Here is a 72,089-nt window from a genome sequence, read left to right on the forward strand (position 1 = left end):
AAAAACCAGCCTGAGACCTGTAAAAACCCCACTAAAAAGAAATCGAGAAAAAGACGAAGGGGATGCAGAGGAGGCAGAAGAGTCCAGATCAAAAAAGACTCTAAGCATAAGATAGCCCCCAACGGAAAAGGAATATACAACCTTTCATCTAAAGAATTGACAGAGGATGAGGTCAGACTATTGGAAAAGGGACTAAATTTTGCTCCTGTGAGCAAACCTAATATTTTTAAACTCTTTGTGGACCTAAACAGGTATACAAGAACTTTGAGCCGCAAGAGATTTTTTGCCAGCAAAGCACTGAAGGATACAAATAATACCGGATGTTCCCCTATTCTTTTAGATCAGGGTGACAATGAGGCCCTCGAAATATTAGAAGGTTTGCAAAATGAATCCATAATGACTAATGGTAAAATTGAGAGTGAAATTAAAATTTATGATACAAAAAGATTTAAAAATAAATCAGAATTTTATCCCCTCCAACACAAAGGCCCATTTGTGGACTGTTTCTATAACACAACATTGAGGCAGTTTAAAGAAATGTGCGATAAGGCTGATAAAAAAACAATTAGGGATAATTTAAGTAAAGGAGAACGAGAAGCTATAAAACAGCTATGTAAGGATGAGGCAGTGACTATCAAACCTGCTGACAAGGGCGGTGGGATCGTGATGCTGAACACTGTGGACTACATTGTCGAAAGTTTGAGACAATTGAATGATAAGATCTTCTACAGTGTTCTGGGTCATGATCCCACCGCCCTTTATCAGAAAAAATTACATCTGATGTTGGATGAGGCACTTGCAGGAGGTGCGATATCCAAGGAAACTGCACAATTTTTATTTATTAAATTCCCTATCACACCCACGTTTTATTATTTGCCCAAAATACACAAGTCACTCAGCACCCCACCTGGTCGTCCCATTATTTCTGGTGTAGGGTCACTCACTAATAATTTGTCCTCTTTTGTTGATTTTTATTTACAAAAGCATGTAGTGGATCTGAAATCGCATATTAAAGATACTAAACACTTTCTAAATATAATTAATAACATCGAGTGGAAAGAAACGTACCATCTGGTAATCTGCGACGTGGAGGCATTGTACTCCAATATCCCGCACAAACTGGGGATAGACGCAGTAGACCATTACCTCTCAAAAGATGAGGAGATATCGGATCCCCTACGTACTTTTCTATTACACTCTATTCAGTTAATTTTAGAGCACAATTATTTTTTGTTTGACTCACGGTATTATTTACAAACACGGGGGACCGCTATGGGGACTAGGTTCGCCGCGAGCTTCGCCAACCTTTACATGGGAGTAGTCGAGGACCGACATGTGTGGGGAAGCGGGTTTGGGGCGAACCTAGTCCTATACGGACGATATATAGATGATTTGTTTATTATTTGGAATGGGGATTTAGAATCACTTCAAAACTTCACTGATCAATTAAATTTTAATGAGTTCGGGCTTAAATTTACTAGTAATCACAGCACTAGTCACATTAGTTTCCTGGATGTCGCCCTCCATGTAAAGAATAACACACTGACAACTGAGACTTATGTAAAGCCAGTTGATCAGAACAGATATTTGAACTACCAAAGCTCACATGCAGATGGTTGGAAAAAAAACATTCCGAAGGGACAATTGGTTCGCATAAAAAGAAACTGCTCCACGAATGAGGCCTACTTTAAACAAGCAAATATGTTATTAGAATCGTTTCGAGAACAGGGATACCCAGAGACCATCCTCAATCAAGCAAAACAAGAAGTAGATAGAATGGATAGAATGAACTTACTGGGTAAAAATAAAACTAAAACAAAACAGAGTATAATGAGAGAAACCGGAGAAGGGATGACAGGGCTTTTTGTAACCCAATATAATGGATATGCAAAAGAAATTAGAAACATAATAAAAAACAATACTGCCATGCTATTACAAGACCCCCTCTTGAAAGATGAGATTCAACATGATGGCAGAATGATTTTCCGTAAAGCAGATAACTTAAAATCAAAATTGATACACAGCCATTTTTCAAAGACAGATAAAAAAGGAAAAAGAGAGGATACTAATAATGAATTAAATTGGTTACCCCCAAAGCCAAAAGGATACCATCGATGTGGTAAAGAAAAATGCTTGATATGCTTAATGGCACCCAGAAAAACAACTAGCTATAAATCTACCACTAATGGCGAAGTGTTCCAAATAGAAAATTTAATAAATTGTGGCTCTACCTATGTTATTTATTTGCTTTCCTGCAGTTGCGGGAAGCAATACATAGGTAGGACGACGAGAACATTACACGTCAGAGGAATGGAACATAGGAGGAATATACTCAATGGAGTAAAAACACACTCAGTTTCAAGCCATATACACAGATGTCAAGGAGGAAGGGTGGATGACGTTACAATAATTGGGATCGAAAGCATAAAGAGTACAAATAGAGGTGGCGACAGATTCGGTAGACTATGTCGCCGTGAAGCATACTGGATCTATAGAATGGACTCATTAATACCAAATGGCTTAAATGATGCAATAGAACTAAACAACATCTAGTTACAACCCATTTATGTGGTGTTGCGTCCATTTTTCCACTTTTCATCTTTTTGTGTATATGACAATGTATATAGGATTTAACATCTCGCTATCCCCCCCCCTGTATTTCCTCTATCTCAAATCAGTTATAAGTATAATTGAAACTGTAATATACTACTCTGCATATCAGGTTCATCATCTTCCCCACTCCCTCTTCCCTTTTTCCTCTGATCTGTTTTCCTATTGGGATTCTCTCTTGACGATAATAATGCGAATTATGTTGGTATTATCGCAATGTAAGTGATGTGGGCCATCGGGACGTCAAATCTAAAACTTCTGCACATGTGGGACTGGAGTTCCATCTGGACCATATGTGCGGAGACTCGGACGATGTCAGGATGAAAAACACCACATTATTCAGAAACCAATTAGGTAACCTATGGTCCATTTCTGAAAATATATTTGGAGCTATGATATAGCTATGATGGAATAATTTAGTGGGCCATATGTTCTATATGTGTATTACTGCTTATATGGGTATTAATCCTATGTTAGAAGAAAACACATAACAACATAAAAATATAAAAAGAAAATCCTAGTGCCATATAGGATGACGATGACCAATGGCTTATAGTTATTTGTGGCTCTCCTTCTGAAAAACTATGGTACATATTATACGCCCATGCGCACATAAATTTACCTGTATGTATAAGTAATTCATGTCGACCATTCTTTGTGGCTTTTTCTGGTCCTTTGTCGCATAGAGAAACGGTCGACATGAATTCACTACTGAAAATAAATAATAATAAATAAAATATAAAAGAAGATATTACTATTCTAGACACACATTTGTCTACACATATGAGTAGAGACAAAGAAGATGTCTCTCGAGAACAATCTGCTTTATACATATTTCTCTATGTGTCCATTATGTGTGTTCATGGTCACTTAGACCTACGAAATGTTGTCTTTTTATGTACACTCTCTAGTTATGTCTATGTAGAGGTACATATACCTATCCTTTTTTTAAGTGTTGTACAAACAATTTTTTTTTTTTTTTTCCTGACTAGATACCTAGATCCATAGAATCTGGATATATAGATCCATGTATGTTGAGAATTATAGGAATACCTGTTCCACTTCCAATAATCTGTGTATATAGATTTAAATATATATAAAAAAAAAAATAATATAAGAAAAAGACGTAAAAAAAAGAGATACATATGTATACCTTATTGTAATTAGTTTGTTCTTTTTCCTTTTCGTTTCTTCCATAAAAAAGGTTTTGCGATTATTTAATACATACCTAATGACCTTGCCCTTGGAATATGGACTCCTCCATATGTACAAATAGGAAGATAATAGGTGGATGGAAAATGAATGTCTAGTGATATATTTGCATTGTTTTTATTTTGAGACATCTATATTAAAATGTTCATTGAGTGTCTATCGATATATTTATATTGTGATAAAATGCGGTTGGGATAAAGTGTGTAAAAATATCTGCAGCACATTGTATAACAGCTATACATAAGGCACGATGTATTTAAAACGGACTTGATTCGTATAATAATATCCAGAATACATAATGCCAATAGTACGTTTATTAAATGAATAGAGATTGCTTCCTTGACTTCCCTAAACAAAAATGGCCACTGCGGACTCAATAACGCACCAAGCAGATGTAATAACCTATGTAAACGGCATATTCCCTTAGTGAAAATGGCCGCCACAAATTATAGTCTCCAGAGATCTAAAATAACATATGGAGCCGGAACAGAGGGAATATAAAAGACGGACACCTTAATGACGGCCAAATGGAACGCAAAATGACGTATTTCCGGTCCAGTGGAACGCACGGACCGGAAACAGAGTAACAAACAACGAAAAGACGCCGCATAGCCAGAAACGGCAAGACGGCGCTAAGCCACGCCGCTCAGACCATACTGAGGTATAAATATGAGACCTATTTAATGGACATTCACTTGCTACTCTTCCTTTTTCCTTGAGAAAGCCGCTGAGACCGTTATCGGAGGCGGGGAAACGCGTTGGATAATTTACAAATTCTTTCTGCACCACAGGGGATACCACACAGGCTCACCATCAGACCACTAGTCCAAAGGTGACTCCAGATATAGTTGGACCAAAACAGGTGATTCAGCATCATCCACTGGGAGACCGGAGGAATTACAGGTGGCAGCTGTAAGGTACCCCAAATGCATTATTGTCTGGCCAGACATTAAAACCTGGACAGTTATATATACTAATCTACAAAAAAAAGACTGTTACTTAACCAACATTCTAACTACAACTAACATACTAATATGACCGCGCTAAACCAAAGGGAAGCAAAATCTATTTGGTTTTAAACCTATTAATCTGACACGACCGGTTGTGCATTAATCTTTTATATTAACCCCCTGTATGTAATATTACTTTTTATTTTATTATTTTTTCCTAAATTGTGTTTTAATTTTCTGTGTATGTTTTATATGTGTTTTTTATTGGTACATAAATAAATTGCATGTACTATTTTCCCCTTTACTGCGCAGTTCTATTCTGTTTTTTTTCTGGTAATCAACTTCACAGAACAGCAGCAGTTAACGGGGTGTAATAGTTTGTGCTACACTTGATCACCTATAACGGATTAGGTAGGTCAAACCACTCACGGCGCAGGACTTAGCCAAAACTCCTATATATAACATACAACACACAAGATTTGTTCATTATTATTCAGCACTGTACAATTACAATTCACCAATCCATGGATCACATAGATATAATTTGATCACTCATAGGTTCACACTTGACAACACAGACACTGTCATTATTATTCACCTGTGCACTTTATTGCAAGAATATAACCTTACATATGACTCATCGTGACAATATTATTGAGATGTGTTTGTATGCTTAGGGAGGCATAAAATATATAAAAATACCATAATAGAAAAACATCCAATTATGATAGATTAGAGAATATTCATACGATATTGATATGACCAGCTCAACACAAACAACTCCAATAATGTCCCAATCTCAATAAGTTTAATAACCCTACTAAAAGGAGATAAATATTTTCAATAATTATGTATTCAACAATGAATTCACAAAAATAAAAAATAAATAATAAAAAAGAAAAAAACAAAAAAACAAAAAAAACAAATAAAAATATAAAAAACAAAAAACTTTGGTGTCTTTTGAGATAATTTTGAATTTAATACATATAAAAACCACAAAAAAATCAAAAACTTAAATAATAAATCTCTAGTACCCGATTATGATGTAAAATATGTCACATTCTAACTATCAAAATCAATTAAACCTGAATAGAAGATCATAGCCACTGTACAAGTATAATAAATAAAAATCCAGTACTGGGTGATAAACCTGTCAATCAACTAAACATAGACAGACCATTCATCGAATGGGAGATTGAGATACAAGTCCAACCAGCCATTGGACCACAAACATGTCACTCAGAAAGAAGCCAATTGATTGGCGGCTTTTGATAATAAAAACCCCTTCCAGCCCGACAGTCGGGTTGGACCTATGAGTAAGCGTTTGCGAAACGTAAGTAAGGAGATTGCAGGGGGGACACGGCACTGATGTTGTATGTGACCGACCAGCCCTGCTAGAGTCTGTCCGCCGTAGATATGTGTAACAGCACAAGCTGTGAATAAAGGCTACCTGTGCTGCATCGCGTCTGTCAGACACTAATACTATACAGACCACACTGTGCATAATTGCTGGGTTCACAACACGTGGCCCGCCGCAAGCTAAAGCAATATTGAACCGTCTGTATATTTCAGAATTAAGTGCTTTTGTGTTTGAAAAATTATATATGTCCCAAGCCTGCAGTATAAGGAAGCTCTGATGCCACATAGCACATAGCTATAGAGCGACCCCAATCCACAATGCAGTCAGTGGATACATATAAGCACAATGTGGCAAATGACTCTTAATAAGTCACAAACAGTATGACTATATCAGTGACTATCGCTCATCGTGCTTGACACTCAGACTGACTCTGTGAAGGGGCAATATTTGCTGACTGTGTGAAACTCCTGGTAACAATTAATTGACCAGGATAACACAGCGAATTATTTGAATAAATATCAAGTTACAGTGCCCGACTATTGCACATATAAGGCAGTGAATTTATCAAAGCCACATATTAAACATGACTAGCACCTCTCTGTGATAAATTGTTAACAGTACATGCTGAATTCATTAGTACTATCACCCATATCACCTAGTCTTGATGAATAGCGCATATGACTAAAAACAACGTTCAGTGAGAAATTGCGGGTATCTATACCGCTAAAACTGATCACTAGGTGGATGACTAAGCATGCGCTGTAGGAATCAGTCATTATAATGGGGTACTCTTCCTAATCTCTGAGACCTAGCCCTGATGAGTAGCATACGTAATTATAAAATGAATGCCTAGTGAAAAACTGCAGGTGTTTATACTGCTAATTATTGCTATAAATCCATCAGAGGACACTACTATGTGTCTTAATATATACTATAGGAATCTGACATTATAAAAGGATATTTTCCCCAACCCTTTATCATACCTGATAGAGGACTTATAAATACAATCTATTCCTCAGTATATGATTGAACTGTGAAGCCACTGGTACTCAGAAGATTGCAGAGAACAGTTATTATAAAAGGGGAACTCTCTCAGTTCCCAACACCTAACCCTGAGGAATGGCACATATACAAATCAATTCTCAGTGAGAAATTGCAGGCATTCATACTGCTAATTAAAGGTGCTATACATTCATCAGATGATATCACTAGGTGGACATTTAATTATATACAGTGGAAATTTGTCATCATAAAAGGGTATTCTAACCCAACATTCCATCTGATCCACTCCACAGTACATTATAAGGACTGAGTAGCCACATGGTACCCAGAGACTCACAGATGACATCACTATAGAGACTTACTGCTATTCAACATACTGTACATAGCAGTGGTCGAAGTGGGGCGGTATACGGGGGTATGGCATACCCCCACTTTAATCTGAAGATAAAAAAAAAAGTTTTTTTTCCCCCTCAGGATGCTCTCTGATCACTCAGCAGCACATATTGTGCTTTTGTAATACCCCTGTACAACGGGGCAGTCTGGCAGGGGACGTTGATGGACAGGGGGGTGTCCGAAGGTGCGCACTATATTCACTCTTTACTTTTCCATACCCCCACTTCAAAATTTCCATACCCCCACTTCAAAATTTCCACTTCGACCACTGGTACATAGTGATAAAGAGTCCCTACTATATAGTAATCATTTTGAGAAATTCCACACTTTTAAAGGGATATATCCATTACTGATTCCCATTTCTTTCGCGGTGCAGCTACAGAGCCAATAAGTCATTTGACAAAAAGACCAAAGTCACATTGAAGACGGACAGCTCTATTTTAATTTTTGATCACTTTAATGCACATTTTTTTCACACCGTTTTAATATTTCGCAGTTCTTAACAGTAGAATAAATAAAAGTTAATTTTTAATACAATTTTCTTGGAACACTCAAAACAATATATGGAATACATGCTGATAAAATCAGAATATGTCAGCCTAGAGTGCCTCTTGTAGGAAATATTTTTCTTTCATTGCTTGTACATTAGATACATGCGTGCAGCAGACAATGTAGGCCGCCAGTGCGATTTCAGCCCAGCATATCGGCTTTAATCTGTATGTCTAAATCCTCAGTCGATGATGCGTTTCTCCGCTATTAACTCTTGCAACGGTGTCATCAGAAGGAAATAACCAGAGGCTACATATCAGGATAATTAAAAGGCAAAGAATCCAATCATAATCGGCATCCAATCAATAACTAATTAGTGAATTCAGTGGTGATCTGGGTTGCATGATAATGTCATTAACTGAAAACTATAGTTAAACATTATACAAGTATCAAAAAATTTATATATTTAACACTCGATTGTCTAGCACAAATCTATAGCTTATCATAAATATTACAGCAACACGAAACAATCAATGATAAAATTATGCAGAAAGTTAAGGAATGGCATCTTGTTTAAAAAAAAGTTCCAAATGTCAATGAATACTTATACTGTAGCCATTCTGTTCTACTGTATGTGTGACACTGTGGCTCAACCCATAGAGCTTCAGTCTCTCACACAGAGCAAATGACCGAACCATCGTGGGTTCAAATCCCAAGGCCCTACAGAACAACTTCACATTTAATTAAATTAGCTTTCATTTTGGATATTAATGCTTATACTTTAGTGAGAACAGATATCTGTATTTTAAGTCAGTTATTTATTGGTTATTTATATACTCATTAATCCAGTATTTAGTTTTTTTTTTATAGAAATTCAATAAGAACAATTATATAATATAATGTATACGGATCAACAGTTTAGATCTATATTTTAGTCCAAAACTTGAGACTTTGGCCCTTATTTAAATCTGATCGCAGTACAAATTTGTTCTCAAAATGGGCAAAACCATGTGCACTGCAGGTGGGGCAGATGTAACATGTGCGGAGAGAGTTAGATTTGTGTGAGTTATTTTGTTTCTGTGCAGGGTAAATACTGGCAGCATTATTTTTACACTGCAATTTGGATTTCAGTTTCAATACACCCCACCCAAACTTAACTCTTTCTGCACATGTTACATCTGCCCCACCTGCAGTTCACATGATTTTGCCCACTTTGAGAACAAATTTGTACTGCGATCAGTTCTGAATAAGGGCTTATGACTGAGAGAAGAATATAAAGCAAGTTCAACTAGTTCAATTCAGCATATATATCTACACATGTAAATAGATGTATGTGTATATATGTAGTGTATTAAATTTAGACAAACAAATGGGTGTATAATTCTCTGCAAAATCACAGTTCTTAGTTCCAATCTTGCTTACTAGTAAGGAGTCCCGAGTGATCTCAAGAACATCTTTCTTGGCTTTAGTCAAAAACCATTCAGGATAACCCAACTCTCTAAATGCAACTGTAAGCTCATAAGCCTGTTTGACAAAATCTGATTCTTTCAAACAGTTTTGTCGGATCCTCAAATATTGGCTCTTGGGTATACTCTTAACCCAAGGCTGGTGGTGATTACTCTCGAAGTTCAGAAAATTATGACAATCTACCTCTTTCCGATACGTTGACGTATGTATAATACCCTCTCCGGCCGAGAGAGTGACATCCAGATAGGTAATCTCAGAGGTGTGTATAGTGCTGGTGAATTTCAATCCAAAAGTATTATTAAGATGTGAAACAAAATATTGCGCAGCAGTGATGTCCCCGTCCCAAACAAAAAATAAATCATCTATGTACTCCCCATAGAACACCAAGTTCGCCCCATATGGGCTGCCCCAAATATACTCTTCTTCGAAATGACCCATATAAAGGTTGGCAAAGCTGGGGGCAAACTTGGTGCCCATGGAGGTACCCAGGATCTGTAAATAAATTAACCCATTAAATGTGAAATAATTATGTGATAAAATAAAGTGCACTGAGTTAATTAGAATTTTGCACTTCGCGTCACTGAGGCCCTCATCAAGATCTAGATAATGTTTAAGTACTTTAATACTCCCTTGATGAGGACTATTGCTATACAGTGATTCAACATCGCATGTCAAAAACAGAAAATTAGAGCTCCAATTAACAGTTCTGATGTATTTGAGAAATGGTGTAGTATCTTTAATATAGGACATCAGTGACACCACTACTCCTTGTAAATGTGCATCTACATAAGCTGATAAATTAGATGTAAGGGACCCAACACTAGAAATAATAGGACGTCCAGGTGGTAAAGTGACTGATTTAAAAATGTTTGGTAAATGGTAATATGTGGGAGTGACAGGAAATGGGCTGTGTAAAAAAGTGTAATCTTTCTTGGATATCACTCTCTAGGCCAAAGCCTCATCTAACAGAATTTTCAGCTTTTTGGAATATGGGAAAGTGGGGTCCTGTTGCAGAATTGTATAGAATTTTTGATTATTCAGTTGGCGAACATAGTCAATCTTGTTTTGAATAACATTACCTCCCCCCCGTATCCGCTGTTTTAATAATAATGGAGTTCTCCATCATTAATATTCTTAGAAAAATTATCTCATTAGGGTGAAGGATGTCATTCTTTGATTTAACCTTTGTATCATTTGCTTTCTCACATAGAAGTTTAAAGTCTTGTAGGGTTAAATAATAGAAAGCTTCAATACTGCCATCTTTTTGTTGTATCGGATAAAATTCTGATCTCTTTTTGATCCTGATTTTCAGCTGTAATATCATAAACAGGGACAGTGGAGATGGCACTCACATAGCTCTCACTTTGTAATTTCTCTAAAATAGAAAAAAGATAATATAGAAAAGTACCCAAACTACAGGAGCACATGCAGGAAAAAAATATTTTAAGATTTAAAGTGACATATCTATGTATGCACCTTTTACAGATTAATTATAATGCGGCTAATGTGATCATATAGTCCATTATATAGTATATGCTTTCCTTTTATTTTTAAAGGGGCTAGGGGAGGAAGCCGCCGATTAGTACTAATGGCGGAGAAACGCTTTTTTGAGCTCTACAACACCAGTGCCTGTCAGGCACAATTAGCGCCTTGGTCCATTACATCGTGGCAGCAACACGGAGATCGTGTCCAGTTACATTGGCTTGAGGAGACCACACATACCCTTTCACAGCTGCAGGAGACCATTGGTTGGGCAGGACTTGTAACTATCACGGATCATATATTGCTTGACTAAAGGAACTGTCGCATCACTATATGAAAGTATATTCAATCTTGAGCCCACACTAAGCCTCACTAAATATATTAATAGCCAGCAGTTCATGTTGTATGTTGTCTGTCTTGTATGTGTTTTTATTATTATTGTTGTTGTGAAGTGCACTTCCATATTATGTACAGTACTAGCATTTTAATAAATGTATTGAATTTTATTATATTTGAATGCTTAATCATTTTGTCCTGACAAGACTGCGCTTCTTAAAGCCTATATGGGCCAAAGTCACTTTCATCTCTTTTTATATACAGCAGTGATGACATATAAATAAGATAGAAGTAAAATTATGTTAAGTAAGTAAGTACTAATTTTTAGTTGTTTAGAATGTATAGTGACCGTCTAATTAAGAAAGTTAATACATCCCAAAATGAAAATGAGGCTTAGCTATATAACTATAAGCTGTAGCTCCAGCAGGAAGTAAAATAAAATTGAGGCTTGGAAAGGCATCTACGGCATATGCGCTGAATAAATAGAGTGAATTATATGGAGACAATCATATACGCCCATGGGGGCGGGCCACGTTTTTAAAACAGAGAACGGGATACAGTCATCCTGTATCTGAGGAATCCATCGAGTGATGTAAAGGTGGGGAAACGCGTCATACAGCTTTCACTATCACCCGCACACCTTGCCGCCGACTTAGAGAAGCTGAAGTCCAGGCTGTGAATTCCAGACAAGACAGCAGCTGGGAAACAGCCTGTGGATGCGCCTACAGCTCCCAGCATGTGGATCTTATAAAACTTCCAGAGGAGACAAGGAACAGAGCATACATGTAGCTCATATATTATTTGCTTGTGGTCTTATTGCATTGACTTTTACTAAAAACTTTATCTCCAAAAGCTTACTAACAAAGTATTACAATGAAGATGTTTTACAACTATTGTGGCTATTAACATTGCCATTTGCAGAGCTTTGTGCTTGCTTGCTTCAAGTTTCTTTAAAGGCCTATAAGATCTTGGATTGTTGCCATTTAAAAAGGAACATTTAACATCTATTTCCATTTAATTCAACTAATAACAACTTGGCTACATAATTACCATTGTTTACAGCTCTACTAACAAAATCAATTAAGGATATATTGCCATTAAAATGGAACTGTTGAAAGCTAGCATTTAAATAAGAGTACAGTCAATTCGTATCTATTTTTATATATTTTATAATTTTATTTGTATTGTATTGTTTTAATCTACCGGCCGGTGGAGAAAATATTATCTATTTTGAAGTAATTCAATTCAAAATTCTGCTAGGATATGAGCACAACTGTATTTAATATGATTTTAAGAAATGTAATCATGTACCTCACTTCAGAATCTGAGAGGCTCTTTTAGAGGTAATCTAATATAAAAGTTATGTTTTAAAACTCATTTCACCATTATACTGATAAGAAGCATTTGACAATGATGATACAATAATATAATTATTATTATTATTCTAAATATAATTCCACCCATGAAAGGTATCAGGTGAGGCAACAATCTTGAATGCACTACATAGGATTACCCTGTAAGTGGGGTACTAATATAACAGTCAGGCCCCTATACATCTACAATGGGGTATTAATATAACAGTCAGGCCCATGTATTTTCAATCCCATCCACATGTATACCATGTGTGGCAGCCAAAACCCTGCACTGCTAGTACACCCCAAGGTGGTGGTCAGCTATCCTTGCTCTATAAGCATAAGCTAACGCAGAGGGGATTCTGGTTGCCTGGAAACCCCCCTCCTCTTGGCAAGTGCCTTAAATTTTTGACAATAATGCTGGTATATAATATGATCAATAGAGCTGCCACCAGACCATGCAGTGTAAAGGACAGAGCAGAGCTGCTGTATGTGCCTAGTGTACCAGCTTCTTCTACCACATTTACTGTATGTGTGGATCTGAGCCCTCAAACATTGCAATGGACAAGAGAGCAGCTGCCAGGAGAAAGAGACAGGAGCCTTACTATGAGGTGGGAGATTGTGAACTTAGACAGTGCAGTACTGGTACTAATATGTTTGTGTATTTATTTATTATATGTTTAACCTTTTCCTGACCACTTATCTAAATATGTTTAATACAGCCTATACTATAGACCATATGTACTTTTACATATTAAGACTGTATTCCATACAGTATCCAGTGTATAAAAAGACCAATTTTTGGGGCTGTTACCGCTCTCCCAGACTCCTGTACTTACTCCAATGCGCTGCAGAGTGGGAGATTTTGGATTATATTTGGAAACTCCCCTCTAAAAATCCTGTGTTTGCCACTGATAAGGATAGATCAAATACGTTGCAACCTACCCATTGAGAAACCATTCCAACCATATATGAGGCTGCGGCAGGGGTTGCACATACAGTAGCAGAGGTTTAGCATAAAGTGGCATTTACAGGAAGGAAGTATAAGAAAAAAGCTAATCACAGAGGCATAAAAGGCAGTATTAAAGCAGTAACTATATGTAGGGCTCCATCGATCCCTCAAAAGACTTCCTCCCGCAAAAAAAGGTCACCGGTCAAGTACACTCATTTGCAGTAATTCCCTGCCTTAGTTCAGAACTTAATATCACCTATATAAAATACTGTGTAGTCAAGTACCTATAAGTTACAAAACTGGGCTATAATTAAAGATTAACTAGAATCCAGACAATTGCCACCACCTACATCCTATATATTCCCCTTGACAGCTGTAAGGACCATCATTTGTTTATAATCTGTGAGATCACTCTCTACCTTTCTATCAAGTAACTCACAGGAGCTAATTACAAATCCTTCATCGGTGAGGGTCTTTCGCACAAAACTTTCATCATAATTAAATACATGTAGTCTATGGTTACCAGCAGTGTAATATGTGGCATTTATGGTACCAATTACAATAAGGAATCCCCCAGGTTTAAGCAGCTTTGACATCTTCCTCAGGTTTCTGATGTAATCTTGTTGGTTCTGACTAACCACATCCAGTAGCCATGCAGTCACTAGACAGTCGGCTTGTGGTAACACCACAGAATCCGTGACATTCTCTTTGCTGAAGTCACATTTCACAATGCGTGTTATTGTTTCCTTTAACTTTTCTTCCTTTAATGGTTCTTCAACACTAAAAAAAAAAAAACATTACTGTAATAACACAATATATGCAAGTATCCTTGCATAATTTTTATACCTTTGCCACAAAAGAAATCATCTCAGGGGGACTTACTTGTACGTATCAATTACTTTTGTGAAGCAGTAGAGTGTTTTCTGCCTTATTAGGTGTTCTTTATGTGTAAGGAATGTCACTTATTCTAAACTGGTCCTGAGAAGCTTGTTTGCGAAGCGTACGCAGACCATTGTACCCACAGTGTGTGCATCCCCCCTGCTCCCCTCCCCCCATGAATGTATTTTGATTTCTGTTTAGCTTAAAACGGCAGCGCTACCCACGGACGCCAGTCGACACTGGGCCCGTGTTGACAGAGCAGCGGTGTGTGGCGCCTATCACCCTCTGATATCTGGTGCCCTTAGCGGCAAGATGTCGGAGGTGTTATACGTGTACACCACGATCCCTGCTTAACACTGCATAGCGGTCGCGGCTGACGATCTCCCACTGAGCGGCAGGTGATCAGCATCGGAAACACAGTCCATATGCTGCACCTGACTGACTCGGGGAAGTATTTATACACTGGGATTTTTTTGTCAGAGAGAGACTGACAAAGAAAGAAAAAACGCTTTGTGGGCGCACTCCTTTTTTAGTTTAGATACAGTGAATGGTAGTTTTTTTTAAAACGTAACTTTTATTAAAGACTCTTTGTTAAGATAAGTGGCACATTATGATGGGAAAAAAATGAATTTTTTGAAAAAAATATAATTTAGAATGTAGTGTGAACCTTGAATTGTGATTATCAAGGAATATTGAATCACACGTTAATTTATCATTCATGCACTGATTGGTCAAAGGTACGGTTTACCAGTGATCATAGGCAGATAAATGATTCAGTTCCCTATAAGAATAATATAAAATCTTGTGCTGGGATTGCACACTGGGTATACCACAAATGGTTTACCAAACAGTAAAGGCCTCAGAAAAATGATTTGTATATAATATATAGGGACTCTCTCTGGCAGTCATATACACAGAAAATGGATTTGAAGTAACGATTCACCTCCCTTGTGTTTGTATTGCCACACCTGGTCTTCCCCAGGGGTCTCCCACCTGGGTACTGTCCTGGCCCTCCACTGCTTGGCTTCCAAGTTCGGGGAGGGTTTGGGCAGTCCAGTGGGGTATGGTGGCAATATAGTGGGTTAATTTGGTGCACTTCAATCAATTATAACTGTTTGACTACAGATAGATATGGCGAATCACTTGTGACCCATGGGATTGGGGAAGGCAGACTAGGAAAAAAGGGGGAAGGGGAGAAAAAATTATTTTATATGCACTGCTGCACGGCAGAGTACAGGTGCTTACTCAAATGTATGACTGACACAGGTATGGTCTATACAATACATTCAAGGGTTCTCGGAACCGTATAAGTGTGGTTGGAAATATTATATAAAAATTATCATATATGGTGGATTTAATATGCTGGGTGACACTTGGCTCCTGTAGCACCAGACAGGTAATTACTGCTGTGGGGCAGAATGATGATGTTTGTTCTATTATATGATTGGGAAAAACATATAATCGACACAGGCTGAGATGTTGACACCGGGAGACAATCTGTGGGTATGAAGTTGGTGAATTAGTCAATTGATTGCTCCTGGGTGTTAGAAAGACAATTATCCAGTGTAGTAACTTTTGAGTTAACTTGCTACCGGCAGATGAAACAATAATTAAGGCAGAAAGTGCATTGGCTTGGTTTTGTTTTGTTTGACACACTGTTGCTAAATTGCTGAAAAAAAAAAGTGCTGTATCAATTAGGATACAACAGTGGATACGAATACAAAGTTGCTCGTTGGCTACAAGTTGGATGGTATAGAGCTGACTTGTAACACTGTGGATTGAAGTAATCAGCGCTGTGTCACACTAAGAGATGGACAATCAGCGCTGTGTATACTGGTTGACACGGCTGGTGTGGACACAGATGTTTATAGTGTCACACTAGTGTTACCAACTGGTTGAGGCACAAGTATGCATGAACCCAAATAATTGAAGAAAGAAATTGAATGAATAAGGTAAAGAAAAGCGCTACGGTGGGAGCACAGCCCAACTGCCAAATTAGCAGTGGGGGATGTGTCCGTGTACCTGCTGCCGCTGCCTGTGTTAGCGGCTGATGGGGATAGGTAGTTTACCACGCGATTCCGGGGTGATCAGAAATCGGAGCGGTGGGTGCCGCCCGTCTGCGTTGTGAACTGCCTGTGCTGATGCGGAGTGGCGGGAGCTGGACCCGCTGTTGTCAGGTGCCAAGACGCCGGCCGGCTGTCCGGGGATGGATGAGGCGGCGGTGGTGATGAGGTTGCTGCCGATGCGTGTCAGAGGAGTGAGACTGACGGGAAACTGACTGCTGGACACGTGTTTCGCCTATGGGGCTTCTTCCTGCAGTGCCATTTTGGATGAGGGCACATGCCCTGACTTAATTCTCTCCTGTAATGATTGACAGGTATTTTGGCCAATCAAATGTGTGTGGTTGATTACTTGCGTGATTACTAGCATGGGTTTGTTGTGCTTTGATTTGGTGCTAGTAAATTAAGGTTTGATATCACGGAGTGCATCGGGTATCATTCCCAATTGTCATATCTTCAAACCGTCGATTGTCCCAAGTCCAATAAGAGATTTATATACAATTATTTATTTTCATTATTTTCACCTTTTTTGATTTTTTTCCTTTTTAATTTTTTGAATATTTTTTGTGTTTTATTGTTTTATTATTTTTGATTTTTTTAATTTTTTTATTGTTATTATTGTTGCGGCATTAGCTGTATTTGATGCTTGTATGGCCGCTGGTATAATCATGATGTTTAAGATGTCTTCATGGATTTTTGTATTCCTGGGAATTGGATAGTACTTGCCCCGGTCTGTATGAGTGTCGCTGGGGGGGCTAGGGTGACCTAACTTGAGAAGGTGCGTGGACTGGTGGTTTAAGTTACATAAGAATTGCCGATTTATGGCAGTAGTGCTTATTGTTACATGGGGTTGTCGAATAAAAGTGAAGGGGGAATTGAGGTGGGCGCATTTGATGCCATTAGAAGAGGGAGGAGTGAAAAAACTGGTGCTGGTGAACAATGGTTGCAAAATATAATATAAAAAGGTGCAAAAACAGGTGATAGTGACATAATAGGGGTAACACGGGATGTTATACCTCGATTGCCGGTGGCAATAGCGAGTTAACAGTGTTGAAAGATCACACATAGTTAAGGGTGATGAATTGGAGGTGAGTTCTACCTTAATGGAAATAATAGTGGAGAGAAATAAGGGTATTGTGATGGGTTAAAGTAAGGTCGATATTGAACCTTGATTGGTGAAGTCATTATGAAGGAATTATTGTGGAAAGTGATGATGTGTGCTAATAAGATAGCAGGGGTTTAAGTGATAGTGGTCCCGAGATTGATTGGTCTTGCACCAGTATAATTCAGTATATTCACTTAGATTGTGGTGATTTAAGAGTGTCCACGTTATTTTAGAAAAGCCCCATATTTTATGTCCTCATTCAGACCATTGGGGGTCAGAGAGCCCAGGTTGAAGATCCATTTACTCTCTTTTTGCAGGAGCATTTGGTTGAGATCCCCTCCCCGGAGGCCTAGTTGTACTTGTTCAAGGCCGTGGATTTGAAAACCTGTCGGTTTTCCAGCATGTTCTTTGAGAAAGTGTCTGGCTACAGTGGTCAATTTTTTCATTTTTGTGACATCAGCAGGTGCATTGCGGATGTTGCCTAAATGTTCCAGGGCTCGCAATTTGAGCATCCTAGAGGTCATGCCTATATACTTCATGTTACATTGGCAGGTTATGCAATAGATGACATTTTTGCTTCTGCAGTTGAAGAATTCTTTTATCATGATGGTATTGTTGTACTTGTCTTTTATTGTGGTGGTTTTATTGATGTACGGACAGATTTTGCAGCCGCCACATGGGTGGGTACCTTTAAGAAGTGAGGATTTGGATGTTGTACTGGAGAAATGACTGTGTACCAGTTGGTCTTTTAAACTTGGTGCACGTCTCCAACACATGTCTACCTGTGGTCTTATTTTTGTGGCGAGATCACTGTCACTAAGAATAATGGGCCAGTGATTTTGTACAATGGTCTTAATTTCTCGCCATTCTGAGCAGTAGTTACCAACGAATCGAATAATGTTGTCCGTTGGTTTAACAGTGGCTCTTTTGTCTTGAAACAGAATTTTGGATCGGTTCGTAGTAGTCACCATTTTTTCTGCTTTTTTGATAGATCGGTTGGAGTAGCCTCTTTCTTTAAGTCTCATTGTGAGGTCTTTACAGTTGGATTTAAAGGTTTCATCGTTCGAACAGTTCCTCCGGAGTCTTAAGAATTCTCCTTTTGGTATATTTGCGACTGTAGGTGGAAAATGCGCGCTTGTTTGGTGGAGGAGACTGTTCGTGGCGGTTGATTTTCGAAAGAGCTCTGTTTCAATGGCGTTTTGGGTTCCTCTATAGATTTTGAGATCTAGAAATGAGATGCTGTTGCGGTCATAGGTGTACGTCAGTTTGAGGTTTAGAGTATTGGTGTTCAGGTGGTTTACAAATTCCTTAAGTTGTTGTTCATCACCTCGCCATATCATAAAGACGTCGTCTATATAGCGCATCCATGTTGTTATATGATTGTCATAAGTATGATTGGCTTCATTAAATACTACCTCACGCTCCCACCACCCAAGGAAGAGGTTGGCATACGTGGGGGCACATGCTGCCCCCATTGCCGTGCCCCTCCCTTGGATGTAGTAGCGGTTGTTAAAGGTGAAGTAGTTTTTGTGAAGGACAAACTTTAGTAGGTCCAATAAAAATAACTGAAAGTCACCGATGATGTTCATTTCAAGAAAATATTTGACCGCCTTCATGCCTAGATCATGTCTGATGCAGGTATATAATGCTTCCACGTCCATGCTGACAAGTATCTCATTTTCCTCTAGGTAGACATCATTTAATTTTTTCAAAACATCCGCGGTGTCCTGGGTGTAGGAAGGCAATGCCGTGACATGTTGTCGAAGATGTGTGTCCAGAAATACACAGGCTTTCTCTATCAGGGCCTCGGGGAAGTAGTCTGAACCGGTACACATCCCTCGCCCACAAATTGGGGCTGTGGAACAGTACACACCGCCAGATATTGTACCAATCCATTGTGCCTGCTCACGTCACTGCAAACCCCTCATTAAATCTCTACTGATGATAAACCACAAATCATTATTGTTCATGAGGAGGCTGCAGCCAAAATACACATATATATATATATATATATATATATATATATATATATATATATGTGTTTTAGAGACTTTGAGTAGCGTGTGCTGTTTAAGAAGAACCAACTTATTTCAGGGAGATAGTGCAGCGGGGGAACCCCTGTGTAAGGATCAAGTATCCTTTTTAATACGTTTGTCCGTGTCAATTTGTGTATATTTTATGTCAATATTTCGCAACATTTTATAAAGAAATCAATAAAGGTTACATTTTATGTGAAATTCACCTCCTGTGCACCACACAGTGACACACTTTCCTTTTTTCTCTTCAATATTCTGAATTGTGACAGATCACTTATTCTGAATTGTGACAGATCACTTATTCTGAATTGTGACAGAAGATGTCCTCATTCGTGTAGCATTCGTACATCATGTAGCTCACCTGACCCTAACCTAAGCTAGGCAAGATACTGGCTGTTGACCCCTAGCATCACTGCTAATTGCATTTCATATCTTTAAAACAGATAGTGCACAAAAGTGGCGTGGTCTTGGGGGGGGGGGGGGGCTTCGGCCACAATAGTAGCTGTTCCCGGGGTTCTACAGGGGGAATCTGGGTAGCATACCAGTAATCGGGATGCTGGCAACCAAAATACCGATGCAGGTTAGAAGTGCGGTTCCAGGCTCTCTAGGCCATACTTTTGGGAGTGATTTTAGCAGTGAACCACCACAACATTACTCCCAAGGGGCTGCAACAGCAAGAGGAATTCTTGCACATGGCAGAATGGATTTCCTCCATTAAAGACAGTGAAGCAGCACCATTATATACAATAAGACCTGGTCAGGTAACACATTCCTGAATTTGGACATTTCATATATATATTTATGCCAGGCAAGTGATTAATATGTGTATTGCACAGTGTAGACCTCATGATGACACAACTGTATATGCACAATTACAATTGTAGAATCTGGAGGAATTATGGCCACAACATGGGAAATATGCACTACTATCATCTCCAACAAACCTGTAACTATTTTCTTTAATGCAAAGTTATTAGCATCATTTCAACTCATCCTTTATGTTCTCACATGATTAGAATCATATATTACCTGACACCTGCCAGCTCGGTAATGATCTTAGATGCATGAGTCCAATCGAACGCCCCAGTGCGGGTGTCCACCCATTTGTTGAGTTCCATAATGCAGGATTCTGATAGTTTCAGTATTGTGATCTCTTTAAAATATTCACAGACACCAAAAAGATGGTGAACGAAGGATCCCATACTGATGTCAATCAAAGTTTCTCCTTTAATTTGGCCTGTGGGGAAAGACTCATATAAAAAAATGTAACATTCTATATAGTTATAGTGAATCAACGGCAAAGAAAGATAATGTGTGTCCCAGCATTGGGAATTCATGATGTATGTTTCGTGGTATATAATACCTTCCTCAATAGCTGTGAAGTAAAAAAGTACCGGCAAGCTGGGAGTCATGGATGGCAGTGCTGGGAAGCAGGATGGTTAGAAGGATGGAGTAGTCTTTAAACTAGACCTAAGGGGGTGGAGATACAGAAAGAATTTCTGGGCTAAAAAGACAGAATAGTGAGGAGCAGGTAAGCAAGAGAAGGGAAGGTGGAGAACAGTGGTGCAAGTATGGCGGTACGGGGTGGTACGGCGTACCGCTAAAACATATGGTGCCGGTACCCCGTACCGCCATAACAAATGACCTGACACTCACTGTGGAGGCACGGACAGCCGTCCGGTTTCCCCAATGGCTGCAGTCTCTGTGGGGGGTCGTGGAAGGAGGGATCCAAGGGGTCTGTACCGTCCACGGAAGGCTGTGCTGACAGCGGGGGTCCCAGACAGGTGAGCGGCAGCAGACTGGAGGATTTCTGGCATCGGCAGGTCACGTCTGCGGCCACTCCCAGAGGTCAGCGGCGGCTATGAGAGCTACTTGAGTCCCCGGCCTGGAGGCAGCAATCCACGGGACCTTTAAAAATTGCAGCCTGTACCCAGCACTCCAGGGGGGATGCGGAGGAAGCTTAAGGGAGGAGCTGTGCTGCACGGAGGAGCTCTAATCGGGGAGGCCCTGACCGGGGACCCGTTGCACCGGCTGCTGCTGCTGGAAAGGCCCTGCAGCAGGTAATGGCCCGGTCACTTAGGGGGGTTATAGACAGAGATGGGACATGCTGGGATCTGTAGTTCCACAGGGGACCCTAGGAGATTCCACATCCTGACATGCTGTCAGGATGTGGAATCTCCTAGGGTCCCCTGTGGAACTACAGATCCCAGCATGTCCTGTCAGTGATGCCTGGCTTCATCTGGCATTTGCATGCAAGCACTGGCAGAGCATGCAACCCTTGGCAGAGAGCATACAGCCCCTGGGCCCTGGCATACAGCATGCAAACCCTGGCAGAGAACATGCAGGCCCTGGCATACAGCATGCAACCCCTGGCACAGAGAATGCAACCCCTGGCAGAGAACATGCAACCCCTGGGCTCTGGCAGAAAGCATGAAACCCGTGGCGGACAGCATGCAACCCCTGGTGGAGAGCATGAAACATTGAAACCCCTGGCATTGAGCATGAAACCCATAGCAACGAGCATGTAAGTAAGCGGCACTTATGTGGCATATTATGTAATGAGCATTACAGCGTGTGGTATTATATGTAATGGGCATTACAGTGCGTGGCATAATGTGTAATGGGCATTACGGTGTTTGGTATATAACGTGTAATGGGCATTACAGTGTGTGGTATTATATGTAATAGGTATTACGATGTGTGGCATGTGTAATGGACATTACCATGTGTGGCATAATGTGTAATGGGCATTATGGCATGGGTAATATGTATTGGGTGTGTGACATGTAACAGGCAGTACTGCGTAGATTTTTGTCGTGGGCCTTCGGCGTGCAATATCCCTATTTATAGTTTGTCTGGTTCCTACACTTTGATCCTGGCTCCTACATTTTTGTGCAGGATGCAATGCACAAGGCCAAACAGAAATGTCATTGTGTTCTAAAGTTTTGTCATGTAGCCATTCCCCCTAGTGTCATATGACCATGCCCCTGACCACGCCCATTTTCGCGCGCGCCACAGTACCACTAAGACATTTTCTCTACTTGCACCACTGGTGGAGAATGAGGGTCAGGGAGAAAAACTAGAATTAGTAAAAAAATCAGTAGCACATCAAGAACATAAACAAACCTTGAAAAGTGAAAAAAGAGAAAGTAAACTGAAATACTTGCTGGCCAATGCAAGATGCTTGGCAGGCAACATTGGGGAACTAGAAATTCTGGGCACAAGGGATGGCTATGATATACTGTAATTGGTTTAACAAAAACATGTTGGAATGAGTCACACGACTGGGCTCTAAACATGGAGGGATATACCCTTTTCAGAAAAGACAGGAGAAAAAAAAGAAGGGGATGTGCCTTTATGTACGAACAAACTTAAAACCGTGTGTAAATGAAATGGGCTCATGGATAATGGAGGATAATACTGTGTGGGCAGAAAATAACAAATATATCAAATACACTTTTAATAGGGGTATGTTGAAGACCCTCTAACATTAATTAAACTGATGAGGTACTACTTTTAGACAAAATAAAAAAAATCTTTACAGACATCGACTGAACAAACGAGACTAGTACGTCAGCTAAAAGAGGTGGTTTCCTAAACTTACGTAAGGATCAGTATATTACGCAATCAATAGAATCACCTACTCCTAACGGAGCATTATTAGATTTAGTGTTAACAAATATTTTAAATTTGGTGGAAGGTGTCCACGGCTGAGCAGGATTGAAGGAGTGTGAGGCAGGAGCTCCCTGGGTGTATCCGGGAGGGAGCTGACAGGTGCGGCTGGCTGTTGTCACAAGCAGGAATGTGGCATTGGTGGTCAGCGGGACAGAGTATCCTAGGATGTAGCAGATGGTGGGACCCCTTGTATATCGCCATGCCTCCGCTTTCACATAGCGGCAGTGGGCAGTAGACAGCATGTGCGGTGACCAACAGTGCCGGGATTTAGTGCCGCTAATGGAGTAGAGAAGTGTGCAGTAAGGTGAGCTGGGAGGCTGTGTGTGCCCCAGCTTGAAGGTCTGCGTCCATGTCGGACAGTTTGTTAGCACAGAGGTGATTGATGTGGGGTGCCCTGAGCCTGCAACCATGGAGCCAAGTCGGCAGATATAACTCCACAGAGGGTATTCTTCATTAATATATTGACCCAGATGGGTATATCCCAGTGGTTACACATCTGATAGTAGCTGATTAATAACAGATATCAATCTCTCTGCATACTTTGCTCACTTGACCAGCGATACGGGCAAAACGGGGAATGCAGCTGCAGCCAAGCGTTTAGAGAAATATGCCAGATCCAAAATGGGTAATACAATCTCACAATCTGCACTTACCACCCCTCAAACTACCCCATCAAAAGGGAATAATCCCACTGCCACTCACATTGTAGCAGATTTTGGAGGCCATTGGTAACTGTGCTAAACAGCTGTTGACCGAAAAAATAAATGATGTACAGGCTGACATTTCCATGATAAAACAGGATGTAAAAACAGTAAAAGAAAGGATGAAGGAGGTGGAAAGTCGAGTCTCTATGTTGGAAGATTCCAATATTAAATTGACAAGTTCAGGATATGGAAAATAAAATGGTAAACGTCAAAAGGCAGATTAAGCAGAAACAACGTACGGCTGGTGGGACTACCTGAAAGAGCAGAAGGGCCTGACGTTTCTAAATTTGTGGAGAAGCTGTTGTGTGACAACTATGAGGCTAAAACTTTTTCAGGGCAATTTGCAGTTGAAAGGGCGCATAGGGTACCCTCTAGGCCAGTGGTGCGCAACAGTTGCCCGCGGGCCACATGCGGCCCGTGAAACGCTCATGACTGGCCCGCCGATCAAACCTATAGTGCAATGACAAGCGGCCTGACTTGCTGAGCCACTTGTCATTGCGGTACAGCAGTGCCAACCTGTGCTGCTGTGGCCACCGCTGAGGAGGAGAGCCAGGGTATTTCCTCTCTCCTCCTATTCTGTGATGTGAGTGACACGCTGGGCCTGGTAGGCAGATGGGGCGGGGCGGAGCCAAAGACCCAGTCCAGTGAGACGCTGGCTATTTGCAAGGCAGTGCTGTTCTTCCTTGATTGACGGTCGTGTGTAGGCTCCGCCCCCCCCCACACTGCGCAGCATACATGGAAGGGGAACCACCATGCATCTGCCACAGAGGAAGCCAAGAGCCGGCGGGCAGAGGAGGGAGGTTGAGCCAGGCTGCGGCAGCAGTGCAGGAAAACAGGGTAGAGATGGGTGGCCTGGAGCCGTGGCAGTGCAGCACGCATGGACCTGCACTCGGAGGCCAGCAAAACTTCAAAGGCACAGATGCCACACAGGTCATTAATATATTTCTGCTGTTCGCAGACTGTGGTGTCCTATGTTATTATCAGTGGCGGAACTACGGAGGGTGCAGGGGGTGCAGCTGCTATGGGGCCCGGCGGCTGACGGGGCCTGATGGACAGCAAGCACTCCCCTGCACCCTCTCAAGGGAGCCGCTGGCGCTGCCGCCTGTATTAGGCTGAACTGAATGGAGAGAGTAAGGAGCTGGGCGGGCGGACAGGATCGCGCTGTTCCAGGCGGGCAGACGGGCACATAAGCTTGGAAGGGGGACTGAGAGGGAGGAGCTGCCGCCAATATCCGCCCCGCCGCCTAAACCCACTGTGGTCGCCGCTGCCATCCAACCCTCCTCATGCTCCCCACTAGTGACAGGGGCAGGAATCCGGCGTGAACAATGATTGAAAGATCCTAAGCTGAATGAGACCACCAGACCGCTGCTACTTCCGCTCCCTAGGACTGCCTGTTAACTAATCACTGCTCGCAGATCGGCAGTCGCTCGCTCCTTATTGGCTGCCGGCCTGTGAGCAGTGATTTGATTCAGGAGAGCGGCACCTTCAAAATGTCGCTGCGCTCAGTGCGCTGTCTCTACAAATGTGGCTGCCAGTCCCCGATCTGCTCGAGTGTCTCAGTCCTAGGAGCTGCAGTGGCAGTGGTCTCCTGCAGCTCAGTAGCTTTATATTTGGGTGCACAATCTCCTGCCGTGCCCTCTGTCTTTGGGCCTGAGGCACTAGTCCTATTTATCCACCTCCTGATGGTGGCTCTGCAGCATCATGCCCGCCTGCCCCCCACTCCAGCAGTAAGGTGATGGTGCACAGGCACATAAGAGGAGCCGCGGTGCCTGAGGAGCAGCATGGGACAGAAGAAAGAACGTTGGTAAGTTTGTAATTGTCGCATAATGTGTAATGGGCTTTGCGGTGTGTCCGATAATGTGTAATGTGTGTTACGGTGTGTTACATAATGTGTAATGGGCTTTGCGGTGTGTCCGATAATGTGTAATGGGCATTGCGGTGTGTCCGATAATGTGTAATGGGCATTGCGGTGTGTCTGATAATGTGTAATGGTCATTGCGGTGTGTCCGATAATGTGTAATGGGCATTGCGGTGTGTCCGATAATGTGTAATGGGCATTGCGGTGTGTCCGATAATGTATAATGGGCTTTGCGGTGTGTCCGATAATGTGTAATGGGCTTTGCGGTGTGTCCGATAATGTGTAATGGGCTTTGCGGTGTGTCCGATAATGTGTAATGGGCTTTGCGGTGTGTTACATAATGTGTAATGGGCTTTGCGGTGTGTTACATAATGTGTAATGGGATTTGCGGAGTGTTACATAATGTGTAATGGGCTTTGCGTTGTGTTACATAATGTGTAATGGGCTTTGCGGTGTGTTAAATAATGTGTAATGGGCTTTGCGGTGTGTCCGATAATGTGTAATGGGCTTTGCGGTGTGTTACATAATGTGTAATGGGCTTTGCGGTGTGTCCGATAATGTGTAATGGGCTTTGCGGTGTGTCCGATAATGTGTAATGGGCTTTGCAGTGTGTCACATATGTAATGTGTAATGGGCTTTGCGGTGTGTTACATAATGTGTAATGGGCTTTGCGGTGTGTTACATAATGTGTAATGGGCTTTGCGGTGTGTTACAAAATGTGTAATGGGCTTTGCGGTGTGTCACATACGTAATGTGTAATGGGCTTTGCGATGTGTCGCATAATGTGTAATGGGCTTTTCAGTATGTCACATAATGTGTAATGGGCTTTGCGGTGTGTCACATACGTAATGTGTAATGACATTGCGGTGTGTCACATACATAATGTGTAATGGGCTTTGCGGTGTGTCGTATAATGTGTAATGGGCTTTGCGGTGTGTCGCATAATGTGTAATGGGCATCGCGGTGTGTCACATAATGTGTAATGGGCATCGCAGTGTGTCACATAATGTGTAATGGGCATCGCGGTGTGTCACATAATGTGTAATGGGCATCGCGGTGTGTCACATAATGTGTATGGGGCATTACCCTTTGAACCAAGGCCACACTTTTTTTTTTTTTAGAATGTGTTTATTTTTAAAATATCTATTGGAGGGGCACATTTTTACTTTTCACAATAATGTTGGCCACACATGGTGCGATGCACACTGGTAGAGATCCGAGTTAGGGGGGCCCCATTATAAATTTTGCTATGGGGCCCACAAAGTTCTAGTTACGCCTCTGGTTATTATTATGCAGGGGGAGCAAGCCTGTGGTGTCCTGGTATTATTATTAACGGGAGGGCAGCCTGTGCTGTCCTGGTATTATTAAGGGGGGGGGGGGGGAGCAGCCAGTGTGTCCTCTTGTTATTATTATGCAGGGGAGCAGCCTGTGGGATCCTGTTATTAAATATGGGGAGCAGCCTATGGTGTCCTCCTGTTGTTATTATTATGCAGGATGAGCAGGTCTGTGGTGTCCTGGTATTTTACAGGGGGAGCAGCCTGTGGTGTCCTCCTGTTATTATTATGCAGGTAGAGCAGCCTGTGGTGTTCTGTTATTATACAGGGGGAGCAGCCTGTGATGTCTTGTTGTTGTTATTATTATAATACAAGGGGAGCAGCCTGTGGGGTTATTATACAGGGTGAGCTGCCTGTGGTGTCCTGTTCTTTTTATTATACATGGGGAGCAGCCTGGGGTGTCCTGTTATTCAGTGTGGCATAATGTGAATTTTGGCTCAATCTGTGCTGCATAATATGTAAGGGGCAACTATAAGGTGCCTATGTCACAGTCTCCCGGACCGCGGGAGTCTCTTACCGGGTCCGGGGACGTGGCTTCTGCGGGCAGCAGGCTGGGCGCTCCAGGCACTGGCTCAGGCAGCGCTTTGAGCAGACTGGGCGACGCCGGTCTGAGGCAGGCGGTGGGCGGCGGTGTAACGGGCGGCTGGTGTCTCTCCCTGCACAGGTCCCGGCAGCGTGTCTGCAGCTTCCGGGTACGTGGGCGCGCGCTCACTAGGGGCGCGCGCGCCGCACGTTCTAATGTTTAAAGGGACAGGCAGGAAATTGAACTGCCTAGTCCACAGTATAAAGGAAGTCTCTGGCAGGCAAATCACTGCCAGAGTATAGGCTCACACCTACTCCAGCGTTACTGTGCTTAGTTCTTGTCTCCAGTGCTACTGTTATTGATCCGGCTTGTTACTGACGATTCTCCCGCTTAACCCCTTGTACTCCACTTGTGACCTCTCCGTGTATGACCCCGGCTTGCTCCCGACTATCCCTCCGTCTCATCCCAGTGTACCGCAACCAGTGTCTCCCGTGTATGACCCGGCTTGTCTTGGACCTCCTTTGCCTCTCCCCTGGGCTCCTAACTGACCGCATAGATACTGACCCGGCTAGACGACCGCTTCTCCATATCAGCTACTCCCGGCCTTCAGCTCATAAAAGGGAAACCTAATCAGAGGACCGCGACCGACGTGTCGAGTGCCGCAGAAGCCCAAATCCCAATTGGAGGGGTCACTGGCAGAAAACCCTCGGCACGGTTAGACTCCGCACCTCTGCATTAGGTCTAGCCAATTCCCGAGCTGTATAGGCAGGTAGTCCAGTGCAACTTGTGACAGAATACTCTGGCCCATAAATATGGATCCAGCGGCCGGTCCGTCTCCAAAGGAGCTTCTGGAGCATCTGCTAACCAGGGTGAATAAGCAGGAACAGGATCAGGCACAGATCATGCAATGTCTACAGACCTTGATGCAGCGTATTGAAGCCCCCCCGGCTCCACCGCCTCCGGTACCACTTCCCCCGGTGGTCGCAGCAAGTGCCCCTTCACTTCGCATCCCGAACCCAGCCAAATTAGATGGGAATCCCAAGGAGTGTCGGGGATTTCTGAATCAGTGCCTTATTCAATTTGAAATACAGGCAGCATCCTTCCCGTCGGATAGAGCGAAGGTAGCCTACATGATTTCGCTACTCTCGGGTCAAGCCCTGTCCTGGGCCTCCCCACTCTGGGAGAAGGATCATGCGGTGATTAATAATATCACTGAATTCATCACTGAGTTCCGTAAAGTATTTGATGAACCGGGCCGGGTGACGTCCGCCGCTTCAGCCATTCTCCGGCTGAGACAAGGAACCCAGACTGTGGGACAATACACGGTTCAGTTCAGGACCCTCGCATCCGAGTTAGGGTGGAACGAGGAAGCTCTAATGGCCACCTTCACACAGGGGCTATCTGAGAAGATTAAGGATGAGTTGGCAGGTCGGGAGTCGTCGACTTCTTTGGATGACCTCATTTCCTTATGTACACGGGTGGATCTCCGTTACCAAGAGAGGGACAAGGAGAGGGAACAATCCCGGAAGTACAGTTTCAAGTTGGCACCCCGATTTATTCCTCCGACTAGCCCACCGTCGGCATCGGCTTCCGTGGCAAGTCAGCAATTGGAGGAACCCATGCAGATTGGGAAAGCTCGTCTTCCTTTCGCAGAAAGAGAGCGAAGATTTAAAAATCGACTGTGTCTATACTGCGGGGAGTCAGGTCATCTTCTATCTGCTTGTCCTAAGCGTCCGGGAAACGACAAGGCCTAACTGATTGTAAGGGGGTCAGGTTAGGCACACTATCTTACACCTCTTCTCAAGTGTCCGTAATTGGGTTCACCATCGATGTAACCCTAACTTATAGGAATTCTTCCTTGGTCTTCAAAGCGTTTGTCATGCTAGGGGTACCTTGTGGATCTGTCTGAGGCCTGGAGGTTGGGTGTTTGCGACTTGAAGGAGACTGGAGAACAGCAGGTTTGATATAACTCTTTATTGTAGCACCAACATGAGGAGGCAATACCATAAATGAAACTGCAGGCCGAAGAACCCAGTGGAATACCTGGGCAACAACTGAAAGTCCAGAATGATGGGACTAGGCCCAGAGTCTCTGTTGGCTTACTGGGGAAACTGGTGACTGGCTGCGGGTGCCGACAGCAGGGTGGAGCAGCGTCAGCAGGCACGGAAGACTGGCAGTAGGTGCGGATGCAGACAACAGGATGATGAAGCGTCAGCAGGCACGGGAGACTGGCAGTAGGTGCGGTTGCAGACAGCAGGATGGTGAAGCGTCAGCAGGCACGGGAGACTGGCAGTAGGTGCGGATGCAGACAGCAGGATGGTGAAGCGTCAGCAGGCACGGGCGACTGGCAGTAGGTGCGGATGCAGACGTGAAGATGTGACAACAGACACGCAAGGCTGGCAACAGGTGCAGCTGGACCACAGCAGACGTGAAGATGTGTCAACAGACACGCAGGGCTGGCAACAGGTGCAGCTGGTCGACAGCGGGAGTGGAGATGTGTCAACAGACACGCAGGACTGGCAACAGGTGCAGCTGGACCACAGCAGACGTGAAGATGTGTCAACAGACACGCAGGGCTGGCAACAGGTGCAGCTGGTCGACAGCGGGAGTGGAGATGTGTCAACAGACACGCAGGGCTGGCAGCAGGTGCAGCTGGTCGACAGCAGGAGTGGAGATGTGTCAACAGGCACGCAGGGCTGGCAGCAGGTGCAGCTGGTCGACAGCAGGAGTGGAGATGTGTCAACAGGCACGCAGGGCTGGCAGCAGGTGCAGCTGGTCGACAGCAGGAGTGGAGATGTGTCAACAGACACGCAGGGCTGGCAGCAGGTGCAGCTGGTCGACAGCAGGAGTGGAGATGTGTCAACAGACACGCAGGGCTGGCAGCAGGTGCAGCTGGTGGACAGCAGGAGTGGAGATTCTGGAGAGTGTAGCAAAACCTGAAAGGGCTGGAGGCAGAGTGCAATTTGCAAAGTCCAGGAAACAGATGTAAAGCTGTAAGGGCTGGGAGCAGAATGCAAATGCAGGTATCCAGGTATCAGGTGTTGAACTGCAGGTAACGAGGACAGGAATCAGGGATCTCACAGAGCAAGGACAGGAGCGCAGGCTGAAGCTTCCTCCCAAGGGATTGACAACAAAGCACTGGCGCTTGTATGCCCCAGAGGGCTCTGCTTTATCCCCCAGGGCAGATCTTGATTGGAGGAGTTGAACTGGGGCTCTGAACCATTGGCTGGCTACAACAACATGGCGGTGCCCGGACTGGAGACAAACAACCTTGGTTGGCTCTCATGCTGGATGCACGTGCCGCAGGCCCCAGGAAGATGGTCGCGGTCGGAAGACCTAGACGCCGCGCTCCCCGTCCTGCACCCAGACGGATGGCCCGCAGGCCCCGCCGCCGGAGATGAACAGGTGAGCGGCGCGTCCTAACAGCGGCCGTGACAGCACCCCCCCCTTTTGAAGTGGACTCTGGACACTTCCATGATTTCCTTGGATATTGTTGATGAAACTTACGGACCAAAGTGGGAGCATCGACGCGAGCAGCATCCACCCAGGATCGTTTCTCTGGACCAAAGCCTTTCCAGTCTACCAGATATTGGACTTGCCCCGAACGAACTCTTGAGTCCACAACTTTTTTAATTTCAAAAGCAACATCATGATGAGCCTGAGGCTGAGGAGACTTGGGTACTTTATTCTGGAATCGATTTAATATCAATGGTCTTAATAACGAGATGTGGAATGTATTTGAAATTTTCAAAGAACGAGGCAACTGCAACTTATAAGCCAAAGGAGAGATCACAGTAGTTACTGTATATGGCCCAATGAATCGAGGTGCAAACTTCATAGACGGAACTCTGAGTCTAATATTTTTGGTGGAGAGCCAAACTCTGTCTCCTACCTTGAGTTTCGGAGCTGCCCGTCTGTGCCGATCAGAGAATTTCTTGTAACGTTGGGAGGCTTTCTCTAATGAAGCATGAACATTCCTCCAGATGTTTGAGAAAAACCGGACAGACGAGTTAACTGCTGGTATGTCAAAAACAGGAAGATTTTGGAATTCTGGAACACGCGGGTTACGACCATACACAATGAAGAAGGGAGTCTTTTCGGTGGAGGAATGATAAGAGTTGTTATGTGCAAATTCGGCCCAAGGCAGAAGCTCCTTCCAATTGTCTTGCGAGGAGGACAGATACAGGCGTAGAAAGGCCTCCAAATCTTGATTTACTCTTTCTGTTTGGCCATTGGATTGCGGATGATAGGATGAAGAAAAGTTCAGCTTTACCTGTAAAGCACTCCACAACGCTCTCCAAAACTTTGATACAAATTGTACCCCTCTGTCAGATACAATTTCTCTTGGAAGACCATGTAGACGAAATATTTCAGCTATGAATATTTGAGCCAATTTAGGAGCAGAAAGAAGGCCTTTTAGTGGAACGAAATGAGCCATCTTGGAGAAACGGTCAATGACGACCCAGATCGTGTTGAACCCTTGTGAAAGAGGCAGATCGGTGACAAAGTCCATCGATATGTGTGACCAGGGTGACTCAGGTATGGATAAGGGTTGGAGAAGGCCAGCTGGTGCTTGACGAGAAGACTTGTGACGAGAACACTGGGTACAGGATGCTATGAAGTCAGTGACATCTTTCCTCATGGACGGCCACCAGTAAACTCTTTTAATGAATTCTAAAGTTTTCTTTATACCACAGTGACCAGAAAAACGAGAGGAGTGTGCCCACTGTAGCAAGGAAGGTCTGAGTCCAGTATCAACAAAAGTCTTTCCTCTAGGAATGGGTACTACAGCAGTCTTAGCAAACACTGTAGGGCTTAGAACTGGGCTTATGGTACGATCTTCTGTAGAGGACGTGAAAGATCTGGAGAGTGCGTCCGCTTTGCCATTTTGAGACCCAGGACGGAAAGATAAAACAAACTCGAATCTCGTAAAGAATAAGGCCCATCGGGCTAGTCTGGGGTTCAGACACTGGGCATTCTGCAAATACAACAAGTTCATATGGTCCGTAATGACGGAATTAGGAAACTTAGCCCCTTCCAACAGGTACCGCCATTCTTCAAAGACCAATTTAATGGCTAGTAATTCTTGTTCACCAATGGGGTAGTTCATTTCGGCTGGCAGAAACTTCCTGGAGAAGAACCCACATGGGTGTAGGTGACCGTCCTCAGACTTCTGTGAAAGTACAGCTCCAACCCCAACAGAAGAGGCATCTACCTCCAGAATAAACGGGCGAGAACAATCGGGCTGCAGAAGAATTGGAGCTGAAGTAAATACGCTTTTTAGTTGCTGAAATGCTGCCACCGCTTCGGGAGACCACTTGGCAGGATTGGCTCCTTTGTGAGTCAAAGCCGTGATGGGACAGATGATGGAAGAAAATTTTTTTATGAATTTCCTATAATAATTGGAAAAGCCAATGAAGCGTTGAACAGCCTTTAGGGTATGAGGTTGTGGCCAATCAAGAACTGCTTGCACTTTAGAAGGATCCATGCTTAATCCGGTACCCGAGATGATGTAACCAAGGAAGGGAACTGAAGATCTCTCAAACTCACATTTCTCCAGTTTGCAGTATAGCTGGTTGGATCGCAATCGCTGTAACACTTCTTTCACATGCTGACGGTGTTCCGGAATATTCTGAGAAAAAATAAGAATGTCATCGAGATAAACAACCACGGAATAATACAGTAAATCACGGAATAATTCATTCATGAATTCTTGGAATACTGCTGGAGCATTGCTGAGACCAAACGGCATAACAAGGTACTCGTAGTGACCGTCTCTTGTATTAAAAGCTGTTTTCCACTCATCGCCTGCTCGGATACGGATAAGGTTATAAGCTCCTCTGAGATCCAATTTGGTGAAGATTTTAGCCCCTTTGATTCGGTCAAACAACTCAGTCACCAAAGGTAACGGGTACTTGTTTTTGACTGTGATGGTATTCAGTCCTCTATAATCAATACAGGGCCTCAGACCTCCATCTTTCTTTTTAACGAAAAAGAATCCAGCTCCTGCTGGAGACGTAGAAGGCCGAATGAAGCCTTTTAATAGGTTCTCTTTAATATACTGGGACATGGCTTCTGTCTCTGGAAGAGAGAGTGGATAGGTTCGGCCCTTTGGAGGCATTTTACCTGGAATAAGGTCGATGGGACAGTCCCAGCGCCGATGCGGAGGTAATTTGTCGGCTGAACCTTTACAGAAGACGTCGGAGAAGGCTTGATAGGCTTGAGGAAGAAGATCAGGAGATGTAGGCGAGGTGGACTGGATACGCATTAATCCGGGAAGACAGGTATGACGGCAGTTCGTACCCCAGGACAGAACCTCCATAGAACCCCAATTAATGTTCGGAGAATGTTGCTGGAGCCACGGAAACCCCAATACTACAGGGTGGTTCGCTTTAGGAATAATGAAAAAAGATAATTTTTCCTGATGCAACGCCCCAACCTGAATCTTGATGGGCAGAGTCCGATGAGTGATGGAGGCTTGAGGAATAAGACTCCCATCTACGGCAGATAACTGGAGTGGCTGCGAAAGTTCTTGAGAGTCCAAACCATGATAGGACACAAACTGGGCTGAAATAAAGTTGGCGGCTGCCCCAGAGTCCAGTAAAGCAGATACTGCGAGTGAACCGTTGGGTAACACAATCTGTATGGATAGCAAAGAGTCGGACTTGATTGGAGAAGTTTCTACTCGTCCTAGATTGGCCTCTCCACAACCAACTAGGACCGGGAGTTTAACGGACGACGGGTACATTTGGCTAACAGATGACCTGATTCCCCACAATACAGGCATAGATTCTGTCGCCGTCTTCTCTGGCGCTCTTCAGGAGTTAGACGAGTATGGTTGATCTGCATAGGCTCATCAGAAGAATTTGGAGGAGGAGGAGGCCCTGGGCGAGGAGAAACGGGAATAGACTTGCCTCGCTCTTGCCGAGATCTCTCTAGCTGACGCTCTCGAAAACGAAGGTCCAACCTATTGCAGAGCGATATGACCTCACCCAGCGAGGTGGGAAGATCTCGGGTGGCTAATTCGTCCTTCATGCGTTCAGATAACCCTGCCAAGAAAGTGGAAATTAGAGCTTCCTCATTCCATTTCAGTTCAGATGCCACAGTTTGAAAGTGGATAACAAATTGAGAAACGGAGCGGGAGCCCTGACGAATCCGCAGGATTTCTGAAGCGGCAGAGGATACTCGTCCAGGTTCGTCAAAAATTTTTCTGAATTGAGAAATAAAGTCAGAGTACTTGGAGAGTAAAGGATCATTTCTTTCCCAGAGTGGGGAGACCCAGTCCAATGCAGAATCCGACAATAAGGAGACAATAAAAGCCACTTTAACACGATCAGAAGGAAAGTTCATTGGTTGCAGGGAAAAATGCACTTCACATTGATTGATAAACCCCCGGCAGGTACGAGGGGTACCATTATATTTAGAAGGGGTAGACAATCGTAGAGAAGGGGAGACAGTCTGTGGAGAAGGATTTGAGGCTTGCCTTTGAGAAATGCCTTGGAGTGCTTGAGTAACTTGCTGCTGGGATTCTTCCAGTGCTCGCAGTCGAGCGACCACATTTTGAAAGAACTCCTGGCTGGCGGACGGATCCATTGGGCCAGTGCTTACTGTCACGCTAGGGGTACCTTGTGGATCTGTCTGAGGCCTGGAGGTTGGGTGTTTGCGACTTGAAGGAGACTGGAGAACAGCAGGTTTGATATAACTCTTTATTGTAGCACCAACATGAGGAGGCAATACCATAAATGAAACTGACGTCCGCCGCTTCAGCCATTCTCCGGCTGAGACAAGGAACCCAGACTGTGGGACAATACACGGTTCAGTTCAGGACCCTCGCATCCGAGTTAGGGTGGAACGAGGAAGCTCTAATGGCCACCTTCACACAGGGGCTATCTGAGAAGATTAAGGATGAGTTGGCAGGTCGGGAGCCGTCGACTTCTTTGGTTGACCTCATTTCCTTATGTACACGGGTGGATCTCCGTTACCAAGAGAGGGACAAGGAGAGGGAACAATCCCGGAAGTACAGTTTCAAGTTGGCACCCCGATTTATTCCTCCGACTAGCCCACCGTCGGCATCGGCTTCCGTGGCAAGTCAGCAATTGGAGGAACCCATGCAGATTGGGAAAGCTCGTCTTCCTTTCGCAGAAAGAGAGCGAAGATTTAAAAATCGACTGTGTCTATACTGCGGGGAGTCAGGTCATCTTCTATCTGCTTGTCCTAAGCGTCCGGGAAACGACAAGGCCTAACTGATTGTAAGGGGGTCAGGTTAGGCACACTATCTTATACCTCTTCTCAAGTGTCCGTAATTGGGTTCACCATCGATGTAACCCTAACTTATAGGAATTCTTCCTTGGTCTTCAAAGCGTTTGTCACGCTAGGGGTACCTTGTGGATCTGTCTGAGGCCTGGAGGTTGGGTGTTTGCGACTTGAAGGAGACTGGAGAACAGCAGGTTTGATATAACTCTTTATTGTAGCACCAACATGAGGAGGCAATACCATAAATGAAACTGCAGGCCGAAGAACCCAGTGGAATACCTGGGCAACAACTGAAAGTCCAGAATGATGGGACTAGGCCCAGAGTCTCTGTTGGCTTACTGGGGAAACTGGTGACTGGCTGCGGGTGCCGACAGCAGGGTGGAGCAGCGTCAGCAGGCACGGAAGACTGGCAGTAGGTGCGGATGCAGACAGCAGGATGGTGAAGCGTCAGCAGGCACGGGAGACTGGCAGTAGGTGCGGATGCAGACAGCAGGATGGTGAAGCGTCAGCAGGCACGGGCGACTGGCAGTAGGTGCGGATGCAGACGTGAAGATGTGACAACAGACACGCAAGGCTGGCAACAGGTGCAGCTGGACCACAGCAGACGTGAAGATGTGTCAACAGACACGCAGGGCTGGCAACAGGTGCAGCTGGTCAACAGCGGGAGTGGAGATGTGTCAACAGACACACAGGACTGGCAACAGGTGCAGCTGGACCACAGCAGACGTGAAGATGTGTCAACAGACACGCAGGGCTGGCAACAGGTGCAGCTGGTCGACAGCGGGAGTGGAGATGTGTCAACAGACACGCAGGGCTGGCAGCAGGTGCAGCTGGTCGACAGCAGGAGTGGAGATGTGTCAACAGGCACGCAGGGCTGGCAGCAGGTGCAGCTGGTCGACAGCAGGAGTGGAGATGTGTCAACAGGCACGCAGGGCTGGCAGCAGGTGCAGCTGGTCGACAGCAGGAGTGGAGATGTGTCAACAGACACGCAGGGCTGGCAGCAGGTGCAGCTGGTCGACAGCAGGAGTGGAGATGTGTCAACAGACACGCAGGGCTGGCAGCAGGTGCAGCTGGTGGACAGCAGGAGTGGAGATTCTGGAGAGTGTATCAAAACCTGAAAGGGCTGGAGGCAGAGTGCAATTTGCAAAGTCCAGGAAACAGATGTAAAGCTGTAAGGGCTGGGAGCAGAATGCAAATGCAGGTATCCAGGTATCAGGTGTTGAACTGCAGGTAACGAGGACAGGAATCAGGGATCTCACAGAGCAAGGACAGGAGCGCAGGCTGAAGCTTCCTCCCAAGGGATTGACAACAAAGCACTGGCGCTTGTATGCCCCAGAGGGCTCTGCTTTATCCCCCAGGGCAGATCTTGATTGGAGGAGTTGAACTGGGGCTCTGAACCATTGGCTGGCTACAACAACATGGCGGTGCCCGGACTGGAGACAAACAACCTTGGTTGGCTCTCATGCTGGATGCACGTGCCGCAGGCCCCAGGAAGATGGTCGCGGTCGGAAGACCTAGACGCCGCGCTCCCCGTCCTGCACCCAGACGGATGGCCCGCAGGCCCCGCCGCCGGAGATGAACAGGTGAGCGGCGCGTCCTAACAGCGGCCGTGACAGCGTTCCTAGACTCCGGCGCAGATGGCAACTTCATCACCGCAGATACTGCTAAACGCCTGGGAGTTCCGTGTCACGGACTGAAGAATCCTCTACACATCATAGGAGTAAATGGCAATAGGTTGCCCTTTTCAAGCATCCATTCCAATACTTCAGCTGTACAGATGAAAGTAGGGATTCTTCATCAAGAGTCCATCTCCTTCTTCGTGCTCCCATCAGCAGAGAATCCCGTAATTTTGGGGTTGCCATGGCTACAGTTGCATTCACCTGTCCTGGACTGGAAGCACCCTCAAGTATTGGCATGGGGGCAGGAGTGTCAGGGGCAATGCCTTGAACAGGTTAAGCGTCATTCCTGTTCTATATCTTCCTCTAAACTGGAATCCAGTCCCAAGCTTCCAACCGCTTATCAAGCCTTTGCGGATGTGTTCAGCAAGAAAGAAGCGGAGAAGCTACCAGCCCATAGGATCTGGGATTGTACCATAGTTTTAGTTCCCGGGAAATGTCCTCCTCGAGGTCGAGTGTTTCCATTATCCATGGCAGAGTCTCGGTCAGTCTCAGAGTATATTAAGGATAATTTGGAGCGGGGTTTTATCAGGGAGTCCAAGTCGCCAGCGGGAGCGGGTCTGTTTTTTGTCAAGAAGAAAGACGGGGGTCTCAGGCCTTGTATTGATTATAGGGGTCTCAATGCCATCACGGTAAAGGACCAATTTCCTCTTCCTCTCATTTCTGAACTCTTTGACAAAATCAAAGGGGCTCGCTTTTTCACAAAACTGGATCTCCGCGGGGCATATAATTTGATTCGAATTAGGTCAGGAGACGAGTGGAAGACAGCCTTCAATACGCGAGATGGACACTTTGAGTACTTGGTGATGCCGTTCGGCTTGAGTAACGCCCCAGCAGTCTTCCAGAGATACATGAACCATATCTTCCAAGACCTTTTGAACAAATTTGTAATTGTCTACCTGGACGACATCTTAATTTTTTCAAGGAACCTTCATGCACATCAGCAGCATGTTCAAGAGGTTCTAGTTCGTCTCTGTAAGCACCGGTTGTACTGCAAACTAGAGAAGTGCTCATTCGAACAACAAGAAATGCCGTTCCTGGGGTTCATCGTTACTGGGTCAGAATTACGGATGGACCCAAAGAAATTGTCTGCAATCTCTGACTGGCCACAACCGGTAGGGTTAAAGTCCATTCAACGCTTTTTGGGGTTTTGCAACTTTTACAGACAGTTCATAAAGGGTTATTCTTCTGTGGTAGCTCCTATAACCAAGCTCACTCGCAAAGGCGAGAATACCAAGGAGTGGTCTTCTGAGGCCAAGCAAGCCTTTTCATTACTCAAGCAACTTTTTCTTTCTGCACCCATCTTAAGGCAACCTAACCCTGACAAACCCTCTTTGCGGAAGTAGATGCATCTTCAGTAGGGGTGGGGGCAGTTCTTTCTCAAAAAGATGAAGCTAACAAATGGTACGCATGTAGTTTCTTCTCCAAGAAATTTCAACCTGCAGAGAGAAATTACGCTGTAGGAGATAAAGAGCTGTTAGCCATCAAGTTGGCCTTACAAGAATGGCGTCATATATTGGAGGGCGCAAGATTCCCAGTAACAGTTTATACTGATCACAGAAACCTGATATACCTCAAGACGGCTCATTGCCTAAATTATAGACAGGCTAGATGGTCTTTATTTTTTGACCGATTCAATCTGGTGCTAATTTATCGTCCAGGAGACAAAAACATTAAGGCAGATGCACTTTCGCGAGTCTTTGGGCCAGCTGCTTCAGAGGAGTTAGATGACCAGAAGCCCATCTTGAAATCATTTTGTTTCATTGCATCCTCCAAGAAGATTAAAATTCCCATAGGGAAGACATTTGTGCCATTAAAGTCTCGAACTAAACTTCTACGCTGGTTCCACTTCTCTCACGTCACCGGACATGCCGGCATCTAGAAGACTACAGAAATCATTTGTCGTAATTACTGGTGGCCATCAGTCAAAACAGACGTTAAGAACTTTGTAGCCGCTTGCGATACGTGTGCTCAACACAAGTCTATACCACAAGCTCCAGTGGGGTTACTTCAGCCTCTTCCAGTCCCGAGTCACCCCTGGGTTGATATTTCGATGGATTTCATCACTAAACTTCCTGTTAGCCATGGCTTTAATACTATCTGGGTGGTGGTGGATCGTTTTTCCAAGGCGGCTCACTTCATTCCCCTCAAGGGCCTCCCATCTGCTTCTCAGCTGGCCGAGAGTTTTATAAAGAATATCTTTAAATTGCATGGTTTTCCTCAAAGTCATGTCAGACAGAGGAGTTCAATTCACTTCCAAGTTTTGGCGAGCTTTATGTTCTTCCTTTAATATCAAACTCAACTTCTCTTCGGCTTACCATCCCTAGAGCAATGGGCAGACTGAAAGGGTTAACCAAGACCTCGAGAAGTTTTTAAGGATTTACGTGTCAGCCAATCAGGATGATTGGGCGTCTTTGCTCCCTTGGGCGGAGTTCGCCCACAACAATCTGTACCATGAGTCCACAGGTCAGTCTCCATTTTTCATTCAAAATGGATTTCATCCTAATCTTCCTGAAATTTTTTCCAAGTCTTCCAGTACTCTGCCAGCTGTCCAACACACGGTCAAAAAGTTTCTGAACATCTGGTCTGAGGGGATAAGAAACCTTACAAGAACCTCTGATCGCTACAGACGCTTTGCCAATTATAAAAGGAAAGAGGCTCCTCAATTTAAACCGGGAGATAGAGTGTGGCTCTCCACGAGACATTTAAGGCTCAAAGTCCCGTCCATGAAATTAGCCCAAAAGTTCATCGGCCCCTTTTATGTCCTTCAAGTAGTCAATCCAGTGGCGGTAAGACTCAAACTTCCTAGATCCCTTAGGATCCCCAACGTCTTTCATGTGTCACTTCTGAAACCACTTATTCTCAATAAGTTTTCTTCTTTCAAACGACCTTATACACCTCTCCTGGTAGGTGGTCATGAGGAATATGAGATAAAACAGATTTTGGATTCAAGAGTTTCCAGGGGTCGTGTTCAATTCCTCATCGACTGGAAAGGATTCGGTCCTGAAGAGCGTTGCTTCTCATATCAGCTACTCCCGGCCTTCAGCTCATAAAAGGGAAACCTAATCAGAGGACCGCGACCGACGTGTCGAGTGCCGCAGAAGCCCAAATCCCAATTGGAGGGGTCACTGGCAGAAAACCCTCGGCACGGTTAGACTCCGCACCTCTGCATTAGGTCTTGCCAATTCCCGAGCTGTATAGGCAGGTAGTCCAGTGCAACTTGTGACAGCCTACTATTGTGTTGCATGATGTGTAAAAGGGGTATATGGTGTGCTACAAAACATTCAAAGACACACCTACTTTTGAGTGACCACACCCCCTATTTCTGGAGTGCGGCCCTTGAATAGTTGCTGGAAGTGTTAAGTGCCCCCTCGGATGAAATAGTTGCCCACCCCTGCTCTAGGCCCTTTCCACTTGGTGCCCCTCCTCATACCATGATTATTAAAATGTTAAATTACCAGGATCGGGACACAATATTGCAGATATCTCATATAAAGGGTTCACCAGAGTACAAAGGGTCAAAAATATCTATTTTCCCAGACTTCTCTTTGGACGTTCAAAAAAGCATGGCCCAATTTGCTGAGATCATGAAAAGACTAAAATAAATTGATATGAAATACTCAGCAATGTACCCTGCCAAACTGAAAATCATTGTGGACAATATTTTTCTGTATCATAAGAGAAGCTGGTGAATGGCTAGAAAGAGGGTGCCAGCCAAGCATCAATTGGTTCCTTATTTATATCTTTAGTCAAGAATTTGTCTGTCATGCCAAGGGGGCTCACCACTCCCACTCTCTGATAGGAGGGAGGGTTATTAATCATGGCTAGGGTGGTTGTTATACAGAGTGTATGTGTGTGTGTGTGTGTGTGTGGGGGGGGGGGGGGGGTTAAGCCTTTTAAATTGCATGTGATTTTGAAAAAGCAGGCAGTGAGGCACTCAATTGTGTTAATAATAGTGTTGTTGCCAATGTGGAGCAGTGTTGGGAGCATGGTGCATGTTAAAATGTGTTCCCCTACAAAGTAAATGATCTGTATATTAACATGGAAAATTATGTGCATAAACGACAAGATAAAATGTTCACTTGTCATGAGACCCACCTAGTATGGACAAAACTACAGACACTTAAAAAGGCCTAGGTGGGCTATGCGTATCATGCTCCCTGCACATCCTCCGCACAGGGTATTTCCATTCTGATTAATAGAACAATCGCTTTAGTATGAAATGGGGTCAAAATCAACCCAGGTGGTCAGTATATCTCTTTAGATTGTATTATCACTGTCTTGCATGTTCATTTGCTACCCGTGTATGTTCCACCTCTATTTTCTTTTGATATCTTGGTAAAAGCCGCTGATTTTGTAGCATCCTCGCCGGATACAACTATTATTTGTATGGGAGGTTTCAGTAATGTGATTGATCCCTGGTTGGATAGATGGAAAAAAGCTCAGACCTGTAGCTCTAGAGGTAATAAGGGAATTTGGGGAATTTCATAGCAGATATGGGAGGACTGGATCCTTGGAGAGAAAAAAATCCAGATGCAATACAGTTCTCCTGTACATCTTACTTAGCATTAGACTTAGAATCAATCTGTTTTTGATCCCCAGAAATCTCTTGCCCTGTGTATCAGGTGTGGTATATAAAACTAGGGGAATCTCCGATCATTTCCCTTTAGTAATGGAGGTTTCGGAGTCCATTGATAAAAGGTGCTCAATCTGGAAATTTGATGCTATATGGTCGATGAAAATGGGCCATGAGGGTGCATTAGTAGAGCAATGGGGGGGAATTCGGGGCAATAAATAAATGATCCGCATCAGGGGCTACAGTAATTGCAATATTAGTGAAGCCAAATTCTTTGCTGATAGAACGATAGAGGCAAAAAAGCATGGGATATAGCTAAGAACACCTGGCTTGACCAAATAAAGGCAGAAAATTTCAAATCCATGAGATATAATTCACAACGATCTTATGCCAACCTGGATAGATCTGTCCCATGTAGATAAATCTACAAATACTGTATAATAGCTAAGATTTTGATGAAGAAATGGGAGATACTGCATAATACAACAGGTACAACCATTAGGGAATATTTTAGTAAAATCTACTAATCAAGATCATCATCTAACCAACCTCAAATCCAAGAATTTGTAGGTAAATTAATTCTCCCTTCACTTATGGTAGACGATAGCAATGAGCTGGAGGCTCCAAAAATTTTGGAAGATATTGTGCGGGCTATTAAAACCTAACCAGGGTGTAAGGTCCCAGGATAAGATGGGATTCCAATTGATGTATACAAAAATATGCAGAGTTCTTTGCCCCATTGTTGTTAGAGTTATTTGTATCTTGTTATGAGACTGGTGCATGGCGCCCACACTATGTAAGATGCTAAAATAGTACTAATGCTGAAAGGCTACAGACCAAAACCGCTAATACCACCGGAGGCTAAAATATTAGCAAAGATTTTGGTGACAATATATATAGAAAATATGATTCACCCCAATCAAACTGGGTTTCTCCCTGGTAAATCTACCTCTATAAACATGAGAAAGGTTTTCAGAAATTTACAGATATCACAGATAAAAGTAAATGAGGCAGCAATAATGTCATTAGATGCCTATTAAGGCATTTGATGCGGTGGAATCTTTGGAAGGTGATGAGGGCATTTGTATTAATGCCTAACTATATAAAAATGGACACATCTTACTAATCCAATGGTTCCCAAACTTTTTGAATCACGGCACCCTACAGTATAAGAATATTTTTCACGGCACCCCTATGCCAAAAGTTTGTTACTGTGAATTTCAGAAATAAATTTTTAATTATATAAGTTTGGATTCAATTTTATCCTTAGGTCCAGTTATGTGCTGAGAAACACGATTCACTTCTGTTTACTCACATATTTTATAATTGGAAGCCACAAGCACTGAATTTGCCTATTTCTTTAATCATAAATAATTGAAACTGGTTCTGGACCACCCTCCTGAGGCCCCACTGCAAGTGTTCCAAGGCACCCCAGGGAGCCTAGCCGCACAGTTTGGGAACCACTGTACTAATCCAATGGTTAAATATATATATATATATATCAGTAAATGGTTGGACCTCTCCTGCCTACCCTCCTTTTAGAGGGACAAGGCAAGGTTGTCCTTTGTCGCCGAGTTTATGCTCTTTGGCAATTGAGCCCTTAGCCTTTGCCATAAGATCCAATCTGTAAATTGTAGGGTATAAAGTTGAATTTCCTAATTTTAGCATGCACCTTAGCCTTAATTTGCAGTATAATGTCATATTCATGGTCCTGCTCCAACTAAGCAGTTAAACATAAGTGGATTATGGTAGTGGTGGCATCTCACTGTCCTTTGTGTTGTGTTTATGTAACATGTTATTCCCCCATAGCCTGTTCCCTTTCCCTTCCCCTTCCTTTTTCTTTCCCCCGTATATACCGATGTAATGCTACCTCTGTATTATGAATGTAAGTGTTATATGTGTATGCATGGCTGGTGTATGCTACCCAGCCATGACTTTTTGTATCTATGTAAAATATTCTTGCAAAATTCAATAAAAAAAATATTTAAAAATATATATGATAGATTTAGTATCAAATACCAAAATAATAGAACATCTAAGAAACAGGGACCGCAACATGGTCTCACTGGAAATCAATTTCTGTAAAAAACAAAACAAATATTAGATTTTAGGAAAACAATGCAGAACTGCCAAATACCTTTTCTCATCTGTGTTTACTAGGGAGGATCAGTGGAACTGACAGGTACCATAAATTTAACAAGCCAAATAGAACTTAATATTAAATTCACTCAGCAAAATCAATACAAACAAATCCACAGGTTCTAACAGGATTCATCCTAGGGTTCGAAGGGATGAATTACCAAACCCTATGTATAACATTGTAGATAACTCTAAAAGGTGCCTACAGACTCGAGGATAGCAGAGGTACTGCAGTACCAATATTCAAAAAAGGAAAAAGGGATGACCAAGCAAATTATTGAACTGTGAGCTTAACATAAATAAATGGAAAATTAGTTGTGGGAATTTTAAGGGATGGTATCCAAAAACATTTAGAGATGTATAATATAGTATAATCTGTAATAACCAACATGGGTTTGTAAAAAAATTGCTTGTGCCAAACAAATTTAATAAGCTTTTATGAGGAAGTTAGCAACAACCTAGACAATGGAAATGCTGTACACCTGGTCTTCCTGGATTTTGCTAAGACTTTTGATACTGTGCCACATAAGAGGTTGATATATAAAACGGAGGATTAGGGAATAGGGGTAAAAATTTGTAGATGGGTAGGAAACTGGAATATGAGGTTCAATGTTGATAAATGCATCTTGCGGTGGCATTGGGTAAATCAGAACTGGAAAAGGATCTAGGAGTCCAAATTGCCAAAAAACTGGGATTCAGAGTTCAGTGTCATGTAGCAACAAATAAGACCATCAGGATACTAGCCTGTATAAGAAGGGACATGGAGGCTAAAAACGGGAAAAAGTCTTAATAAGAGCAACAAAGCTAATACAATGGTTGGAGAAATTAAGCTATGAAAACCGATTGGACAAAATGGAATTGTTTACGCTGGAAAAGGGACATTTCAGGGGAGACATGCTTAACATGTACAAATATCAGTGGCCAATATAAGGAACTGTCAGGCACCCTTTTTGCACCGAGGAAGGTATGCATTTATACTAGAAGAAAGAAGATTTCTTACCCTTAGAAGAAAAAACTTTTTTCACCCCTTCAGTGGTGTTTTTTTTGGGGGGGGAGCGCTCCCCACTGGGTAAGTTTTTTATAGGGAGCACTCCCTTAAAAAAAAAACACCACTGCCTCTCCCCAGGTCTCGGCAGTGCCACTGAACTGTCAATCAGCTGCTGCCCGGACCTTCGCCCCCCGCGCCGTGTACCTGTCCCTGACGGGGACTTCAATAAGAAACCCGGAGGGGAGGGGAAGGAGGAGGCGGCGCCGCAGAGGGGAGGGAGCCGGGCAGCGCGACGCTGCATGAGATCAGTGAGTGAACTCAGCAGCGCTGCCTGGCTCCAAACAGTGGCAATCCCGAGAATTTTCCGGGCTTGCCAGACTGGGCACTGAGGCACAGCCCGAACAATTCTCGGGATTGCCACTGAGGGGTTGAGGGCAGTTAAATTGTGCAACTCTCTTCCTGTAGAGGTGGTGTCATCTGACACAATAAATACATTTAAAATAAGGTTTGACAAACATCTATTGGTTAAAAACATCCAGGGGTACAAACAACAATCATAATGTCTGAAATTAAATACACAATTATATAAAGAGATGTAGCAAATAGATCATATACTCTAACCAAAGGTTGAATTTGATAGACATGCATCTTTACTCAGCCTTAGAAGCTATAGCCTACTATGTAACTATGTACTATAACCATGCTATTGTATAAATATATATATATATATATATATATATATATATATATATATATATATATATATATATATATATACAGTGGTCGAAGTGGAAATTTTGAAGTGGGGGTATGGAAAAGTAAAGAGTGAATATAGTGCGCACCTTCGGACACCCCCCTGTCCATCAACGTCCCCTGCCAGACTGCCCCATTGTACAGGGGTATTACAAAAGCACAATATGCGCTGCTGAGTGATCAGAGAGCATCCTGATCTTCAGATTAAAGTGGCGGTATGGCATACCCTCGTATACCGCCCCACTTCGACCACTGTATATATATATATATATATATATATATATATACTGTATCTAAGAAAACAATTTATAATAATTACGCACCTGTTGCTAATGCTCTGTGCAGCGTCTCCATAATGAACACCACTGTCTCATCTCTGAACGCACTTTCTGCTTCAAAATAAGAGTTCAGGTAGTCCCTGGTATCCATCCCATGCACATGGTAAAGCTTCAGGTCAGGTCTGGTTTCCATCCTCTTGTCTTCTGTCACACGGTGCAGGGCGGGTCTCTGATCTGTAGCTGTAGCCTTCTCTTTATATGTAGTGTGACATGTCTGGCTTTTCTCTTTATATATACCTTATGAGTCATTCGCTCTCATTACAATGTTCTCAGCTGACTATGAATTTATCACTTTTGTCAGAAAAATTATAAATAAATAAGATAATCAGGTGCTAATTGGTACACATGTTATCAGTGCATGCATGCTTGCCACTACACAAGTTTATATCCTTTATAATTTTAAGTTTTGTCTCTATATTATTTGTGAGTGTCTATGTGGTTTTGGGGATTTGTCAGTTTAGGGCATAAAAGGCCCACAATGAAATGCAGCAATTGGGTCCAAGCTTAAGGGGTGTAGCCAACCATCAGAGGGGGTGTGACCAACCACCAAATAGAGACTTGGTCAACTATTAGAGAGGACATTGTCAGTATGCAAATTATAAGGCCCCTTTTTAAATGAGAGGACAAATGTGTGTGTGTGTGTGTGTGTGTGTGTGTGTGTGTGTTTGTGTGTCATGATCACCCACTTTTATTGGCAGGAGGGCTATTATTGGTGTAGTTTTCATGGAAATAAACCAAACTCTCAAGTTTATCCATGGAACAGATGGGGCCGTTCTCGTTGTTGCTTGTGCATCCATTGCGGAGGGTGATATGTGTGAGCATATTGATGTCCATGAGCCCCATTCTGGCAGATGGCACATTGCAGTAGTCACAATGGGAGCTGCTTAGGCTAAAGCGGCCCCATCTGTAGTTCCAATGTAGACTAAGAATGCATAATTTGCAACATACATTCTAGGAGAATGGTCCACAGACAGTGGGGCCCACCAAGAATTTTCCCTGTATGCCTGTAGGCTCGTACAATCCGGTGTAGGAGTGAATTATGTACAGTATATGAGTGAGGAGGTGGAGCAATTTATTATTTTCTTTTATCAGTGTTGTGTTTGCTGATATGATGGAAGATTTGAGTGGGAGCCAAAGGCATAACTATGGGTTTTGGCCTACAAAATGGTGCCCCCCCCCCCCCCCATTTTTTTTTAGAGACAGAGTGAGGAGAGGGCGTCTCTATTTGGAGGCCAATAAGCTCATTTGTGTGACTGACCTTGGACTTCCACGGAATCTTCTTCATTCTTACCCTGGGGTTGGTGGCTGTTAAGTTCTTTTTCATGGCTCTATTTACCCCTTTGAGTGCCAACATTGCTGTGAGTGATGTGCAAAATATCAGCTAAAAATGCCAGCGTCGCTCACAGCGACTGTTTTTCTTTGGGCGCAATATTTAACTAAACTTCAATTACTTGACTTCAGATCCTTTAACAACACTCCAGGGTCCCTAGTATAATCCCAACAACCACAAGCCTATTACCCAACCACTAACGGGCTTTGGGAACCCTGACCCTCTGCTCTGAACAGACTTTTAACAGGAAACCACAGATGATGGTAATTAGACAAACACTGGTTCCAGCAGATCTTTTAGGAAACCTGGACTGGATCTGATCAGTCCTGCTGCTGCTGCTCTATGTCCTGATCCTGTTGTTCCACATTCAATTTATCTGGAACTATGCTGTCCCTGTCACACTGGATACATATGGTAGACACAGACCAGTCACTGCTAACCAGCAGTGCTGAGAAATATGATCCAATAAAGGTGTTATATGTAGACTGGTATATATGTGAGAATGGACTTTGACTTACAGTACTTTGCCGTGGCAGACCCAGATGGTGGCTCATTCAAAAAAATACAACATTTTGGGCCTTATTCGAGTTCACTCTTTCTGACAAAATCCTTCTTAGATGGACAAAACCATGTGCACTGCAGGGGGGGGCAGATGTAACATGTGCAGATAGAAATAGATTTGGTGATTTTTTTGTTGATTCTTTGCAGGGTAAATACTGACTGCTTTATTTTAACACTGCAATATAGATCTCACTTTGAAGTAAAACCCCACCCAAATCTAATTAGATCTGCACAAGTTACATCTGCCCCCCTGCAGTGCACATGGTTTTGTCCATCTAAGAAGGATTTTGTCTGAAAGAGTGAACTCGAATAAGGCCCTTTATGAGAGACTGATATCCAAAATAATGAATTTGTCATTCTGTGCCTGATACTAAGCATTGTATATTTTGCCGATGAGGCAATTTCCCTTCATGAACATCTCATGAAGCTGTACACCCAAAGGGGACTGTCAACACAGAAGCGGATATACAATCACAGGCTGTATAATGCAAAGCATGTAATTGAGAACACATTTGGAATTCTCTGTAACCGCTTCTGTCTATTTCACAGCGCAAATAACCTGGGTTGTGCTGCCATGTTGTGTGTTGTCAAGTACTTTGCAATAAGTGTGTATACTTTCCACATCATTTGAGAACTTTCATCACATCTTCAGTGTCCTCTCTTGGAACGTCCTCCACCTGTTTGAGGACAAATTTTAACAGGTCCTAATACAACAGTGATGTATTGTACACATCCTGTGCCCCAGCACCCAAAAGCCTGTGATGCCAAATTTTTTTTACGCTCCTTAACCCCTTCCCGACATTTGACGTACATTTACGTCATGGTCGGGAAGTACTTCCCGACACATGGCGTAAATGTACGTCATGGCTTGTAACTGTCACCGCGTCTATAGACGCGGTAAGAGTTTCAACATGTCTGCTGTCCCTGACAGCAGACATGTCCCTGCATGCCCAGGAGGGGCTGCGATGCCGCCCCCCCGTCGGCGATCGCTGTGATTGGCTGTTCAGTGTGAACAGCCAATTACAGCGTTTTCTGTGTCACCGGCGAATAACGTTCGCCGGTGACACGCGATCGGAGGTGATTGGTGCTGTAAAGTACAGCACCAATCACCGCGGGGTTAAAGGGTGACACTGGTGTCACCCCACCTCACCCCGCCCGCCCCCAAAGGCCGTGATTGGTTCGTCGGACCGACGGACCAATCACAGCCAAGGAGGGGGATTTAAACTAACGGTGACTGCACTGCAGACGCCATTCCGGTCTGGAATTGCGTGCAGTGCGGTCACCGTGCCTAGCTGCCGCAGTATACTGACCTGAACCGAGCAAAATACTTACCTGATCACTGCTTCATTACTGCTTGTAGTGTGCTGGATGCTTCCTGGATCCTGTTACTACTTGTGACTTCCTGTGTTGTGAACTTGTGCTGCTGCAGTGTAATAGCGTTAGATAGAGAGAGATAGATAGAGAGAGATAGAGAGAGATAGTGTCAAAGAGTGCTATATTTTGTGCTGCTGCAGTGTGATATAGTTATAGATAGAGAGATAGAGAGAGAGAGATAGAGAGAGATAGAGAGATAGTGACAGATTGTGCTATATATTTTTTATATAACTGACTGCTGCCCCCCCTTTTGTGCTGATCAGTATAAATTAACTGATCAGCAACTTTTTGGGGGCGCAGGTTTTTTTTTTATATATATATATACCTGTCAGTGCTGCTGCTGCAGTGTTATAGAGTGATAGATAGTGAGAGATAGAGAGATAGAGAGATAGAGAGAGATAGTGACAGAGAGTGATAGAGACTGCTATATTTTGTGTCTGCTGCCCCCATTTTGTGCACCCCCAGCAACTTTTTGGGGGTGCAGGGGTTATTTTTCATATATATAACTGTCAGTGCTGCTGCTGCAGTGTCATAGAGTGATAGATAGTGAGAGATAGAGAGATAGAGAGAGATAGTGACAGAGAGTGATAGAGAGTGCTAAATTTTGTGTCTGCTGCCCCCGCCTTTTGTGCTGATCACTATATCTGAGGTGATCAGCAACTTTTTGGGGGTGCAGAGGTTTTTTTTTTTTATATATATATACCTGCCAGTTGCTGCCAGTTGCACTGTCAGTTGCACCAAAGGTTGTGCACCTGCTGCCCCTCACTGGTAATCAGTGTCGCATCACTGATCACTTTTTTTTTTTTTTGAGGCTGCTGTGGGGTCTTTTTTTTATTTTTTTTTTACACACACTGTGATTTTGTGGGTGTCCTGTGGCCACTGTGCACTGATCAGTGACGTACATCACTGATCAGCTTTTTCGGCACAGGGTTGATCTTTTTTTTTTTTTTTATCAAATTCCTGTTGCCTTTGAGCGCTGTTCAGTGACGGACGTAACTGACCAACATCTGTGCTCAATTTATGGCGCAGGACCTTTTTTTTTTTTTTTTTAACCCCTTCAATTTTTTTTTTAACCCCTTCAATTTTTTTTTTTTTTAACCCCTTCAATTTTTTTTTTTTGTATAAAGTATTTTTTTTTTTCTGCACTACATACACACTACACACTACATACCCCCCGGGTTGAAATAAAGTTTGTACCCCCCCCTACACTATACACGTGTTGAAACATTTCACTACCAGTAACACAAAAATAAAAATGGCATCCCAAATGTCATCCCAAATGTCATCCCAAATGTCATCCCAGTCATCCAGAAGAATGTATTCAGCGGAGGAGGCATATGCCATGCTTGCCTCTGACTCTGACACAGCCAGTGATGCAAGCGGGGAATTTGAAGGCTTCGTCTTAAGCTCCTCTTCCTCCTCTAGTGATGAGGGACCCCCTCAAAGACGCCCCCGTAGAGCAGCTAAGTCCCCCCCCAATAATTGATCTCGTATGGACCCCACCACCAGACAATTTTGAGCCCCAGGTTCCTGAGTTTTTGGCAATGCCAGGAATCCAATTTGATTCCACAGGTCTCAGAGAAATTGACTTTTTCAAATTATTTTTCTCTGATGATTTTATAAATTTAATGGTGGACCAAACTCATTTATATGCCCAGCAGTTTATTGCTCAAAACCCCACGTCATCATTTGCTAGGTGGACCCCTGTAGATGCAGTAGAGATGATGACCTTTTGGGGTCTGGTGTTTCATATGGGCATAGTAAAAAAGCCAGAAATTAGGCAATATTGGAGTACAGATGTTCTGTACAGCACCCCATTTTACCGTATGGCCATGCCCCGGGCTCGATTTGAGACGATCCTTAAATTTTTGCATTACAACGATAATGCACAGTGCCCACCCAGAGATGATCCCACCTTTGACCGGCTATTCAAAGTCAGGCCGGTCATTGATCATTTCAGTGCCAAATTTGAAGAGATGTACATCCCAGATAAATTCATTTGCATAGACGAGTCCCTTATACATTTTAAAGGAAGGGTTAAATTCCGCCAGTACCTTCCCAGTAAGAGGGCAAGGTATGGCATAAAAATGTATAAGCTGTGTGAAAGCACCTCAGGGTACACCCACAGGTTTAGGGTATATGAAGGGAAGGATTCAAGAATTGAACCGCCAGAATGCCCCCCCTCCCTCGTAGGTGTAAGTGGAAAAATTGTCTGGGATTTAGTGCACCCCTTCCTGGATAAAGGTTATCACCTCTATGTGGATAACTTTTACACCAGCATCCCCCTGTTTAAGGCCCTTGGTTCAAGAGGTACAGCAGCTTGCGGTACTGTGCGCAAGAACCAAAGAGGCCTCCCAAAAACGCACATTGCCCAAGTAATGAGAAGGGGTGAAAGCAGGGGAATATGCACCGAAAATATGTTGTTGGTCAAATATAAGGACAAGAGGGATGTCCTTATACTGACAACAATTCACGGAGACAGTACCACCTCCGTCCCTGTACGAGGTACCAGTACCCACACCTCAAAACCTAATTGTATCCTGGATTACAATAGGTACATGGGCGGAGTGGATCTTTCAGATCAGGTACTGAAGCCGTACAGTCCCCTGCGGAAAACAAAAATCTGGTACAAGAAGCTGGCCGTGTATATCATCCAGATGGCACTGTATAACGCTTACGTGCTATTCCGTTCTACCGGCCAGAGGGGGACATTTATGCACTTTCAAGAGGAAGTCATAAAGGGCCTAGTATTTGGGAACCAGCAGGCAGAGGGCCCCAGTACTTCTAGTACTGGCCCCCGTATTGTACCAGGGCAGCATTTTCTTGATGAAATCCCCTCCACTGGAAAAAAGGGCAGGACACAAAAAAGGTGCAAAATTTGCTATAAAAAGGGAATAAGAAAGCAAACTATTTTCCAGTGTGACACTTGCCCCGACAAACCCGGCCTATGTATAAAGGAGTGTTTTAAAATATACCACACATCTATGGATTTTTAGGTTCATCATTTCACCGTGCTTCGGGGGTCTTGCTAATGCCACATAGCACCCACCATTCATTCCACCAGAATCTGAGCCGCAAAATCCAAAAATCACTCCTTCCCTTCTGAGTCCTGCCATGCACCCAACTGGTATTTTTTGGTCACATGTGAGGCATTGCCGTACTCGGGAGAAATTGGGGCACAGATTTTGGGGTGCTTTTTCTCCTTCATACCTTCTGAAAATGAAAAATTTTGAGCCAGAACTGCATTTTTGTGTAAAAAAATGTAATTTTTCATTTTCACTGCCCAGTTGTATCAAAATTGGTGAAACCCCTGGGGGTTTGAAATGTACACTATACCCCTAGATGAATTCCCTGAGGGGTGTAGTTTGCAAAATGGGGTCACTTGTGGGGGGGTTCCACTGTATTGGTGCTTTGGGGGTCTTGCTAATGCGACATAGCACCCACCAACATTCCACCAGAATTTGTGCTGCAAAATCCAAATATCACTCCTTCCCTTCTGAGTCCTGCCATGCGCCCAAATGGTATTTTTTGGTCACATGTGAGGCATTGCCGTACTCGGGAGAAATTGGGGCACAGATTTTGGGGTGCTTTTTCTCCTTCATACCTTCTGAAAATGAAAAATTTTGAGCCAGAACTGCATTTTTGTGTAAAAAAATGTAATTTTTCATTTTCACTGCCCAGTTGTATCAAAATTGGTGAAACCCTGGGGGTTTGAAATGTACACTATACCCCTAGATGAATTCCCTGAGGGGTGTAGTTTGCAAAATGGGGTCACTTGTGGGGGGGTTCCACTGTATTGGTGCTTTGGGGGTCTTGCTAATGCGACATAGCACCCACCAACATTCCACCAGAATTTGTGCTGCAAAATCCAAAAATCACTCCTTCCCTTCTGAGTCCTGCCACTTTTTGGTCACACATGAGGCATTGCCGTACTCGGGAGAAATTGGGGCACAGATTTTGGGGTGCTTTTTCTCCTTCATACCTTCTGAAAATGAAAAATTTTGAGCCAGAACTGCATTTTTGTGTAAAAAAATGTAATTTTTCATTTTCACTGCCCAGTTGTATCAAAATTGGTAAAAACCCCTGGGGGTTAGAAATGTACACTATACCCCTAGATGAATTCCCTGAGGGGTGTAGTTTGCAAAATGGGGTCACTTGTGGGGGGGTTCCACTGTATTGGTGCTTTGGGGGTCTTGCTAATGCGACATAGCACCCACCAACATTCCACCACCAAAAATCACTCCTTCCCTTCTGAGTCCTGCCATGCACCCAACTGGTATTTTTTTGGTCACATATGAGGCATTGCCATACTCGGGAGAAATTGGGGCACAGATTTTGGGGTGCTTTTTCTCCTTCATACCTTATGAAAATGAAAAATTTTGAGCCAGAACTGCATTTTTGTGTAAAAAAATGTAATTTTTCATTTTCACTGCCCAGTTGTATCAAAATTGGTGAAACCCCTGGGGGTTTGAAATGTACACTATACCCCTAGATGAATTCCCTGAGGGGTGTAGTTTGCAAAATGGGGTCACTTGTGGGGGGGTTCCACTGTATTGGTGCTTGGGGGGTCTTGCTAATGCGACATAGCACCCACCAAAATTCCACCAGAATCTGAGCTGCAAAATCCAAAAATCACTCCTTCCCTTCTGAGTCCTGCCATGCGCCCAAATGGTATTTTTTGGTCACATGTGAGGCATTGCCGTACTCGGGAGAAATTGGGGCACAGATTTTGGGGTGCTTTTTCTCCTTCATTCCTTGTGAAAATGAAAAATTTTGAGCCAGAACTGCATTTTTGTGTAAAAAATGTAATTTTGCATTTGCACAGCCCAGTTGTATCAAAATTGGTGAAACCCCTGGGGGTTTGAAATGTACACTATACCCCTAGATGAATTCCCTGAGGGGTGTAGTTTGCAAAATGGGGTCACTTGTGGGGGGGTTCCACTGTATTGGTGCTTGGGGGGTCTTGCTAATGCGACATAGCACCCACCAAAATTCCACCAGAATCTGAGCTGCAAAATCCAAAAATCACTCCTTCCCTTCTGAGTCCTGCCATGCGCCCAAATGGTATTTTTTGGTCACATGTGAGGCATTGCCGTACTCGGGAGAAATTGGGGCACAGATTTTGGGGTGCTTTTTCTCCTTCATACCTTCTGAAAATGAGAAATTTTGAGCCAGAACTGCATTTTTGTGTAAAAAAATGTAATTTTTCATTTTCACTGCCCAGTTGTATCAAAATTGGTGAAACCCCTGGGGGTTTGAAATGTACACTATACCCCTAGATGAATTCCCTGAGGGGTGTAGTTTGCAAAATGGGGTCACTTGTGGGGGGGTTCCACTGTATTGGTGCTTGGGGGGTCTTGCTAATGCAACATAGCACCCACCAACATTCCACCAGAATCTGAGCTGCAAAATCCAAAAATCACTCCTTCCTTTCTGAGTCCTGCCATGCACCCAAATGGTATTTTTTGGTCACATGTGAGGCATTGCCGTACTCGGGAGAAATTGGGGCACAGATTTTGGGGTGCTTTGTCTCCTTTATTCCTTGTGAAAATGAAAAATTTTGAGCCAGAACTGCATTTTTGTGTAAAAAATGTAATTTTGCATTTGCACAGCCCAGTTGTATCAAAATTGGTGAAACCCCTGGGGGTTTGAAATGTACACTATACCCCTAGATGAATTCCCTGAGGGGTGTAGTTTGCAAAATGGGGTCACTTGTGGGGGGGTTCCTAAATTTTAGCATCTTATGGTGCCTAGAAACCTACATGGTGCCTAAAAAATAATCTCATAAAAAGGAGGCTCCAAAATCAAGTAGGTGCTCCTTCTATTATGAAGCCTGTGGTTTGGTCAACGTGCACACTAGGGCCACATATAGGATATTTATGAAAACAAAAGAATTGGGGGAATCAATTTTTAGTCACATTTCTCTAGTAAAATGTACTGTGTTCCTTAGAAAAATGTATTAAAATTGCAAATCTGCAAAAAAAATGAAATTTTAAAATTTCACCTACACTTTGTTTTAATTCCTGTGAAACACCTAAAGGGTTAACAAACTTCCAAAATGCTGTTTTGAATACTGTGAGGGGTGCAGTTTTTGAAATGGTATCATTTATGGGGGTGTCTCACATACAAGTCCCTCAAAGTCACATCAGAACTGAACTGGTCCCTAAAAAAATCAGTGTTTGAAATTTTCGTGAAAATTTGAGAATTTGCTATTCATATTGTAAGCCTCCTAGTGTCCAAAAAAATTAAAAGGAAGTTGAAATAATGATGGAAACATAAAGTAGACATATGGTCTATGTTAGTTATTAACTATTTTGAGTGGTATGATTATTTGTCTCACAAGCAGAAAATTTAACATTTTGCAAATTGCAAAATTTTCCATTTTTTCACGACATTTTGGTATTTTTCACAAAAAAACACAGACTGTATCGACCCAAATTTACCACTAATTTGAAGTACAATGTGTCACGAAAAAACAATCTCAAAATCACTGGGATAAGTAAAAGCAAAAAAAAGTTATCCCCACTTAAGTGATACATGTCAGATTTGAAAAAAAGGGCTCTATCAGGAACGCAAAAACTGGCTCTGTCAGGAAGGGGTTAAGAAATATAGTTTGCACATTCTGTAGATCCAGATTGGGCAGGGTTCCGGGTGATATTGGCTACTGTAATTCACAAGCTTACTTTTTTTGGCTTGTTTGAGTACTCACGGGACTTCACCTTCCAAAGGCCATCAAAGAATCCCGTGAGGAGCTCGCATTTCTTCTCATTGCACGGATTTTTTGTAAATACAAAAGTTAAAATACAGGGTATTATTACACTATTTTTTCAGATCATGGTACTGTACATTTTAAAAGTTTTTGACAGTTTATTGTTTAGAAAAATTATGATGATGTGTTGTTTTTAGTGACTACTTTTCCAGATTAAATTTTTTTACATTTGTTGTTAATTTATTGCAAAGTATTATTTTAAAATAAAATTGATATTGTAAAAATCCCTAAAGCATTCACACAAAGGTCATTGTTTTTTAATAAAAAATTACTAAGACCAAAAATTATAAAAAAAAGAGCAGTGAAAAAGAGCATGGAACAAATTAAACGATTGGTTATTCCGTGTGTATGCACCTTAACATCAAAGCGAATGCAATCATAATATCAACAGCCAAACAACGTGACCCTACTTGGCGACCTGACCACCATAGTTGTAACTAGAAATGGAGTGCATGTAATGTCTTAATGTAATGTATGTAATGTCTCCCCACTTTTCATCCCTGCTTGATGCTGCACTGTAATCCACAAAAAAATCATAGTGTGCGCAAGCACACATGGCCAATAAAGTTGATTATATTCTATTCTAAAAGCTGGGCAAGCCAAGCAGGTCAGTTTCACAGGCCCTTATTCTGATTGAGTCGGATGGCTATGAGTGCGGATGTACAGCCGATGGTTGGTGCAGAGGCGTATCTGCGCATGTGCGAACGCCTCACACGTACGAACATGGCGTGAGGTCCGTGCAGAAAATGATCGTACGGGACCACGGATCGTACGGTGGAGAGGGGCGTGAAGGGCTGTTTGGGATCATTACCATATGCGTATGCCCCGCGTTTCATGGTAATGCAGCCGTGACAAACGTGTGGGGGGCAGACATATGACATAGCCAGATGCCAGCTGCCCGCCCATATCCCTGCTTTCACACGGAGAAATGTCTGAGTGGTCTGGAGCACCAGACCATCGGATGATTGGGGAGGTTCCCACAGATGGAGGAGGTGTTCACATGAAACATCCACTCATTCGGACAGTGTGAGCGATGGGTACGATATGCGGGGCTCAGAACACTTGGTTCCTGTCAGAAATACGCATCCGTCCGATTCAACTAGAATAAGAGCCACAGTGCTCTAGTAAGCTCCCATAGACGGGCCAAGCAGCTCCACCTCCATGCACTCTGCTCAGCCGTCCGATCTAGAGAGATGGAGTTGAGCCACAATTTTGAAAAGGATTTTTAATTTAATTTTATTCTTACCTGATATTAACCCTAGATGTTCGTGGGCCAGAATAACCACCTATTTGTACTGTAACATGTTCGGTTTTTCTCTTTATACAGAAATAATACAATACAGAATGATAATACAGAAAATCAACTAATCAATAAATCTATGCTTTTATTATATTCTGTTTTCCTGACTGCTGCTATTATTGCTGCAGATGACTTTAGCTTGTTACACAATGTACTATTCACTGCGTATAAGGCCTACCCTTTGCGCTAAGCAGCAGGTGTTTGTTAGAAGCAGCAGCCATTTTGTTGAACCATGACTTGCATAATAAAATTATAAAATGGCTGATCATTCAGAACAGTGCTGTAAAAGTGATTTCTTATAGAGAATTGTTTTTGGTTTTAGAAGCTTAAGAATGTGATGTTGACAGTATAATAGAACAAGGACAGACACCTAGACTCCACAATCATCAATAATATGGGAACAAAGCCACACATGCGTAGACCCACAAGGCCACTAAAGTTGGGTGTTGGGTTAATTATGACATCATGATTTAAAGCAGAGCTTTCCAATAAGACTCAATGCTTATGAGTAATTAATTAATTAATGTGATTAAGGTTTAAATATCAGAGTGACAGAAGGAGGGAAAAAGGCAGTTGAGGAAGAACAAGCAAGCACAGGGGGCTGGAGGTAATTATGAAGGAGGTTTAATCATGGTTGATCACTGTCCTTGAAAGGTGTCCATTTTGATTTGATTTAGAATTACTGTTTAAGTATTAGCTAATCAATTTTATGTTTCTTGTGTTAGTCTGCATTTGCAAATACCTGTAATGAAGCTATTCTTTAAGTAAAGCATTGCCATACATTTTATAATAAGGTTGTGTGGGTGTGCAATCATTTCAGCGTTGCCGTTATATTTAAAGGTAATAAAGTAAATAAATTTGGTTTGGGTTATTTATCATATCTAAGCTTATCAGATAAATATCTGCTTTATCAGTTGGAGGCCCCAGCGAGATCCAATGATGTTGGTTTTTACATTTTATCAGTTATTGAGAAAATCAAAGTTTGAAAAAAAAAAAAAAATTAGCTATTTAAAAAAATAAAAAATAAATAAAAAAAAAATGTGTAGAAAAAATTGTAAAGTCGGTGCATTTTTTTGTACCCTTATCTTTCTCAACATCTGTTAAAGTGTGCTAATCCAAAATCACTTGAAGCAACTTTTAATTATAAAACAAATAGATCGTAATTTAAGGCATGGAAAGACAACGCTGCATTTTGCAGACTGTCAGCTTGCTAAACCCCCCCGCATCGCCCATTTCTTCTCTGTGTCAGAGAATAGATAAGGAGAGCAGCGAGAAACTTGGCAAGAAGTTTTAAACAACATTGTTTGAATTAGGAAGAATGTTTCTTTGGTTTATTTGCAAAGCGTGCAGACTATAGCAAGCATATTGATATAAAGGTTATGCTGGCAATGATTTTATACTTTTTAAAAAAAAATATTCTTTAAATGACAGTATTTTTTTTTGTTTGTTTTTATTTTTTGACCGCGGTTGGATTGTTTGGTGTATATTGTCTGCTGAGGATATTGCTGAAGTAACTAATCTGTAGCGGTTGTTTTGATAATTAGAGTTTCTTTGTTTGTCCAATCTATAAATTTTAAAGAAGTTGCATATATTTGTTGTAGGTTTTCCCGTGCTTATAATTTGGTGATTAGAGATAGGTAGAGGAGGTTGTGCATTTACATTTCTTTCTGGTTGACTGGCCAGCAACATGTGGAAGAAATGGAATGCATGATTTATCCATAATCTGTATTGTTTGGAAACCCCCGGATTGTCTACTGTATATGGTTTATATAAGAAAATGTTAATTAATAATTAAGTATACGTTGCATTGTTAGAGCTAGCAAGCAGTCGGATTACAATAACAGTTTGAGCTAATTTCTTTATATCCATAGACAGAGGTCCGTTAAAATACAGAGTTTAAAGAAGTAGACGCTAATATTGTAAGCCAAGTAACAGTTCATTTTTACCACCAGAATAAATAAAGTTAATTGGAATATTGTTTATAACAAAGAAAGTAAGATCGAGTTTATCTCATTGTAAAGTTTTTTTGGTCTCCTGTCTTGCGGAGATGAAGTCCGTAATGTAGGACTGATGTTTTTCTGCTATGGGTTTTTGATTTAATTTTTTTTGGTTTATTAAGCAAAGCAGCTGTGAGTTGGAAACTCTAAAGTGATGGATTCAGTTGATGTAATGCGAGATAAGAAGTTGTCCATGTTAGGTAAAGAAACAGGAAATGATCATGTGAATTCAATGTTTTTTTTCATTTAATGAGTAATACATTTTGGATAAGAAAAGTGATATATATATATCGATAAGATATAAGTCCAATATAACATCTATTCTTAAAGGTTCATATTGATATATTAGACCATGTTTTCTGTTGGCAATTTCTATTGCTCATTTGCTTGATCTGGATACATATATTGAATCAGATATACCTTGAGTAATGCGCAGATAAATCCTGGGTTTATTTTTATTCTTATGAATGGAAGGTAATCAGTGATAACTGACTCAAGGCTGTGGGGTTTTCTTTAAGCCAATTTTTGTTTTGTTTTTGATTTGTGTTAATTTAATTTTGTTTGTTTTGAAAGGGGGAGGGTACTAAATTGATTGAGTATCTTAAGGGGTTAATACTGTGGCCACAGTTAGCTAAATAACCAGGGGAGATAGTGATCTAATCGTGTAATGATCACTTAGACAATGTGCAGATATGGTAACAAAGAATGACATATTGCATATCATTTTTTATGATTTGACAAGTTGATTTTTTCCTGTGAGAGTGCTGACCGGTAGCGAGATTCACAGGGGGTATCTGCCACCTACGTACAAGGTAGAATATATGGGGAAACATAACAAGAGAAGAAAGGGTGGGGGTGGGACACGTGACTACTGGTAACAAAGAATGACAGTAGAGACCCACAAGACTGGTAACAAGGAATGACAGGATGTGGAAGGCGTAGGTGTGGTAACAGTGAATGACACATAACGCATGGTTAGGTTTTTTGGGGACATTTTTCATTTATTTTATTTACATTTTTGTCTTTGAAAGAGGTAACACTGTTTTAAGCATTTGTATGGGACCACAGAAAGTTCTCTGAGTATGTGACTAGTGTGAGCAAGTGAGAAGGAATAGAAAATACTGTGCTGGTCATAGTTAGTTGGAATTGGCGATGATGATGCACCTGTGAGGTAATGATTATTTGATGAGAGTGGACGCGCAATGGTCTGGTGACAGGTGGTGAAAGCTTCAAGAATTGAGATAGTATATCCCACTAAGCCACACATGTTTGGAAAGATTGGACTGTCTCACTGAGGGGTTAATTCTGTTCAGTGAGAAGTGAGGAGAGGTGATATGTCTTTTAGAGCCTTAGGGAGAAAAGAAAAATGGGGAAAAAAAAGAATAATTTTGAAATTTTTTTTGTTTATTTTTGAAAAAGCAGAAGGAATAAGTTTTTTTCAGTGATGAGGTGAGAGTAACATCAGAAATAACTCTGTAGGACATTAAAGGCAGGAAATGGTTAATGAGATTGATAAGAGAGTAAAGTTTTATTCCTAAATGATGTGAAATATCCAAGGAGTCTTACAGAACTGTTTTCCATAACAAGGACACTTAAATAATTATGTGTTGAAAGATCTTAGAATTGAAGATATTGTTTACCCTTTTGAAAAAGCACAATGAATAGATTCAAGTTATTGCAATGTTTGTATGGGACAGTGATCAGCCATACCCAAGGATGACCTCCAGCCCCCTCCCCATTGCTTCCCTCAAATGATAATGTTGTTTTGTCAACATCTGTTTAAAAACTGCCATTTTTTTCCCAAATGAAAAATGCTAATATGATGTCTGAGCTTAATAATGCTATTGCTTTTGCTTGTTTTATTTAAATTAAATCCCAGCCAATAGAGGTGTGACCATTCCAGAGAAAAGATTAATTTACAAATTGATGCATTTAATTTTGCACAGAAAAAGCAAGTGTTTAAAAAAAAAAAAATATTATTATTAATTATTTAGAAAAAATATTGAGTCTGCAGGTACCTCTGCAGAATCCTTATCAAAGCCCTTATTGAAAAATATAGATTTTATAGTGATTATTATAAGATGCATATTGAGTTGCATTTTTATGCTTACTGATTTATCTGATTGCATGTTGCCACTTTACTAGATCCATTGGTCATGCATATGAGCCCACAAATAAGGAATGGAGGTCACAATTAGGTGCAGCACTACTAGGTACTGCTACTAGTAATCGCATTTGCTGCACAACTAATCATGATATTCTCTCAAATATTTGTAATGAATTAATGATTGTTTTTTCTTAGAGTGGTTTGGAAGAAATTGTGTATTATTAACAGGAATCCATGAGAGACTGCTGTCAGAAGGCACTAACCGATATGAGGACCCTCACGGGGTTAGAGGATACGAGTGATGCTCATAGGGCATTAGCAATTAGTATTTTGATGAGTTTTCAACTACTCATCCTGTCACAAGTTTCTGAACATCTATGGACCACAAGAAATAGTTTTTTTTCCAGATTTTACAACAAATCATATTATCTAATACCCATAGTATTTGCAACACTCCGTTATTGCAGGTTATCTGCCCAATGTGATTATTCTTATTATTTTTTTAGTGTAAATCAATTCACTTTACAGTTATGGAAGTATTACCGTCATCTAATCATTGATTTATGATCTGCATATCTCTTACTATCATATAGCAAATAGTCAGGACTTACTACATTTATTTACAGCACAGTCCAATATACGTGGACTTAATTAAGCCAGTTTTATGGACAGCCCCACTATGTCCCACAATGAGTTGCATGATTGCTACCACAATGCTGATTCAATATGTTTATGATCTAATGATGTGTTTAAATTCTTTACAGGATTCTCTTACTGACACCTTTTCTATTACTACTACTGAATCTAACTGACACAGAGCTGGCAAAGTACAATATACTGACATAATTGCTTCATTTGAGGCTCTGATACATGCACTGACAGAAGCCCCAGCACTGGATATATCAGATTTATCATATACCTGTCTTTACTGTAATGAACAACAAGCAGAGGCCTTGGGAGTTTGAACACATATACATGGGGATTCACATAGACCGATTGGGTATTACAGCTGCGCACTTGACCAAGTGGCAGCTGCATTACCGACATGCTTAAGAGCTGTGGCGGCTGCCGCGGCCTTAGTGCAGAAAGTAGAGGACACTGTACTACAACACCCACTGACATTATGTGTTGCTTTCCTACTGAATTCCTCACGGACAAGACACATTTCTAGTGCATGGTTCTCTCGTTGGGAACTTTTGCTCCCAGCGCCACATGACCTGACCATTGTCAGGTGTGGTACGCTAAATCCTGCTACTCTGCTACCTGGTGGGACCCGGGAGTCCCAGAGGATGGATGAGAGGCAGGATTTAGAACATGATTGTGAGGAATATTTAAAGCAAAATTTCTCCAATTAGACCTGATATCTCTGACACGCCACTGCCATCTACAAAGATTGTAGTTGTCACCAACAAGGAGACTCAGGATGGCCATATACGGGATATGCGGTAGTATTGGATTTAGAGATCCTCATTTTCCATCGTGATTTTGCTATGATATAATACGCTAATATCACAGCAAGTAAAGGAGCTCATTGAGGCTGTGCAACTCCCTGCAAAGGCAGTAGTTGTTAAGTGTCAAGCTCACACGTTATAAAGTGATCTTGTTTCACTTGGTAACAAAAATAAGATGGCCACTGTTGTGAATCACACCACTATACAATTTAATGTTTTTACAATTGACCAGCAGAATCTCATAAAACATCAAGAGTTGTGTATTTAAAAGGAATGTGCCAATGGATGATGAATGGATGCAGTCAAAAGGCTAATGGCCTATGTAAAGATGGTGAGGGCAGACCAGTAGCTCCCCAAACCCCTCCTCCTGGCATATGCGGAAGCTGCCCATGGGATGACCCATGTAAGGAGAGAGAGGGCATGTATTTTGATTTCATCTTATGCAGAAAAGGAGTCCCAAACTCATCTGCAAGAGAATGAACTCAGGAAAATTATTCCTATAGAACCATCTAACATTTCTCCTACCACTGGTCCATTCCTAAGGTTAAAAATAAATTTATTGAATTTACATGCATACAAAATTGTCATTATATTTAAATGGTATCTGATATGTTATCTTGATTATAAGGAACATCCCAGCTGTCCCATGTACAGCATCCTTTACAGCAAATAAATTTATTGAGAAATTGGTGTTCAGATATGTTATCCCATAAGGTATATGGTATTAAAAAAAAATCATAGAGGTACATATTTGACAGGAAAGGTATTCTAAGGAATAAGTCAATATATGGGTATGAAAATTTGGTTGCACTCACCACACACTAAAAAAGTTTTAGTCAAAATTGAACATGTTAACAAATGCACATTGAGAACACATTATTTAGGGTGGGTGTGGAAATTACCATGAGTTGACTTGAAGTTTTGTCTTCGGTTTTGTATAACATTCACACTACTCCTCAGCAGCCACTGAACCTGTCCCCTTATAAGATCATTATTTTAATTTATATATACATTTTTATTTTATTTTTGGGAGAACATCAAACCCTATTCAACATCCAGCAGCAGACTTGTCACTCTAATTCTCACATCATCTAAATACTTTACCAGAAAAGCAAACAAGCTTATGAAGGGATGTTGTTATAAGGTCCAGCCTGGAGACTATGCAATAGTGAGAAAATTCTTACAATTAAATGTCTCGTAGATCAAAGGCAAGACCCGTCCCTGTGAAACAAACCAATTGAATTAATGCGTCTCACTGCAAGAAGGTTTCCGACCTGGTGGTGATATCAGTTGAAAGAAAAAGAAACTGATGCAGATAAATATTGTGACTTTGATTTTAATTTAATAAACTTATTGGATGATGGGCCTGTCCAGGGCCCCCACACAGACCAAGACAAGGTCCACGGAATCGGGGGGCATCCTTAGTGGTGTCCCTGCGGGTTGTGGGCAAGAAGAGGTCCACGGAATCGGGGGATACCCTTAGTGGTGTCCCTGCGGGTTGTGGACAAGGTGTAAAACAATGATCCCCATGAGTGACCAAGTTTCCCATACACTCACTAACTGAAGAAGTCATCTTTGTTTTTTAAGTTTTCATATTTTTACAGTGAATGAGGGTTACCAGGGATTGGTTGCTGGCAAGGACAGTGTGTATAGTTATCAAAGAGGTATTACTAGAGTCATGGTGGTGTATTCTACTTCTGCTTTTTATTTTAATCCCACAAGTATAGTAATAATCATAACAGACACACATATACATCATACTACTGATGTTCCCAGGTTTCGGTATGCATCAGAGGATGGTAATAAAATACTGATAGCTAATATGTTAAACTAATTAGAAGGTTTAAAATAAATATATGAGTAATAACATAAAAGTAACTGAGAACGCCCAAACCAGAACCATTGATATAATACATCTAGTAAGGTATCAGTAAAGAAGAGGCATTCTAAGTAAGGATGGTAACAATGATGCAAACATAATATCTATATGCAAACTGACATTTCTTCTTTAAGACGCTCATCATGAGCTGATAAAAAGAACAATAAGGTAAACTGATTGTTGGTTATATTGTCATCTACGGTATCACTCCGGTAATGTTGGGTTAATGGCTACTTATATTTTAAAGTCAAATCAAACAACACTTAATTTTCTATGTAGGATTTACACAAGTGAATCTTATAAGGTTACGGACTCTCCCTAGGTTCAAAATTGGTAAAGAGTGTAATAACAGGAGATATTTTGGAGTACAACAAAACATGTAGTTATGTGACAGAGTTGGGTGTGCTAGTATAAAATCTAGATAAAAAGGGTACTCATTGAATTGTTTCTTATGATGTTTTCTCAAACATACTGTCTCTTAAGATATGGACATTACCACAAGGATTATATTATATTTACAAACTTAAGGTTTCTAAATGGTTACAAACAAGATCTATTGTAATAAATTGTACTTTTACTAATTAATACAGTGGTGATTCAACATAAAGATTTGAAAGTAACACAAAATTGTATATGAATTTGTGAATATAATTAAAATATGGTACTAAACGGATGATGATGTTAAAAGGAAAGTTGAATGAAATTATTTGGGTTAAAAATTAGTTTATTGAACAGGTGTGAGTGATGTGATTCCCTACAGTTGGTTTATTTGGTTGAACCCCAATAACTGGTTCGCATAAGTCAATGTTATATATGCTTTAAGAAGTTTGATGTTTTTGCCAAGATAATATTATTGATTTTTCTGTATACTAGTGAAATGCTTCAAGAAGGTTTTCCGATGTATTAAGAGAGAAACAAATGATGCACAGTACGAGAGATATGAACTTACTTCAGCGATATGAAAAAAGTTGAGGATGGGCTGATAATACAGAAAATCAACTAATCAATAAATCTATGCTTTTATTATATTCTGTTTTCCTGACTGCTGCTATTATTGCTGCAGATGACTTTAGCTTGTTGCACAATGTACTATTCACTGCGTATGAGGCCTACCCTTTGCGCTAAGCAGCAGGTGTTTGTTAGAAGCAGCAGCCATTTTGTTGAACCATGACTTGCATAATAAAATTATAAAATGGCTGATCATTCAGAACAGTGTTGTAAAAGTGATTTCTTATAGAGAATTGTTTTTGGTTTTAGAAGCTTAAGAATGTGATGTTGACAGTATAATAGAACAAGGACAGACACCTAGACTCCACAATCATCAATAATATGGGAACAAAGCCACACATGCGTAGACCCACAAGGCCACTAAAGTTGGGTGTTGGGTTAATTATGACATCATGATTTAAAGCAGAGCTTTCCAATAAGACTCAATGCTTATGAGTAATTAATTAATTAATGTGATTAAGGTTTAAATATCAGAGTGACAGAAGGAGGGAAAAAGGCAGTTGAGGAAGAACAAGCAAGCACAGGGGTCTGGAGGTAATTATGAAGGAGGTTTAATCATGGCTGATCACTGTCCTTGAAAGGTGTCCATTTTGATTTGATTTAGAATTACTGTTTAAGTATTAGCTAATCAATTTTATGTTTCTTGTGTTAGTCTGCATTTGCAAATACCTGTAATGAAGCTATTCTTTAAGTAAAGCATTGCCATACATTTTATAATAAGGTTGTGTGGGTGTGCAATCATTTCAGCGTTGCCGTTATATTTAAAGGTAATAAAGTAAATAAATTTGGTTTGGGTTATTTATCATATCTAAGCTTATCAGATAAATATCTGCTTTATCAATGTATTGTAACATTTATGGTTCTTCTCTTTATATGTAGTGTAACATGTATGGTTCTTCTCTTTATACTGTATGTAGTATAACATGTATGTTCTTCTCTTTATATGTAGTAGAGCATGTATAACTCTTCCAGGTATATGTAGTATAACATGTATGAGCCTTCCCTTTATGAATATACTATGGGCTAGATATACTAGGAGCTGATCGGTTGGTGGTTTATTACTCTCCATTTTATCACTTTTCAAGCTTAGTACATCTTGCCCTATATGAGTTATAAGTCTCATCACAATGTTCTCATACTCAGCTGATGATGAATGTGTCACTTTTGGCAGAATTGTTGTTGATGATGATTAAATATTTGAACTCACCGTGTGATAGTCATATGTTACAATGTGTTATGAGCCAACTGTATTTGCTTTTGTTTTTATATAACCCTGTTTCTTAGTAAGGTTACATAGAAACATAGAATTTGAAAGCCTATTAGAACCATTCAATCCATCTACTCTGCCTTTTTTTAACCATGTTGTTACCCGTAAACCATATTTGATCCTTATTTCTTTGTAAGGATGTTCTTATGTCTATCCCAAGCATTTTTAAATTGTTCTACTGTCTACCACCTCTGATGGGAGGCTATTCCACTTCTCCACTACCCTTTCTGTGAAGTCATTTTTCCTCAGATTTCCCCTGAACTTTCCTCCCCATAGTGTCAGTGCGTGTCCTTGTGTTCTAATACTTCCCTTCATTTAAAGAATGTTTCCCTCCTGGATCTTGTTTAAAACCCTTAGTATACTGTATGTGACAGTCTCTATCATGTCCCCCCTTTCTCTACTACAAACTATTAATTTTTTGGAGCAGTGTATATATATATATATATATATATATATATATATATATATATATATATATATAGGAGTAGGCAAAGAAGCAGACAGCGGCACTCTGGGAATTTTCAAAAACGTATATTAGTGCAAAAATAGCATACCAACGTTTCGGGGCATAAGGTACCCCTTTGTCAAGGTGAACAGTGCAGTAACAAAAACAAAGTGCATTGTGCTTACCTAAATACAAAGTGTAACTGAAGAGGACGAATCACGCCGTTTGGCATGCTGGAGCCATGAACCCGGAAGTGAACTCTGGCAGGAAGTGCCTGTCGGTGGATATCCTGTCTGGGAGGTGTGGGCTGGAGTGCAAGCGTCTCCATGGAGACCGGCTTTCACAGGGGTCTGGGGGTGGCTTAGAGGAACGCCTGGCGTGATTGGTCCATTTAACAATACAAACAGTAACAGACCTGTTGAATGCTGAAGTGACAAAAATGCATTACTGAAAGCATATGTGAGCAGTAGTGGTAATAATAAAGCATGAGTGACGACAGTGATAGTGGTCAGATACTCAGTCCATATGAGAGTGACATTAAAATTACACTTCTAAAAACAAACACAGGTGACATGTAAAGAAGAATTCTGTCGGTTAAAACATCCAGTGATATCTCCAGACCGTGGGGGGTTAATTGTATCTGTGTCATATGGGTGGACGCATAGTATCGTCTTGCTCAGTCAATCCTTGTAATAGGATTCCTATTTAATTAATTAATTTATGGTACTGCTGACACCTATCAACAATAAGGGTGTCGACCTTAGATTGTATGTCACTGGCTCAAGCAGGAACGTCTGTATTAAAACCCATACTTGGCAAATTACTTAGTCACTGCTAGTACATGTATAACTAAACAATAGGGTATAATAAATGTGGGACAACTGAGTATAATTGGAAAGGGGGGCAGGGATAGCGAGATAAGCAGAGAAGAAGAAAAAGCACACCAGAAAATCTCTATGAGGGTGGTTGGTCTACCTGTCGGCACACTGTATGCGTATGTCGACTGTCTGGCTGAGAGCCTCAAGTAAGATCCGGGCTTGCATACTAAGTTGTACGTATTAGCACAATATCAGTAGGGTCAACTAAGCATATCTAACGTGGGACAACCAAAAATACCTGGAAAGGGGAACAGGGACAGAGAGTTAAGCGGAGAGGAAGAAAAAGCACACCTGTGATGTCTACCTAGAAACTGGTCAACATGGATGTGTTGTCCTAGGTAACATGGGTCTAATGAGAGCTCACTTGCTCATAGGTTTAACAATGACCATTTTGTCTGTTCCAGATGGTTGACCATCAGGGGACAACATAATATCGCTAAAGTGGGACAACTAAACTGAATTGGAAAAGGGTGCAGGGACAGTAAGTTAAGCAGAGAGGAAAGAAAAGCACTCAGTTGGTTGCATATGTCAACCCTGTCGGCTCCCAGTATTTTATGGGTTGGGAAGTCTATTGTGTCAGAAGAGGTCTAATAGGTCAGATGGCCTCATATTATAGGTTTGTTAGCCTGATTCGGGATGAACTTAATTTTAAGGTTGGGGATTAACTGAGATGCAAAGAGAATGGGTAAAGGGACAGTAAGAATAGCAGAGAGAAAGAAAAGGCACACAAGTATCGGTATATTCATAAAAATATGGAGTAACTGAATTTATCGTTAAGTCCATGCGGTTTGACAGAGTTCAATTTGTGAATCCAGGTAGCCTCTCTTCTGAGTAACGCTTTGTCCCTGTCGCCACTCAGTTGTTACTCAGAAGAGAGGCTACCTGGATTCACAAATGATACTGATATTGTGCTAATACGTACAACTTAGTATGCAAGCCCGGATCTTACTTGAGGCTCTCAGCCAGACAGTCGACACACGCATACAGTGTGCCGACAGGTAGACCAACCACCCTCACAGAGATTTTCTGGTGTGCTTTTTCTTCTTCTTTGCTTATCTCGCTATCCCTGCCCCCCTTTCCAATTATACTCAGTTGTCCCGCATTTATTATACCCTATTGTTTAGTTATACATGTACTAGCAGTGACTAAGTAATTTGCCAAGTATGGGTTTTAATACAGACAGACGTTCCTGCTTGAGCCAGTGACATATAATCTAAGGTCGACACCCTTATTGTTGACAGGTGTCAGCAGCACCATAAATTAATTAAATAGGAATCCTATTACAAGGATTGATTGACTGAGCGAGACGATACTATGCGTCCACCCATATGACACAGATACAATTAACCCCCTACGGTCTGGAGATATCACTGGATGTTTTAACCGACAGAATTCTTCTTTACATGTCACCTGTGTTTGTTTTTAGAAGTGTAATTTTAATGTCACTCTCATATGGACTGAGTATCTGACCACTATCACTGTCGTCACTCATGCTTTTATTATTACCACTACTGCTCACATATGCTTTCAGTAATGCATTTTTGTCACTTCAGCATTCAACAGGTCTGTTACTGTTTGTATTGTTAAATGGACCAATCACGCCGGGCGTTCCTCTAAGCCACCCCCAGACCCCTGTGAAAGCCGGTCTCCATGGAGACGCTTGCACTCCAGCCCACACCTCCCGGACAGGATATCTGCAGACAGGCACTTCCTGCCAGAGCTCACTTCTGGGTTCATGGCTCCAGCATGCCAAACGGCGTGATTCGTCCTCTTCAGTTACACTTTGTATTTAGGTAAGCACAATGCACTTTGTTTTTGTTACTGCACTGTTCACCTTGATAAAGGGGTACCTATGCCCCGAAACGTTGGTATGCTATTTTTGCACTAATATACGTTTTTGAAAATTCCCAGAGTGCCGCTGTCTGCTTCTTTGCCTACTCCTGCACAACTGTTCCGGAAGGCACCTGGGTCCCTGACCAGCTGGGGGAGTGCTAGGTCAACACACACCTTGCTATCTATCTATCTATATATATATATATATATATATATATATATATATATATATATATATAAATAAAGGTCTACAGTCAAGGATTATTGTCCACTGTCTAATCACTGTTAAAGCATTCTGATGATTTATGGTAACTGCTGACTGGCGTCATCGTCATTTCAGTTAGGTTGTTCTTGATCATTTTTTTGCTTTAATCTAAGAGGGAAATTTGTGTCTTCATTTATTATTGTCCCTTTTTGGTCTAACAAAGAAGGAATTATATACCCATTATTGTCAATCTTTTCCAATCAGAGACATATATTTATACGATTTTAAGAAATGTAATCATGTTCCTCACTTCAGAATGTATGAGGTTTTGTTAGAGGTAATCTAAAATAAAAGTTATGTTTTAAAACTCAAAAAAAAAAAAACACAAAAAGCAGCGCTCACATACAATGATGAGTGAATCAGATTGAAAATTCATATAACAATTTATTAAAAAACAACAATAAAGATGAAACCTTAAGAGAGGATTTCTATTTGTTAGAGGATTTGTTAAAGTCTGAGACTAAGAACTGGCTGGACAGTACAAACCTCCAGAAATACCTGGAGAGAAAGATAATACCCAGAGGTCTTAGACTTTCCAAACCCTCAGTATTCAATGGTGACAAAGAGTTCCAGGAGAAATGGGACATGGCACTTGATAAATGCTCCTTTGTTTTGCTGGAATTGGTCATAGAATATCGCTCTCAGAAGACCAAACAGATAGAGATACAAATAGAATCTCTAAAGAAGAAACTAGAACCTTTCAACAAAACAAAGGAGTTTAAAGAGAGGGATTCAATAATTATGGAAAAAATCACCAAGTTTGAACAAAACTTGATTGAGAATAAATGTAAAAAATTTCAACGTGACATAGAAGACTACCAGTCAGGAAATATAAGAACTTTCAATCTGAGAACCAGGAACAATAGGTATCAGAATCGGGGCCCAATAGAGAGGCAATCAGAAAAGGTCAAAGACATAAAAGTCTATGATAGCCCCAAAGACCACGTATATAGAAGGAGAAACGATAGAAGAATAGAGAGACCCAATTACTCTAGGAACGATAGACCCCACTACACCAGAAACTATACATCCAGAAATCAAAATAGGAGAGAGGGGGAGTATCAGGATGGGGACAGGAATGACTATACCCACAGGAGGGAACTAGGAGCTAGACCCAAAACTA

General features: G+C 42.0%; 2 pseudogenes; both read right to left on the reverse strand.

Annotated features, from left to right (window-relative positions):
* Positions 1 to 13,958: 13,958 nt before the first annotated feature.
* LOC146042367 (nicotinamide N-methyltransferase-like) lies at positions 13,959 to 21,011 on the reverse strand (annotated as a pseudogene).
* Positions 15,441 to 15,559, reverse strand: LOC146044312 (5S ribosomal RNA; annotated as a pseudogene).
* Positions 21,012 to 72,089: the final 51,078 nt, after the last annotated feature.

The sequence above is a fragment of the Crinia signifera genome, chromosome 19 (genome assembly GCF_055691185.1).
Source record: "Crinia signifera chromosome 19, ASM5569118v1, whole genome shotgun sequence".
Classification (NCBI taxonomy): domain Eukaryota; kingdom Metazoa; phylum Chordata; class Amphibia; order Anura; family Myobatrachidae; genus Crinia; species Crinia signifera.